Source organism: Peromyscus maniculatus, chromosome 18 (genome assembly GCF_049852395.1).
Source record: "Peromyscus maniculatus bairdii isolate BWxNUB_F1_BW_parent chromosome 18, HU_Pman_BW_mat_3.1, whole genome shotgun sequence".
NCBI classification, from domain to species: domain Eukaryota; kingdom Metazoa; phylum Chordata; class Mammalia; order Rodentia; family Cricetidae; genus Peromyscus; species Peromyscus maniculatus.
Genome location: NC_134869.1, coordinates 3,066,656 through 3,138,744, shown reverse-complemented (window position 1 = coordinate 3,138,744; position 72,089 = coordinate 3,066,656). Strand labels below are relative to the sequence as shown.

General features: G+C 45.5%; 2 long non-coding RNA genes across 2 annotated transcripts in view; both read left to right on the top strand.

Moving 5' to 3' along the window:
* The first annotated feature begins 43,304 nt into the window (after window positions 1-43,304).
* Window positions 43,305-60,603, top strand: LOC143269316 (uncharacterized). The gene is made up of 2 exons (XR_013045707.1): window positions 43,305-43,582; window positions 60,412-60,603. It is a non-coding gene; the product is annotated as an uncharacterized LOC143269316 (long non-coding RNA).
* A 5,031-nt stretch (window positions 60,604-65,634) lies between these two features.
* Window positions 65,635-72,089, top strand: part of LOC143269367 (uncharacterized) — a 12,813-nt gene continuing 6,358 nt past the window's right edge. The window contains exon 1 of the long non-coding RNA XR_013045779.1: window positions 65,635-66,323. This is a non-coding gene — a long non-coding RNA (uncharacterized LOC143269367). The remainder of the gene's footprint in view (window positions 66,324-72,089) is intronic.

Genomic DNA, 72,089 nt, shown 5'->3' with positions numbered 1-72,089 from the left:
CTCCTAGAGTCAGAGCTATGGGGTGTAGTGCAGCTCCCAATATGGGTGCTGGGAGCCAAACTCTGGTCCTCTAGAAGAGCAACAAGTGCTCTTAACTTCTGAGCCATGGAGTTACCCACTTTTGTGTCAACATCAGAATTCACATCACCTTCCCAAGGTTTGGCCATTGACACGCTTCTGTAAAGGCAGCATTTTATGATCACTGTCAAGCTTGTTACTGTTTCTCGGAGACATTAGCGTCTCTTCTGATTAGCGTCTCTTCTGATTAGCGTCTCTTCTGATTAGAGCATCTTCTAAATGCCAACTCTTCAACACGGACACCACACAGCCTCGGCAACACAGCCTGTGCTTCCAAACATAAAGGCAGATCGCAAAAGGAGACAGCTTTGGCTTCTGGCAAAGTTTGTGGCCAAAAACGTTTTCCTTAACTTTGCCATCATTTATACGTCTTATAAATACTACACCATGAAGGGGTGGGGGTGGGGGTACCACATCATGAAGTATGGGGGTACCACATCATGAGGGGTGGGGGGTACCACATCATGAGAGGTGAGGGGTACCACATCATGAGAGGTGAGGGTACACATCATGAGAGGTGAGGGGTAGGTGGGGGTACCACATCATGAGGGGTGGGGGTACCACATCATGAGAGGTGAGGGGTACCACATTATGAGAGATGAGGGGTACCACATCATGAGAGGTGAGGGGTACCACATCATGAGAGGTGAGGGGTACCACATCATGAGAGGTGAGGGGTACCACATCATGAGGGGTGGGGGGTACCACATCATGAGGGGTGGGGGGTACCACATCATGAGAGGTGAGGGGTACCACATCATGAGGGGTGGGGGGTACCACATCATGAGAGGTGGGGGGTACCACATCATGAAGTATGGGAGTACCACATTATGAAGTGTGGGGGGTACTACATCATGAGAGGTGAGGGGTACCACATCATGAGGGGTGGGGGTACCACATCATGAGAGGTGAGGGGTACCACATCATGAGGGGTGGGGGAGCCACATCATGAGAGGTGGGGGGTACCACATCATGAGAGGTAAGGGGTACCACATCATGAGAGGTGGGGGGTACCACATCATGAGAGGTGGGGGGTACCACATCATGAGAGGTGGGATGTAGTGGGTAGCTATTCCAGCTTGGTTCTGGAAGTTCCAACCCCCATTGAGACTCTGGCAACTGTCACCCCTACGAGGCGGGGCCAAGGGAGGTGTCTGGAGACCCGAGACCTGGATGGGCCAGCGCTATCTCTGTTCCTGGACCCTGGACGGTGGAGGTTGACTGAGCAGAGCTCCAGAGAACACCGCTGGATTGCAATACACCTTCCCCAGACCCCCGCAACCTATCTATTCCTTCATTTGTAAGTCATCCACTAAATAAATCTTCCTTTTAACTACGTGGAGTGGCCTTTATAATTGATGGGGGTACCACATCATGAAGTATGGGGGTACCACATTATGAAGTGGGGGGGTACCACATCATGAGAGGTGAGGGGTACCACATTATGAGAGGTGGGGGTACACATCATGAGAGGTGAGGGGTACCACATTATGAGAGGTGAGGGGTACCACATCATGAGAGTTGGGGGTACCACATCATGAGGGGTGGGGTACTACATCATGAGAGTTGGGGTACCACATCATGAGAGGTGAGGGGTACCACATCATGAGGGGTGAGGGGTACCACATTATGAGAGGTGAGGGGTACCACATCATGAGAGTTGGGGGTACCACATCATGAGGGGTGGGGGTACCACATCATGAGAGGTGAGGGTACCACATCATGAGAGGTGAGGGGTACCACATCATGAGGGGTGGGGGTACCACATCATGAGAGGTGGAGGTCCCACATCATGAGGGGTGGGGGTACCACATCATGAGGGGTGGGGGTACCACATCATGAGAGGTGAGGGTACCACATCATGAGAGGTGGGGGGTACCACATCATGAGAGGTGGGGGGTACCACATCATGAGAGGTGGGGGTACCACATCATGAGAGGTGGAGGTCCCACATCATGAGGGGTGGGGGTACCACATCATGAGGGGTGGGGGTACCACATCATGAGAGGTGGGGGTACCACATCATGAGGGGTGGGAGTACCACATCATGAGGGGTGGGGGTACCACATCATGAGAGGTGGGGGTACCACATCATGAGGGGTGGGGGTGGGAGTACCACATCATGAGGGGTGGGGGTACCACATCATGAGGGGTGGGGGGTACCACATCATGAAAGGGGGAATGAATACCACATCATGGCATGTGCTGATGAATATGTGATTCATACCAAATATAGAGAAGCCATTGTTTCTCAGCTAGTTATGAAACCTCCTCACCCTCTGTCAGACCATCAGCTAGTCACACACTTCAGACGGACACAGAGCTTTAGTTCCTCCTCCACCTCACCTCACTGTAGGTTCCTTCCCATCTATGGCCTTATCCAGCTTTCCCTCACTATGGGACTTCCCTGGAGGAAGCACAAGGCAGGAACAGGCTTCGCCCTGTTTGTGCTGTAAGTTCAGGAGTGGCTCAGACCTCCAGCCCCTTTCCTACCCTGTGGCTTGGGACTTTAACTGAATGTCCTAGTTTGCTGAAACTTCTGCTGAGGTCTGCACAGTGGGATGGGCCAGTTCACATGACCAGCCGTGTAGAGCCCCAGAGGCAAGCTTGGATCAAGAGGAGGGGCTATATGTGGGCCTCTTGCTGCAGTTTATACAGGAAAATGACTCAAAGGATTGTAATTGGTTCATTTATTTTCTTTATTTCTTGTGTATTTATGCATGTGCTATGTGTGAATGCATGTGTGTGCACATACACATGTGTGTGTGTGTCTGTGAAAGCCAGACGTTGATATCAAGCCTCCTCTTTAGTCATTCTTTGCTTTATTTATCACTAGACAAAGCTCACCAACTCAGCTAGTTCTAGCCAGCTTGCCTACCAGAGAACTCTCTACCTCCCAAACACGGGGATTGCACGTGGGTCATCATGTCCACCGGATTTTCACGTGCATCTGGGGGACTAGAATTCCAGTCATCACAGTTGCCCAGCAAGTGCTTATCCTCTGAGCCATCTCCCAGGCCTGTGGTTTTTTTTTTTTTAATATTCCTAATTATATCAGGCTTGTCCATATGCATATGCCTAGAAAAGTTCACATGGAAATATCAATATGAAAGAATGACTGGAAAAAATCCTGCAAAAGAAAAACAACAATGGGAACTAACCAGGCAGATGCTGGAATATTCTCTAACGCCAGTATAAGAAAACAAGACACTCAAGTGTATTTGCACAACAGATACACTCAGCTGGCCATGCCCACCAGTTCTTCTTCTGCCGCTTCAACTAACTGCAGGTCGAAAATATTCTGAAAGAACGTGTATATACTGAACACATGCAGGCTTTTATAATAGTATCAATGACAAGCAAATCGTACTTAGATTGCCTTAGAAGTCAAAAGTCACCTAAAGAATACTGAAAGATATGCCCACGTCCTGGGCAAATATCACACCTGTGCACAAAAGGGAGGTGGGTATCTATGGATGTTGGTATCTGTAGGTATCCCCAGAACTGACCCTCGTGATTACTGAGTTGGCTACCAATGATACAGGAGGCCTCTAAAATCACTGCTGCATAAAGACCCAAAGTTTTGAGCAAATGGTGCCCGACAGCTGGATAGGCAGCAAGCTGAACTTGCTAGACAAGGCTGCTGCAGTGAAGGGAGCTGCTACTGCCAGGGCCAGATGAAACTGAAGGCTGGGGCCCACCCCGGGTGTGGTTCAGGTAGCACCAGCAAGAAATAAGCTGGAATTCTTTTTCCCCTCCTCCCATTTTCCATTCGCCCTCTGAAACAGCAGCTAGCGAACTGGAAAGCTTCGTTTGCAAAGCCGCAGCCCCAGCACCACAGTGCAGGGGATGAGAAGGTGGATCTGGGCTGAGCCTAAGGGCTGGGGCAAATACAAACCATGGAGTGTCTCTTCATGAAGAGCATATCATCCTGCGTTTACACTGATGGAAAAGAACAAGAGCCAGTGAAGACATAGGCTCGGATGGAGGGCAAATACAAACCATGGAGTGTCTCTTCATGAAGAGCATATCATCCTGCGATTACACTGATGGAAAAGAACAAGAGCCAGTGAAGACATAGGCTCGGATGGAGAGCTAAGTCCTCGCCTTCTTAATAGGAAGTCAAGATAATGGCTGATAGTCTGGGACCTCATGTGGTGTGTGTGTGGGGGTCCCGCTCATCTGGGGGTGCATTAAACACACTGCATAGGGAAAATAAGATGAAATGGCCAAGGAGATTCAGGCAGAGAGGAGTGAGGGAGGGGTTGCTTTGATCTACTATAAGACTCACCAAACTATTTTGCTTTTTAAATAGTGGCTGTGTATTTGACCTACATCATTAAAATAACTAAAATTTAAATAAAACCATATCAATAGAGAGGGAAAGATTATGGTGGCATTTGCATTTTGAAAAGATACATTTTACATTTGAAGGTGACTTCAATTAGGAAATTATCAGTTTGAAAATTTAAGTTAAAAGTGATGTGATCTGGAAGCAGATCCTGTGACTGTGGGAATCTGCAGAATGATATGTGTCCTTTATATGACAATGGAATGGCTGATGTCTGGGGACCACCCCACCTGACCCCCCACCCCCCACCACACACACACACATATAGCTTCAGAATCAAGTCACGTGACCCCCCCTCCCCCGTGGTACCAGGACTGGATCATGTGACAAGAGGACTTTTCTGCCCTATCTGCCAAACTTGAGGGAAAAGAGGGAGATGAAATTTTAGCTGCCTATCAATAGCCAACAGTTTCCTCAATTATGCCTGTGGGATGAAGTTAATCAACTTCAGGACCAGGCTGTGTCCATTTAGAAGCTGGGGATAATAGAGTCCGAAGGCCTCTTAGATTTGATTTTTAGGGAAGATAATATCAGTCACACCCTGGAGCAGAAGCCTGTGGCAGATGATAATAGTAAGCGAGAGTCATGGAGAATAACAATAGGAGATTCCAGTGCATATCAAACACTGCCACAGGCAGCTCAGTGCTGAGGGCCGGCAGCATCTCCTCTCCCCCTGCGCTTTCCTCTGCAAGGGGGTCCTTGTCTAGATGGGCATGCTAAGAAAAAAGAGGCCCGGCTTCCATGGCAGGAGAGAGGTGTGCCCTAACCAGAAGCTTGCGTTGGCTTTCCTCCTGAGCAGGAGCTCTCAGCACGCTGGGCTGGTCTCATGCCAGCAGGTGTGACCACCTGGCGGCAGAGGAAGTGTCTGTGTAGGAGCGAGGGCAGATCCTAACAAGTGTGGGATGACACAGGCTGGGGAGGAAGTGTGATGAATGTCTAAACATGGCCATTAAAGAGAAGTTTGGGAGCAGGATGTGAGAACACAAGCTACTCATCTCCTGGCATCTGGTCTTCCCAAAGTCCTGTCCGCTCTAGCTCCGGCGATGTCATCCATCCATTAAGAGTTATTACCCAGGCCTCTACCCTCAGAAGGTTGCCTTTTATTGTCCTGGTCTGACACATGGCATATTGCAGGTTCAATAAAAGTCATTTTCTTTTGCTAGCTGCCTGCTTCCATGAAACACTTCACTCTTGACTTCACAGTACTACAGTCTAACATCATGGGTCTAGCTCTTCCTTCTGAAATAGTAGCATTCAGTTCCAATGATGGCTTCACTTACCACCCTCAGTGTTACTGTCAGCTCCTCTTCTCTGTCAGTCACGACATCCCATCAGGAGCTTCATTTCTCATGCTTTTCATCTTCTTCCTCTTCTCATCTCACCACAGTGGACCTCCGTGGTCATCCAATGAGCCTCCTTACAGTCACCTGACCACAGTGGACCTCCGTGGTCATCCAATGAGCCTCCTTACAGTCACCTGACCACAGTGGACCTCCGTGGTCATCCAATGAGCCTCCTTACAGTCACCTGACCACAGTGGACCTCCGTGGTCATCCAATGAGCCTCCTTACATTAGTCACCTGACCACAGTGGACCTCCGTGGTCATCCAATGAGCCTCCTTACAGTCACCTGACCACAGTGGACCTCCGTGGTCATCCAATGAGCCTCCTTACAGTCACCTGATCACAGTGGACCTCCATAGTCATCCAATGAGCCTCCTTACAGTCACCTGACCACAGTGGACCTCCGTGGTCATCCAATGAGCCTCCTTACAGTCACCTGACCACAGTGGACCTCCATAGTCATCCAATGAGCCTCCTTACAGTCACCTGACCACAGTGGACCTCCGTGGTCATCCAATGAGCCTCCTTACAGTCACCTGACCACAGTGGACCTCCGTGGTCATCCAATGAGCCTCCTTACAGTCACCTGACCACAGTGGACCTCCGTGGTCATCCAATGAGCCTCCTTACAGTCACCTGACCACAGTGGACCTCCGTGGTCATCCAATGAGCCTCCTTACAGTCACCTGACCAATAGCATGTTAACCTCCTCATTCCCTCTGTTGCATTACATCTCTTCAAAGACAGTAAAGTTCTGACTCCCAGGATCTAGGAATGAGCTTTTATTTGGCAGTGGGCTCTGCAGACGACATCATTAAAATGAGGTCACTAGGGAGAGTTCTAACACCATCAGACCATGTCCTTGTAACGAAAGGGTGATTTGGACATAGACACATGCACATCTCTGCCAAGGGAACATGGATGGAGACAAAGGTACAGAGGACTTGCTCATAGGTAAGGAGAGGCAAAGGCTACCACCAAAGCAGCAGAAATCAGAGACAAGACATGGAGTAGCTTTCCCCTTGCAGCCCCCAGAAAGAAACACCCTGCCAGCAGGTGGGACTTAGGCTCCTGGCCTCCAGATCTAAGACAATTCCTGCTGTTTAAGTCACCAAGTTCACGGTTTAGGTAACTCCAGAAAAGCAGCTCAGTGTCTATGCTTTTGTCTAGAATGTACATTTTACCACACCAATATCTGCTTAGTCTCCCACAGTAATGCAAACTGTGGGTTCAGTTTACAGAGCACCTACTGAGGGCTGGTTATCTTATCTCTAACTTTTACAACATCCCTCAAAGAAGACAAGTACTGGTCCTGATTTCACAGCTGGAAGAAAAAAAAAGATCTTTCTGAAGGCTAAGCCGGTGACCCAAGTACACACAAGTAGTCAGCACGAATACTAAGCTTTCATCTTGGTCTCTTGGAGCCATGAATTTAGCCTGGTGTGTTCTAGTACAACAGGGTTTGGGAACCTTCCCTCGTAAAGGACAATCTAGTAAATATTGTAGGCTTTGGGGAACATATGGCCTCTGCCCAGATGACTCAACTCTGCCACAGTAGCCTTCAAACAGCCATAGACCATATATAAACAAATGGTCATGAATGTATTCCAACAAATCCTAATTTAAAAAATCCTAATTTAATTTTGCAAGTCAGATCTGGCCCTTAGATCTGTCTCATAACAAGTAATGTGATGGGCTGTGATGCTGCGCATGCTGGTGGTTTATGCTAGACTGTGTTTTTGCATTCATTTCTTTAAATTCTGATTCCTATTATTTTCACTTTAGCAGTTTCAACTTGACATAATATTAGGATTAGTGACAGACCTAACATCCTGAGATAAGTTGTCAAAATCAAAATCTATGACCTTATTCGTTGACCACACAATTTTCTCCTGACCACATAGTCCTGCATGTTTCATCTAGCTGTGCCTCAATTCCTTAGCCAACATCCTGTATTTCCTTAGCAATACCACTACCGAGAAGGAAGGAGCGAGGGAGAACGGAATGGGAAGGGAGAGGGAAGGGAAAGGAAGGAGCATTACATCTTCATACGTTAATGAAGATTCAGAAAGATAAATAAAGTACTAACCATGCTTGGCAAGTGGCCCAGGCTTGCTGGGATGGTCCTCGCCTGAGCTGGTGCTGTAGCTTGCAACAACTACTTTCTCCCTTTTCTTCACTGACAGATACTGACTGGTTTAGGGATGGCATCCGGAGGTGACCAGCTAACACACGGTCAATATCACATGAACAGAAGTCCATGATGGCCTCTTAGAGAGTGCCGCTGTCCTGACATGAATGTGTTTGAGCCTTTCTGGGTTGGTTTCCTCTTTCTTCCTGGAATGTGGTTAAAAACTAGAGCAAGAACAGCCATCTAATAACCTTTCATGACCACAAGGATGGAAACCCTTCCCCAAAGCTGGTGGAGCAGAAAGACAGAAGGAGCCTGAGGCAGATAGGTGTGTGGAGTCCTCAAATCTGCTTTACCACCCCAACCTCCAAACTTCCCATGCTGGGGGCAGGGTATCCCTTCAGTTAAGGCACTGGAGTCTGGGGACCTGAGCCATCCTGACTGAAAGACCTGGTCAGGAATAGGACAGACCCTAAGTAAAGAATTTATGTCTGGAAGGTAGTAAGTATTCAGTAAATTGTAAGGATGGCTCTGAGTCAATAAATGTACTAACAAAAGAAGATAGAAGCATTAGGTAACAGAGAGCTTTCCCTCGGAAAACGATGTATTTACAGCTACCATCCCTTGCCTCTAGCCTCAATAATCTGTGAAGGTATTGGAGGTAGGTATTGATATTTCCATTTACAGACTGGAAACTGAGGCTCCAGGAAGCTGAGCTAGCTTGCTGGTCATGGCAGGACTGAGATCTGAATCTGGAGTCAGGCTGGGTGACGGGCTGAAGTGTATTTTCCTTTTTTTATAGGCCAAGCTGGAATCACAACCAGCCACTCACTGGGCGCCTGACCCTAAGCTAGTGACTCACTAGAGACTCTGGGGTAGAATGCTAGCCCACAGACTTCGAGAATTTAATCCTGGACATTGTTTTCCTTATTTGTAGATCTCAGGTTTCTCATTTAAGAAGAGGGGAGGGAGTGTAACAGCACCTCCCATGCAGCCTCATACTAAATGTGATTGCGTGTGTAAAATGATGAGCAGAATGCCAGCACGGGCTCAAAATTACCGTTCATTAGCGTCAAAGTCACCCTTGACCCATCCGCTGTCCTGCAAACCCCAGCGAGAATCTGTGAGGAGAATGGTGGCTCACTCTGGAAAGAAAGCTCCAGAGCAGGTGCTGGGGTGAACCGGGCCCTGTGGGAACGAACCTGTGTGCTTTCAACTTTGCAGACTTGGTTCCCACATCCCACTTGGGACATTGGCATCCTCCTGAGAGCACTGATCTCCAGTGTCTTGAGATGCCTGGTGGATTTCTCTTCCCCAGTGGAAGGCCTCATGACTTGCTGAATTCATTGTCATGCAAAACTGCAGCAGAGTCCCTTAGAGTTGGCCTCTTAATCCCCACACAGGTGTCAGACAATGTCTCATGGGTGGAGAACATTGTGCTCCTGTCTGGCTCCCTGCCCATCTCACCTCAGCGCCAGAGCAGCCTGGGAGTTGGGTAAGTCTGAGACAAGATGCGGAGGCGGATTTGAATCTTAGATGCTAATCTTGCCAACCAGAGGTTTTGAATCTGTCTTGGCACACACATAGGCACAGGGAATCTTCAGAGCCAAGAGTTGGTTATAGTTTTGAGAGGGTGGGGTGGGGGCCTAGGCTGTTGAAGACAGGCAGGGCTAGATGCTTCTCTACCAGAACAGGCATGGCAAAGGCCCGAAATGCAGATTCGCCATGGGAAAGAATGAGACAGGAAATTGCTGTAGAAAACTGGGTCTTTGGACCTCAAGATCTGTTCAAGCTCCAGCTCTTAGGCTTATGAATTGTGTGAGCTGAAGCCCATCACTCACCAACCTCCCTGAGTGCTACATTCTCACCTGTAAAGTGGGGGAGCAATAGCACCCACAGTTGCCATGAGTATTAAAGGAGATAATTTAGGACAGCTTTCAGGACAGTGTTTGGAGAATTATAAGGGCTCAATGAATACCAGCTATGGTCATTCTATCAGCACAGCGATGTGTACTGTGAAAAACCCCAGGCTGTTAAACAAACCACTGAAAACCTCTCTGCTCTGAGGGCGACACTGGATTGAGGTTGTGTTCTGCATTTTCTATTGCTTTTAGCCAGATCCCTGCTCTCACTCCCCCCATTCCCCGTCTCTTGAGAAAGGTCTTAAGTATCCCAGGCTGGCCCTAAACTATGAAGCTAAGGATGACCTTGAACTTCTGATTCTCTTGCCTTCACCTCCCGAGTACTGGAATTGCCAGTCCATGGCACACGCCCACAGCTTTGTCCACGCTAGGCAAGGTCTCCACAGCGGAGCCATGTCGCCAGCCCTCTTACCTGTGTCTATCAACAGCACTGTTGTCTTGTGACAAGAGCAGTCTTTACATTTTTTTTAGAATTTCATGTATAAGTGCCACATTTGCATTATTCCCAACCCTCCCTATCCCCGCTCCAACTCCTCCCTCCTACAGTTTCCTCCTACTCCCTTCTCAAATTCACGTTCACTCTCTCTGCTTTAGGTGTTGGTGGTGTGTGGGGTGTGTGTGTGTGTGTGTGTGTAACCTCCTAATGCTCATATGTACATGTGTGTAGGGACGACCACCTGAGAACTGGATGACCTGTCAGGAGGCTCCCTGGGGGAGACTGGTTCTCCTTTCTAAGCAGCCGTTGAATGCCTGTGGCTCACCTAGGGTGGAGCCTTGTGAAGCTCTCCCATCACATCAGCATGTCAACTGGAGTTGCCGCTCTGAAGGTCTTGTTTAGGCAACCGTATTGTTGCGTCTTCACAGGCCGTGTCTAACAAAAACCATGTGATACAGTCCCTGTTCTCCAAAGGCTTCCAGTCTAACTGGAGAAAACATGAAGAGGGATTAAAAATGATGCAAAATGACAGTGCTCAAGACAGACTCTATAGCTGATTATTAATGTGGACAGCAGAGAGCATATGTCTCAAAATAATATTCCAACATAAATGTCCAGGAGGAAAAGAATAGACACCTTGGCGCTGGCTGGCCCCTTCCAGAGGACAGGGATGGCAAAACCCCAGGTTAGAAGGAACAGTAATAGGCAACTCTGTCATGGCATTTTCTGTGTACCATTTACTATTCACTCGGCTTAAAATATAGGGCTTTCATTTGAATCCCTACAATAGCCTGCAGTATGCTGATGATTCTGTTTATTTTATTTTATTTATTTTTTTGAGACAAGGTTTCTCTGTGTAGCTTTGCACCTTTCCTGGATCTTGCTCTGTAGCCCAGGCTGGCCTCGAACTCACAGAGATCCACCTGCCTCTGCCTCCTGAGTACTGGGATTAAAGATGTGCACCACCACCACCCAGCACTTCTGTTTAATTTTGCCTCCTGTGATTATGTCTTATTCACAGGTGTTTTTCAGGCCCTTCCTAGCACAGAGCTCTTTATTTCCACTTGCGTTCAGTATTCCAGCATACAGACATTCTTAACTGCAAAGTCAGTCATCCAAGAAGTTCTTTGTCTCTGCTACACCAAGCATTCCTCCAAGGGCAAAAGGGATTATGGTTCAAATCCTGAACGCAAATGAATGGTTGCAAGGTCTGATGTCCAGAGTGAGGCAGCAGCTACAGTCCTAACTTCGGAGTGGTCCTAGGTGCCTGAACGGCCAGCTGTGCGGGTGGGCACAGCGGTAAGTCTAGCACATGACCCAGCTCCTAAACTTTCCATACAGTTTCTTCCTTCCACCTTCTGCATCTCAGAGACATACTGGCCATCCGCAGCAAGATAAGTATTTGACAGTGAAACAGAGGTCTCGGCAAGATGCTTTCACTGGGGGGAAGTGTAAACTGCAGCATGCCTGGACTCAGCTGTGAAGATTTTACCTACATTGTTTTATTGTTAATAAAAACTCAGAAGTTAGATGTTAGGATGCAAACCCCAAAGATCAAGAAGGCAGCAGACATGTAGCTAGAGAGTTTCTCTCCAGCTCCAGCCAATCCCCAGCAGTCCCGTAGCCCACTTATAAAATAAACACATAGGCTCTTATATTATTTAAACTGTTTGGCCTAATGGCTCAGGCTTCTTGCTATCTAGTTCTTATACATTAAATTAATCCATATCTATTAATCTATACCTTGCCACGTGGCTTGTGGCTTACCAGTATCTTACATGTTCGTACTCATGACGGCAGCTGGAAGGATCTCCTGACTCAGCCTTCCTGTTCCCAGAATTCTCCTCTCTCTTTGTCCTGCCTATACTTCCTGCCTGGCTACTGGCCAAGCAGCACTTTATTTATTAGCCAATCAGAACAACACATTCACAGCATAGAGACCATCCCACAGCAGAGACATGACTAGCTGATCCTCTTTCTCCATTTTCCCAGACTGAAAAGACCACGAATCTCTAAGCCCCTCCTTATCTTTTCCTGTACCTATCTACCTGACCCTCCAAAATCTCTATGGCTAATTCTGGTCGGTTAGTTGTGGTGATTTAAAGTTTAACTTTATTAACAGTGTTGGAGTGTCACTGTACAGTCAAATATCCCACCACACAGAGGGTGGAAGTGGTTCTCATCCAAGCCTGACATCCTGAGTTCAATCCCAGAACCTACAGTGGGAGGGAAGACCTGACGATAGCTAAAGGCTGTCCTCTGACCTCCACGTATGCACCGTGGCACACACATGGCCCCTCCCTGCATATCATACACACACACTATAACAATAAACAGAAACTAAAAAAATTAAAAGCTGTATTTAGTTGACATGGCACATGGAACCTACTCCTCGGAGATGCATTAAGCTCTCTTCTGCTCCCTGTCTGTGTACTGCTTCCCCTTCAGGACTGTTATTTGGGCACAAATTAAGTTTTGCCTTCAGGGACATATTCACTCTTAACACCGATACTACAGCCCCAATACAGAAACGAAGACCTTGAGCTCAGAGTGCTTAAGTTATTCACTCCAAGTTGCTCACACAGCCAGCAAGAGGCAAAGCCTGAGTTCACACATAGGTGCTGTGCATCAGAACTCACGTTTCTCCCTCCCAGCCAGACTTTAGTTTCTGAAACATAACTATTAAGAACACAGTCTGACGTTGGTAAGATCTTACTGTGTGTCAGCTCTGCCAACCATTCTCTTTGATATAGTACTAAATACACAGCAAGGAATGGGAAGCCTTTGAGATTCTTCAACCTCTTCTTCCTGTAGTTGAAACAGGAGGGAAATATTATAATTGAATGATAGAAGCCTCAAGGGCGCAGATTACCAACTGAATGACCATCTTTTAAGTTCTGTCCTTTGCATTTGTGGGTCCAGAGATGTGACCCCCTTGACCCTTCGCTCAACACTGCCTCTTCCTTTGCTCTAGGCAGACTGCAGGAATAAATGGCCATACCACTTTCCTATCACCTGATAGAACACTGAGTATCAATGGCCTCCCGGTTACTGCTGCTCACCTCGGACAACTGAATACACATATATCTGGGGGAGTTCCCAGGATCGGCACCTGTGCCATTACCCACAGAAGCAGTTTGCTAAGCATGCAGCAACCACATAAAACTGCACACATCTACCCAGAGAGCCATCATGGACTCCTTATAACCAGAGTCCAGGGTTTCTGTACAGGCTTGCCTTGAAACTGGAGTTGCTTAAATTCATGATTATTTCAGAGGAGCTTGTTTTCAAGGTGTAGCCCATGAACTCAGAGGCAGGCATGAACTCTTTTCCATTTACCAGGTTGGTTTTGAAAATCCAAGCTCCTCAAGCCTGAAGTGTGATGTGTGTTTTGTAAGCCACTATCTACTTCATCAGGACTCCACTGCTGCCTGGGGACAGAGTCACAATCTCTGTGTGCACTCCCAAAGACTCTGGCTCCCCAGTTGGCAGCAAAGATCATCAGCTTCAAAACTGGGCATGTTAAGGCATTTAGACATGTCATTCTGCAGCTCTAAGAACAGACAAAGGGTAGTTTATGCCAAAGAAGGATGGTGGGGAAACTGTGAACACCCAAAGTTCTCTCCATCACAGCCACGCCCATCTGCTTCTATCCTCAGCAAATCTACCAGCCCCCATTAATATCTGTTTCCCCTGGGATGAGAACCACTATGGGATGTCCCCTCGACGAAGGCTCGCGGGTTTCAGTATACAGGAGAGAAGCCAGAGGGGAAGGACTTACAGAGAGGCTGAGACAGCTAGACAGAAGACAGAAGATGAGCAGAAGAGGAGAGGCCAGCACACACACACACACACACACACACACACACACACACACACACACACTTCTTTCTGGAGTTATTAGAAGACCCAGGGTGTGCTCGTGAACAAGTCTTGCATTACTCCTCACCTTCTACCATTAGAAATACCTTCTGTATGGATTCTGCTGCAAAGTCACCTCTAACACCCCCTGTCACTGTCTCATCGCTAACATTGATCTCCCCACCATTGCCAGAAATGACCCACCCTATCACTCTCGGCACTCATTTCCAGAGGACCTGACTAAACCTTCTGATGCTAGGTCAGAGAGCAAGTGAGACCCATGTCACACATGCCACATGAACATCGCCTGTCCTCTGTGGCTGTTCCACACCCCTGAAAGAAGACTGGCCTCCACACCTCTACCCTTTATTCCAGGTCAGGTAGAACTCAGGAGTGTTTCTCATGACTCACCCATCTGTCCTTTCATACACATCTGAATGAGTGTGTCTGCTGTTTCACTAAATGGCCATAACAATGGCACATGATGGGTGACATAAGTTGTCCCTTACAACCCTGGTGTTTCTCTGAGATACACCATCCTGAACCAGAATGGAACAGCTTAAGAGGATCCAGCTGCAGCTCTGTTTCTAGCCCCCTCCCATCTTACAAGATCTCTCATGTTCTGAGAATTCTCTCCTCCAAATGAGCTCACAATGAGCTTGACACCCTTCCTATCGCCAGCTTTATACAGCCTCGAACACAACGTAGAGGAGTATGAACCAGAAGAAGTCTAGAAGGGACCCTTGCTTAGCAACCATCTTTTCTGGATATTTTGATGGTGTCTTTTGAGACAGGGTTTCTCTGTATAGCTTTGGCTGTCCTGGAACTCTCTCTGTAGACCAGGCTGGCCTTGAACTCACAGAGATCCACCTGCCTCTGCCTCCCAAGTGCTGGGATTAAAGGCATGCACCACCACCACCCGGCAGCATCCATCTCACTAATGATGTCTCTATCTCTCATCTCACATCAGTAAAGCCCCTAGTAGCTGTCAAAGTTGCCAGCAGTCACAGTGTCATCCACAGGGAAGTCATTGTAGCTAGATTTTCCTGCCTTGCCCACAGTCAGGACAAATCTCTGTGACCCACCAGTCCCACAGCCGCTCAGACCCAACCAAGTAAACACAGAGACTTATATTGCTTACAAACTGTATGGCCGTGGCAGGCTTCTTGCTAACTGTTCTTATAGCTTAAATTAACCCATTTTTATAAATCTATACCTTGCCATGTGGCTGGTGGCTTACCGGCATCTTTATAGGCTGCTTCTCCTGGTGGTGGCTGCAGTGTCTCCTCCTTCTTCCTGTTTCCCCAATTCTCCTCTCTCCTTGTCCCGCCTATACTTCCTGTCTGGTCACTGGCCATCAGTGTTTTATTTATATAGAATGATATTCACAGCAAGTCATGTCAGAGTAGCATGACCCTTTGGTCTCAGGCAATAAACACCTAAGGTCTCTGAATACAGGAGGGAATTTGTTAGACCCCATGACCAAATAACCCAGGTGGTAGGTACTCAGAAGTCAGTCTTCCTCCTTTTCTCTCTCTGTATCTTCTGCTTGCTTTCATGTTGGCTTCATCCCAAAGACTCCCTCCTTAGGGTAACAAAATGGAAGAAGGAGAACACAGGTCCTCAGAGCTCGCTTCCAAGACCCTCTGTGGATACCCACATCTGCAGATGCTGCAGGCCCATGTGTAATATGACACAGTATTCCTGTAGAACTGCCACCATAGCTTAGTCATGGAGGCTAAGGGCAGAAGCCCTGGACATGGGTGCCAGATAATGAGGCAATTCCATGGAGTTTATCTAATAATCAAAGGGGTTTATTTTGGGTTAACTCACAACAAGCATAAGGAAGTTGGTCTTGGGATCCAGAGATCAACATGGTCCAACACGGTTCTCTAGAGAACTCTGCCTTGATCCACAGCACCAGCATCACCACAGCACAGCAAGACCACAAGGTAGCCCCAAGAGTGAGCACATACGCATCCCAGGTCTTAAGGGGTCCCCCCTCAGCCATGTAGGGGGCAGGGAGGGAAGAAGACAGGTACCTAGCAGTTACCTGCTGCCTACTAGGGGCGGTACTTCAGGGATAAAGCACAGACAACCACTCCTACAAAGAACTCATGTCCATCATCCTATGTACTTCAGTAACCTCTAGATTATTTATAAGCTAACGTAATGTTAGTCTCTGTCAATGGCTATTGAATGGCTATTGTTTGGTGTAGGAAATAATGACATTTTCGGTAGACATAAAACTTTTCCCAAATATTTTTCAATGAGCATTTGGTTGAGTCTGCAGAAACAGAACAGCTGTATGAGAGTTCAATAGCCCAGGGTAAAATCCCCAGCAAGGGCTCTGAGTGCCTCCATTTCTGTAGCACACTCATTCTTTGGATAACTGCCATGACCATGACTTTAGAACCTCTAGGTCATATGCATGTGTGGGGTACAGTGACCCTGATAGGCCTTTCTGCAGACGCAGCAATCCAAATCTGACCAAATTAGGAAAAGGCCCAATTTAATAGGTAAAGTGTCCCTGGGTGATTCCTCAGCCCTACAGAAGAACCATGTGTCTGTATTCTGAGACGCAGCTTAAATACCCTGTGGGAGTGGTCTTGAACCTCTCGGGGGAGGAGCTGTGTTTGGCGGCCTTTGAAGGGGTGGGGTTTAGGGAAAGAGATGGGGGAGAGGAGCTGACGTGGATCTTCCACCACAACACTGGAAAAGGAAGCACATTAAAGACAGAGGATGACACCAACCAACCTGCCAACCAGGAGGGGGAAGTCCTTAAGAACTAACTCAACACTGTTCAAAGAAGAACAGGCAACTAAGTAAAACAGGGAACAAGAGAAGTGGTCCTTTCCAGGGAAGAGCACGTCAATTGGTTGTCCAGTGCCAAACGGTCAGTCCTGAAAACATGCACACAAGTACATGAACTCAACTGGTTACATTTAGGAATATATATGTATATGAAAATGCATATATTCGTGCAATAATAATTAATGAAAAAAGAGGCCATGGATTTGAAGGAGAGAGGACAGGGGCCTGTGGCAGGATCTGGAGGAAGGAGAAAAAGGGAGAAATGTTGTAATTAAAGTACAATTTCAAAAATAAGCAAACACAAAGAGTCAGGATGTGCTAAAAGCAGGTGAAACATTGCATCCTGCAGGGAAGCTCTTTAAGCTCAGGAAGTAAACAACACAAAAGCTTCAGAAAGTCCCTGAAACTGATCATATTCACTAGACCTCTGCCTCCTCACACATGTATAAGCAGGAGGCAGTGCTGAGAGACAGACAAAAGAGACTCAGAACAGCCACTCTGCCTTAAAGAATCAGACACCAGCTGACCCATGGAGAAAGGTTAAGACGGTCTGCGATGCCTGCGAGAGACAGTCTCCAACCTGTCCAGGGACCCTCAAGTGGTGCAGTACACTTCAGGTTTCTAGATTTTGTGAGCTGTCTCCCATGCTGAGGTGGACTTTGGTGATGAAGCTGTTTTTTGAGTCATTTCTCCAAGTAATCCCTACCCCTTATTCCTGTAACTAACCCCAATGCAATTTACTGGGCTTTGGTGGTATCCTTACTGTGGTCTGTTGTCAAGTCCCTCTCTGGGATGAGTAGATATCCCAGATAACACATCTCCCCAGGAACAGTGTCACACATCACCCTGTGGATCTGCACTGGGATGGGATAGTTGGCCCCAGCCAAACTAAATGGAGTGTTTTCTATTCAAAGAGGAAGGTGCTGTCATCAAAATAATGGGGAAAAGAATGTCAAGAAAGCAGGAGAACACATTCCCAACTAGACTTTGTTCTAAGTCCTAATTTCTCCTGTCTTTTTTCAGGATCTTCAGCTGGTGGAGTAAACTAGATTTGTAACAACCAGACCTTGGCATTAAGAGCCAGAACCTATAAGGTCAAGAGAAGTGTGGCCTTGGATATTTCCCTTTCTTTATTTGGGACTCTGGTCTTCACTCATGAGTGGATCGGCCTGAATCATCATCCTTAACCATTCCCTTGATTTTGGTGAAGTTTCGAAACTTGATAACTGCTCTGAGACTCAGTTTCACAGAACATTAGAAGTATATTTCATGGCACCGTTCTAAGCATGCCCCGCTACACACAATTTAGCGGCTCAAGGCAATGCAGGATTCTCACAGGTGGAACTCCACTGAAGATGTGTTCCTCTAACTTGAAATCCACATACCACCTTTTTTTAGAGCCAATAAAATTTTTTCCTCTAGAGAGAAGTGTATACCCCTATACACACATTCCGTATATGCCCCTATACGCACACATTCCATAAACCTTTACAGTTTTCCACATTGGTCATTGTGCAACAGAGTCCTTCCTGGTTAACAAAATGGACTCAAATACTTTTCTTCTCTAAAAATATGATTTCCTGATTTTTTTCCTGTTGGAAAAGATATATCACAATTTCCCCTTTCAGCTTTTGTTTTTAAAAGAAAATGTTTATATGTATATGAGTATTTTGCCTATGTCTTATTTAGGTTTCTATTGCTGTGAAAAGACACCATGATCAAGGTAACTCTTCTAAAGGAAGACATTTAACTGGGGTCTGGCTTACAGTTTCAGAGGCTTGGTCCATTTACATCATGATGAGGAGCATGGCCCCACACAGGTAGGCATGGTGTGGGAGAAGTAGCCAAGAGCTTTACATTCTGATCTTCAGGCAGTAGAGAGAAAGACAGACAGACAGACAGACAGACAGACAGACAGGGTTTTTGAAACCTCAAAGCCCACCTCTAGTGACACACCTCTTCCCACAAGGCCACACCTCCTAATCCTTTCTGGACAGTCCATCAACTGGGACTAAGCACACAAACATACAAGCCTAACGGGCCAGTCTCATTGAAACCACCGAAACCTCTGTGTATGTCTGTGTACTACGTGTGGGCCTCGTACCTGCAGAGGCCGGAAGAGAGCATTGTGTCCTTGGAGTTGCAGATGGTTGTGAACTGCCATGTGGGTGTTGGGAATAGAACCTAGGTCCTTGAGGTGGGGTGGCTAGTGCTTTTAACCACAGAACAATCTCTGATAGTTTTTTTTTTTTTTCCAAATTACAAGCATAGTACTTACTCTTCACAGAGACTGAGGTGGCTAGGAGAAAATAAATACCTCACAGCAAGTGTTGGGGAGGGCTGGATCCCTCAGGTGAGTGCTGATGCAAAGTGCTGGGCCCACACAGCAAAGCAATCAGGCTTCTTGAATGTCAAACCCAGACTTACCAAATCCCCCTGAGGTATATGAAATTACGTCTGTCCACACTCACAGAACTTAAATACAAATATTCAGAGAAGCATTATTCTTAATAGCTGAAGAATGAAAAATACCCAAATACCCACTAATTGACAATGAGATAAATACAATGCCGTGCCTACACCATCAAAATAGTTTTGAGCCATAAAGGGAAAGGAAGCCGTGGCACAGGCTACATTACAGGTCAACTTTAAATGCAATATGTTAACAGAGAGAAATCATCCTTAAAGGCCAGCTAGAAGAATTGTCCAGGAGAGGAAAATCTATGGAAACAGGAAGTAGGTCCTGTAAGTCATGAGCTGGTTGGAAATGATAGCTAGGGAGTTACTGCTAATAGGGTCTTGGGGAGAAATTCTAAAATTTGTGTGTTGATAGTTTGCACAAAGGCATCTGTGACAATAAAACTTGACAGGTGAGTTGCATACCAGGCGAATTACAGCTCAAATTAGAAAATTAGAAAAAATTAGATCAGGCTTACAGTTAGAAAATTAGAAATTTTAATTAGAAAAAACAAATTAGAAAAAAACAACAAAAAAGCCGTTTCAGGGTAGAAAATGTGGTACCTAAAATGAGGCTGATGAACATATTAATATTGCTTATCGATGCTCAGGGGGCTTCTGTTGCTTTTCCTGTAAAACATGCATCTTCCCCCCCCCCCCCCCCCCCCCCCCCCGGTAACACAACTTCTGTGCTCTGTTTGGAAAGAACCAATTAGACACCTTGCCTTTATTCATACACCTCATGGGGACCCAAGACCGGGGCAAGTCAATCAGCATTCTTAGTCAACATGGCACTTGTCCTGACACTGATTGGCTGACAGACCTGTCTTGAATTAGACCAAAGGGGCTAAGGAGACTCAATTCTAAAGCTCTTGTCTGAGTTCCCTGGACCCATAGCCATTCTCTCCAGGGCCTATGATCCTGGGATCTAGGTGCTGGAAGCAGTCAACAGCTACTTAGCAGGTAGCTGGGGTGTGAAGGAGGAAGGGCTTAGCCTGGCAATGAAAATGATACAAAATTAAGAGGAGAAAGGGAAGAGGGAGGGAGCAGGAAGAAGGAGAGAGATTTTGGGGTTGCAAATCATTTGGGTCCTGCCATGTCTGCAATCAGATTTTTTGTTGGACTTTCTACAATAGAAACGACCCAGTTCCTCTTCTGTATGAACAGAAATGGGTGAGTTTCTATCTCTTATAATCAGAATCCCAAGTGAAAGTAGCAGGGAGTGGCTTCCTTAAGCACTGTCTTGAGAAAGGTAAGGATACATGTCTTGTTGATTCAAACAGTGCTCAACTAACTAGAAATGTCTATTCCTGGTGTAGGTCCAGAGCTGGAGTGGGAAATGTTGGCGCCTCTGCTGCATAGTTGTGGAAATAAATGAAAATCTTTATGGCATCGAATGTCTGGCATTTAGTGCCTCAGACTATTGACAATTGATCATATCCCACTCTCCGTTCCCACAAGAGAAAATGAATTTAGAAATAAATTCAATCCTTATTGCCCTCACAAGATACAGTCAGCCATTTCCCCCAAGCTCTCAGGCAGGGCAGTGTGCTGAGACTCCTTCTGGTTTGTGAGTAGCAGGCCTTGGGAACACTCGTGTGTGGCTCAACTTTCAGAGAACCAGCCACACTTGAGGCCAAAACCAGAATTACATGGGCTTCTATGGATCAATTATCTTTGTGCTGTGGATTTAGTTGCACTTTAAAGATTAATTCCCTCCCTGGGAAGGTGGAGACTGGAAAGACACATGAATATACTCACCCTAGGAGATTTATATTAAGCTGAATGCTAGAGGCACTGGTGATATTTTGAAACCCCAATTCTTCAGCAAAACAATTGGAGTTTTATGTGCAGTTTGGGAGATAAACTACTTCAAAGGGTTTCTTTGAGGTTCAAAGCTCTTGGGTCTATCTACTCACCTATGGTTTGGGGTTCAGTTTGAAGGATCTGAGCCAATTTAGTGTAACTACAGACCCATAACATCTTTACCTCTGCTCTCCATTGACAAGCACAGTCCCTGGAGTAAACTGAAGGAACCCCCCAAAAATCTGTAGTTTTTTTTCCTTCTCCCTTTATAAAGAACCTCTGATGTCATGAGATCTACATCCTTCACAAAATCAAAGTCATACAAGGAGAATTCTTTACTTCTTGTAACCAAAAGGGCCACAATGGTAGAAACTTCAGCAAAGCTGAACCCAGGTTATACATTAAGATTGGAGCTTGGTCTTTCCACTATTCGTTTCTTAGAGTTCATTATTAAACTCTCTGGAGGGTTGTTTTGTTTTCTTTTTTAACTTCAGCTCCATTCTCAAGTGATCTCCCCCCTCATGGTGTCAAGATGACTAGAAACACCCTCAGGACTATTTGAACCTTCATCTGCACCCAGCATGATGTCTGTCTCCAGTATTCCCAATCTAAATCCTAAGGTCCCCCTTGATTAGATGGGCTCTGGCCAGCAGGCTACTTCCAAACCTATCAGGGGGGTCATTGGGAATATGGCATGCTGATTGGTTCAAGACCATTTTCAGAGCACTTGAGAACCTTGGCCTCAAGCAGACCATAAGACAGAGGAACTTGTACAGACCAAGTACAGAGCTCAAAACCCTATTTTTCACATGAATCAACAGAATAGAAGGCAGATTTCAACACTTGGTCAGTCACATGGTAGATTCAGTACAGGAGAGAGTAGACATCTGGCCCATTGCTCTAAGAACTCAGTTCTTTCCTCTCATAAATTGTACTCCCAACTTGTGTCTTTCTGCTTCTAATGTTTCAGAGGGAAAAGCAGAAACTCTACAGGTAAGTGAGGGTGTAGTCAGAAAGTTTCTCCGGTCCCACCAGGCTCACTGTCTGATGACTTGCTTATAAAATAATCACTCAGAAGCTTATATTAATTTTAACTGCTTGGCCATTAGCTCAGGTTTAATACTGACTGGCTCTTACACTTAAATTAACCCATAATGCTTATCTATATTTAGCCACATGGCTTGGTACCTTTTCTCAGTTCTGCCTTGTCATCTTGCTTCATCTGTGTCTAGCTGGTAACTCCTGACTCATCCCTTCCTCTTTCCAGAATTCTCCTCATCTGCTTGCCCAGCCTATACTTCCTGTCTGGTTTCTGGCCAATCAGCATTTTATTTATCAACCAATCAGAGCAACACATATTCACAGTGTACAGAAAGACATCCCACAGCAGAGGGGAAGTGTAGTTGTTTTTTACTCTTTATTCTTTGGGGAACCCAACACCCAGCTCCTAAATAAATACAGGGAGGCTTATTCTTTCTTATGAATGCCTGTAGCTTGGCTTATTTCTAGCCTGCTTTGCTAACTTAAATTATCCCACTTACCTTTTGCCTCTGGGATTTTATCTTCCTCTATTCTATGTACCTCTCTTTACTTCTTACTCCGTTGCTTGCTCTGTAGCTGGGTGGCTGGTCCCTGGAGTCCTCCCCTCTTTCTTCTCTTGCTCCCTAATCTGTCAAGCCTAGACTTCTCTCCCTATTTTTCTCTCTGTCTGCCAGCCCCACCTATCCTTTCTCCTGTCTTGCTGTTGAATGTTCAGCTCTTTATTAGACCATCAGGTGTTTTAGACAGGCAAAGTAACACATCTTCAGAGAGTTAAACAAATGCAACATAGAAGAATGCAACACATCTTTGTTTGAATAATAAACAAATGTTCCACAGCATTAATAAATGTAACATATCTTAAAACAATATTCCAGAACAGGGAAGGAAATTGGCAGCTGGTGCACTCCATTCAGGCTGAAGGACTTAGAGGAGAGAGAGAGAGAGAGAGAGAGAGAGAGAGAGAGAGAGAGAGAGAGAGAGAGCACAAGAACTCAATGTATAGACTAACTGGGTCATTCTAGTCTCACTAAAAACACTGGGCAGGAGGAACAAAAGAGAAAGTTCTGGCTTGGGTCCTGGAGTATCTGCAGACTCAAGAGAGGAGAATGGGGCCAGGGCTGCCTTTTGTTCTCAATCTTCCACTAGATTATTTGCATTTCTTTGTGGTCCTGTGTGTTGTTACAAGCCCAATGAAAACCCTTGGATGTGGTTAGGACGTTCATGCCCTGGTGATAAATAATGTGACTAGTGTGCATGGCCTTGAGTCACCACAGTATCAAAGAAGCTCCTTGGAAACTGCTTATGCCTTGTTAACTGATTTATTCTCTAGTTTGCTCGAATAGATTTCTCCCCCCTACCCTGCCGCCCCAAAACAAGTATGCAACCACCCTAGAAACTGGAGCCCACCTTGTCTTTGGAAGCAGTCTGCTCAATACTGCCTCTGCCAGAGCTTTGATTGGCAGCAGTCAAGTTGAAGGACACAGGCTGTTTCCCATCCTTTCCTCTCCACCAAACAAATCTCCTGCCCCAAACAAATCTCCCAGTTGGCTTGAAAGGCTGCTTTGCATGCAGAAGATAATGCCCATAGGAAGCAGAAATGAAGAGAATAGAGACGAAGGAGTGGGTGCCTGGACAGGAACGGGAATGGGATGGATGAGGCTGGGTGGAGCCCACTGTCTGAACAACACTCATCACTGTGAGGTAGACCTTGGCTGGGAAGCCTTGGACCTTCATTTGACAGGAAATGTGATAGTGAGAACTCAGCAGTCTGCTTTTGTTAGCAGAAAAGTTTGGATCAATATGAAGGAAATGCCAACTGGTAGTGTCTAGAACAGCTCTTAGATTTGTTCAAATTCTTGCCCCCTTGGTTAAGGGCTTGAAGTTTAGGTTGAAATTCCAACTCTGTCAGTGGTTTATTTATGTGTATGTTTGGTTGGATATTTGTTTCTTTGGAGAGTCTCCTTCTACAGCCCAGGCTTCCCTATAATTCACTATATTCCCCATGTTGGTCTTAAATTTGTGTTAATCCTCCTGTCTCAGTGTTCAAAGTGCTAGGATTAAGGACATGAGCTGCCATTCCCAAGGTTGCCATATCTTATTTTCAGCTGAGCAAATCTTTCCAGCTCTCTCAGCTCAGGCCATCTCATCCTGTCTGCTAGAGGAGGGTGTGGGCCTTCACTTTCCCCCAGCACCCAAGAGAAGAGAACATTCTAAGTTCTGACAACTTCCTTCTCACCCATGAAGAGTCAGAAACAGAGAAAGATATTTGCCTTGCTCGGTGACCTGAGTCTTGTGAGTCACAATTTGTCAAAGGAATGGAGATGTAGGAACATGAGGAAGCTAGCTAGCCAAGGGGAAAAATGCATGATGGAGTGCGTTCAGTTGGGCAAGAATAGAGACCAGCTAAGGACTTGGATGACAATTGTAAGGACCACATTGATCCTTTGTTAACTGCCCTCTACTATAAACCAGGTACAAAGATGCATGAGATTCAGAGTTCCCCACCTAGCCCCTCGGTGGCAGCAGGAAAGAAGATCATTAGGCAATCAAAGAGGGGACTTGATAGAGTGCAGTGGGATGGCCCCTTTGTAGAAAAACAAGCCAACGTCCATGTCCCTGGGTGTCTCTTTTTCCCCGGTGTTCAGGCAGGGTAGATAGGTACAGAGTAAGCAAGAAGCAAACTGCACAGTAGCTGGAGGCTGGTGCAACCACAGAGGTGTCATGGGACATTATGTGACTGCCCAAACAACATGGTGACAAGACCACCCCAAACCAACTGGGGCCCATATATCCAACAGAGACCATCGCTAACTGTCCTGTGCTCCAACGTCTAATGGCATCTCCATGCCATTGGCTTTGCAAAATGGCCTGCTCCCATCATGCATCTGGCACTATGACACACCCACACAAGGAGGAAAAAGGCAAATAAATTCTGCCATTTGAAAATCACAACCCCTTTCCCTACCATAACTCATTAATATAGTCCCTCCCCTCTATTAAAGGTTGCCCATAAAATGAGCTATCAATGATATGAGTGATACAACTGTCTCATTTTGGGAAACTTACACTCAGCTCTTACCTTGGATGTATACTGCTCTTCCCCATTCCCTCCCCACTTCTCCCCTCTACGTGAGCTTAAATATAAACATGTACTATCTTTAATAAATAAAAAAAGCCCCATGCTCTTCTTCCCTTAGTAAAGGGAAGTAAAATGGACTTGACTTCAGGCTGCAACTGCCTTCTGTGGTGCGAGTCAAGATCCCTTCTGCACCTGAGTAGAGAAAAGTGCGGGCTGTGCAGATGCATCTCCCACTGCTGCTGGCTGTTTTAGAGAATCTCCTGTGAGTCAGAGACAAGGAATGCAGGGCAGAGGGACTGTATTGGCTTCTAGAGTCAGCAAGGTCCAGTAACATGGTAAATGTAGAGGGCCCTTAGAGCAACGTAAGATACACACACGGCGGGCATACCTAGGGGTATCACCATCAGCAGCATCTCGGGGGAGCTCCCATCTTGCTTCATTTAAATGCTAGGTTTCCAGTTTCCAAGGTGGAAAAATCAGAACACAACTCAGTGTTCCATCCAGCGATTCCCTCCCTTGTTTTATGTGGCGCTTTTCAGACACCGTGGCTCACAGTGTTTTCTTTTCCACTGTCCTGTCCTCATCAAGCTTGGCTTTGTGACATCATGAGAGGGTCTGGTGCCAGAACAACCCGTAAGGCGTCCCCAGATGGAGGAGTGTGTCACTCCAAGCCCCGCGCTGTCCTGCTGTCTCTAAGCACCCAACTCTACAGTGCTCCCTGTGCGCTAGCCCCTCCCCCCGACGTCCCTTCAGGGTCCCTTCCTGACTTTTCCCTTTTCCCAGTTGTCACAGAACCTGGAGCCTTGTGCCTCCCCTAAGAGCTGTCATCCTGTGGTTATTTGGCAATTGCCAGCTTGTTTTCCGTGCTAACCCAAGAAAAACATCATTAGGAAGGGTGAGTCTGTGGCCAAATCCATTGCTTAATGGCCTGCAAAGCCAAACAGAAATAAATTGGAGGTGTCTGAGCCTCCGCTAGCAAGGAAAGGGAAACTTGGCCCCGTCACTGTGAACAGTGCCGGGCTTGCCGTGGCTGCACTGTAAAGGCTTTCTCTGCACAGTCACTCGTAGAAATATGTGGGCTTTCCTCTGAACTGCTTGCAAAAATACTCTGGAAAAAAAGGGGGATATTTTTCCCTTAAAATTTGGCATCAAAATTCTCCTTCTTCTCAGAACTGAGTCCTTCCTTGTCTTCTATGGATACCACAGAGCTGGTGCCATCTCCCTTCCGGCTACGCCTTGGCCTCTCACTTTGGTATGAGTGTGTGTGTCCTTCCTCAACTCAGGTTTTCAGAAGTTCATCCCTATACCACATGAACAGCATTCTGTCTGAAGGAAGCACCCTCGTGAGTGGATCAGACCCTTACAACATGACTGGCTAGCTCCCTTTGCCCTCTGTACCCTCTGGTCCCTTCGTTCCTCCAGAGGAGGTGGCGATAAAGTGCTGATTCAGAAGTAGAGGCCAAGCCCTCGGCACACACAGGAATGTTGGTGCCCTGATCTGTGGGAAATAAATTTCTGGCTTTTACAAATGACTGATTCTCTGATTTTTGTTATAACACAGGAATGGGCTAAGACATAACTCAGTGCCTGACTGCTACTTCCCCTGCGCCCACTACCACATGATCTCTACTCTCACACGCCAACATTTACCGCCTCACAACTAGCTCTCCCCCCACATCCATCCTCACCTCTACTGCTGCAGGAAGTAGTCAGGAGGTCCCTGGAACAAGCTGGTGAGCCATACTAGCCAAACCAGTGAGTTCTGGGTTCAAGTGAGGAAACCTACCTAATGTAGAAGGAAAAGGACTGTTAGAAGGTACCCAACATCAGTCTCTGGCTTCTATATGCACATGCACATACATGTATGTACACCTTCACACACACATACACACACACCACATATATACACACATACATACAAACCTCACCACATACCGCATGTACATACCTGCATTTAAACACACATACATACCTCACATGTATACACACACCCCATATGTACACATATCTAGACACCATATGTACACACACACACCACACTACATGTACATACACACATAACCAACATATACATACACACCACATGTACACACACATGCCACACACTACATGTACATACACACATGCAAACAGCTACCCACACACACACTCCACATGTACACACACCCAGACACCACATGTACACACACATCACGTGTACATACACACATGTGAACACACACACATACCACACACACACACACACACACACACACACACTACAGGTACACACACATACCACACACCACATGTACATACACACATGCAAACACCCACACACACCCCGCATGGACACACACTCAGACACCATATGTACACACACACACACATACAAACCCCATACACACACACACACACACACACACAAAGTGTGAACATTAATGTATCAAAGCACAAAACTAAAACTAGCCACAGTCATTGGAATTTTAAAACACCGTTTTAAATGACAATACAGCTGGGTGAATGATAATGCAGGGTGGAGATGTGTGGAGCAGTCCCGTCCTCCAGGGAGGTTTGAGAACTGTGGTCGCCCTGCCTGTCATAACTGAGACCTCCTCAGCTCATCTCTTCTTGTAAATCTGTATGTACTGACTGACATCTCAGTAGTTCCTGTCACTTCCTTTGTGAAAAAACAGGTTGTTCATTGAGTACTTTTTGCTTCTAGAGACAAAGACTATCCATATGTATTTCATCTGTTCTTTTATCTATTTATATATACATTTCTGGAAAGAGAAAGAAAGAATATGGAATTATGACCATAAAAGTTAAAGGCAGCCGTTTCTGTGATGAGACTGTGGAGGGACTCTCTCTCTAGAGGAATAGAACTTGAAGGATGAATATATACAAGGGGATTCATTAGAGCGGCTTACAGGCCATGACCCAGCTAGTCCAACAGTGACTGTCTACGAACAGAAGATCCAAGAATCCAGTAGTTGTTCAGTCCCCAAGGCTGTCTGTGTGTGAGGGAGTTACAGACAGTTGTGAGCTGCCATCTGGGAGCTGGGAATTGAACCTGGGTCCTCTGGAAGAGCAGCCAGTGCTCTTAACTCCCCAGCCATCTCCCCAGTCCCAAGGGACATTCTTTTAGTCTCTCAAACTTTAATATGATAACTACTGATATTCTCTTAATCAATGTTACATTAATAAGAAAGAAATAAAAAACCATAAATATCTGTACAGACAACTTCTTAACAAACCTATGACAGGAAAATGCATGCCAATTATAATCTTCATTTCTGCAACTGGTCACGTGGCCTTAGCTGGTATTTATAACTACCTTCCCCTACCACCCATTTTGCGTTTCCTCTGCCCTCAGAAGGTCTTGGCTCTTTTCCTGGAGGAGTGACCTATAGCTTCATTCCCAAAGGGTCTGTGCTCTTTGCCATCCTGTCTGGGTTAGGCTGTTGGACTTTACCATGGGCTTTAACCACAGGACGTGGTAGCACCACGAGACACTCTAAAGGATCCCCTGCAGTCCTTCGCAGTCTCTCTTACCTCCATTGTGGAGAAGCAATCCAGTTCCCCCATGGTAGTCTGGATCAATAACAAGCACCTAACACTGTCAGTCCTTTCTGAGTCTATTGGCTGTCTGCTGGCCTAAGAGCATTAGAAGCCCAAAGCAGCCAGGGAGAAGTCTGAGTTTCCAGGTCAATGGAATGTTTGTCGTGTCACCTGGCAGGACTGCTCCCTCCTCTAGAACAAATGCACCTAGGCCAGCAGAACTTAAGGTGGAGAGAACCGGAAGCAAAATGTGCTAGGGGGTCACTAGGGGTGACAGTGAGTGGAACTATTCCCCTTTCGACCCCTCGATTCCTGGACCCGTGGATCCTGGCTAAGGGAGAAACCGTATCGTAAAGTAGACACTGATTCAGCACACACGCTGTCTTCTGGAGACACCCGCTGCAGTCCTCCATGCGGCTGCCGCCTAAATGGCACTGAAACCGTGTCTTTAAAAGGACATTCCATCTTTCTATCAGGTCAGCTGCTTCAAGATGGTGGGGAACCTGGAAAGACCCATGGATTCCATGATCATGGGCCACTGTTGTATTTCTCTGGATGTGAAATGAGTTCCTGGTCAGAAGCAATACTGTGTAGGATATGTGTTGGTGGATAAGGCACTCTTTAAGTTCATAGATGGTGGTTTTGGCAGAAGCATTATATTCAGGAAAAGCAGATCCATAACCAGAATAAGCATCTACTCCAGTAAGGACAGAATTGTCCTTTCCGTGGAGAAAATGGTCCAGTGTAGTCAACCTGCCACCAGGTCACTGGCTGGCCACCCCAGGGAATGGTACCATATCTGGGGCTCAGTGCTCACCTCTGCTGTTGGCAGATCTGGCACTCAGCAGCAGCTGTGGCCAGGTCAGCCTTGGTGAGTGGAAATCCCTGTTCTCAAGTCCACACACAACCTCCATCCCTGCCACCATGGCCACTTTGTTCATGGACCATTGGGCAATGACAGGAATGGCTGGAGAAAGAGGCTGACATTCCACAGAATGGGTCATCCTATCTACTTGATTACTGGACTCCCCTCTGCTGAAGTCACCTTTGGATGGGCATTTACATGGCACACAAATATCTTCACATCCTTTGCCCATTTGCAGAGCTCTATCCACATGCTACTTCGACAGATGTTTTTCTTACTGATTTTTCCCTTCATGCTCCTTCTAAGTTCCTGACCATCCAGCCAATCCACTGGCTACAACCCTTGAATCAGTGAACAGTCACACATCTGGCCATTTCTCCTTCCAAACAATGTATGACCGTGTGTAGTGCCTGAAGTTCTGCCCAGTGTGAAGATTTCCCTTCACCAGTATCTTTCAGGATTGTCTCAGAAAGGGGTTGTAATGCTGCAGCTGTCCACTTCTGGGGGTGCCTGCATAAGATACAGAACCATCAGTGAACCAGGCCCTAGTCTTCTCTTCCTCAGTCAACCAGTTACAGGGCACACCCCCTGGGGCTACAGGTGCATGCTTGGCAGCAGATGGCATTGTAACAGGAGTAGAAACCACAGACATTTGGGCAACTTCTTCCTGTAACTTGCTTGTGCCTTCAGGACCTGTTCCAGACCAGATGTCAGGTTCTAGAAGAGCTGCATAAAGGGAAGCCGAGGCTGTCCAGAGTTTGTGCAAGGTCGTCCTTAGAAGAGATTGCCCTGAGGTGTCTCCCACTCCACCTCTGCTTCTCAGCAACAGCTTTAGGCAGGAGCCTCTCCTTATCTCCTTCTGAAGTCAGTCCGAAAGTTGGCACTGCCCAGAAGCCAAGGACACACCACACTGATGGGGTGCCTGTTAGACTTTCACATCTGGACCTGGAAGCTAAAGTTGGTAGTGTCCTATTCACCTCCAAGTTACATCCTAGTCATTTAAAGGAAAATGGAAAGGCGGCGTTCACTGTCGAGAAATCAGCGGGCCACTGCTAGTTGGTACAATGGAAATTTTAAAAAGCCACACCCTGCCCCCAGAGTTTTCTACAAATAAAATCTTAGCAAGAGTTGTGAACTTGAACGAGATGAGGCCAGCTGCCACCAGACGACACCTTAGCTGTAAGGAGTGACAAGTTCAAACACACGGAAGTTGAGATGATTTGGAGGCTGCTATTGTCTTCTTCACTGCATTTGTCTTTTCACATCTGAGACTGGTTGTCTTTAGGCACCCTCGTTTAGGCACTCCTGCTTTCCTCATGAGTTAGTGAGGCTTTGGGAAATAAAACCATTAGATTGTGATAAGGGTGCAAGTTTTGGCATCAGTCAGACTTGAGTTTATGTTTAAACTGCTGATTATGAACAATAACACCAATGCAAATTACACTGAACTAATGAGAATATTACATGATAGGATGGTTATAAATTAAGAAACAGCTCATATGGGTTTGTGGAACAATGAGGATACAGAGCATGAATCCAGTGATTCACTGCCTCTATTATTACTATCCATCAAGAAGATAAGCATATACACATATCTTAAACAGGCTTTCCACGCTAAGTGGTCAGTGCGGTCACTCCCTGTGCTGGCTAGTTTTATGTTAACTTGACACAAACTAAAGTCATTTGAGAGGCAGGAACCTCAATTGAGAAAATGCCTCCATAAGATCCAGCTGTAGGTAAGCCAGTAGGGCATTTTCTTAATTAGCGATTGGGTAGGGCCCAGTCTATGGTGGGTGGTGCCACCCGTAAGCTGGTGGTCCTGAGCTCTATAAGAAAGCAGGCTGAGCAAGCCATGAGGACCAAGCCATTAAGCAGCACCCTCCATGGCTTCTGCATCAGCTCCTGCCTCCAGGTTCCTGCCCTGTGTGAGTTCCTGCCCTCACTGCTTTTGATGATGAACTGTTACTTGGAACTGTGAGTGGAATAAACTCTTTCTCCAGCAAGGTGCTTTTGGTCATGATGTTTCATAACAGCAGTAGTAACCCTACCTAAGACTCGCCCAGTTACCGCTGTCCTTCCTTTCTGTGAATGAACAGATAGCAGTGTAACTATTAGCACTCCTTTAGGGCTTGCCACGTGCCAAGTGCTATCTAAGTCCTCCACTTAAGCCAACTTTGGGGGAAGAGACTATTCTTATCATTCATTTCCATTTTGCAGGAAAATGGGAGTAAGCACAGAGCAGTTACACATTAGCCCAGATCACAACTCGAACGAGAGACCTATGGTTCAAACCAAAGCAGCTGCCTTAAAAGGCAACAAGCCTTACTCCCCTCCTTGTGGACGCTGGCCATTACTGCCTACAGAGATCTTCTTCCAGGTATTTGGAAAGACCCTTAGCAAGAGTCTTCTTAAACTTATTTTACATATATGGGTATTTTGATTGCATGCATATCTGTGCACTATTTGCGTGCCCAAGGAGGCCAGAGTAGGGCATCAGATCCCCTGGAACTGGAATAAGAGGCAGTTATGAGCTGTCATGTGGGTGCTGGGAATTGAACTCAGGTCCTCTGGAAGCGTGGCAAGTACTCTCAACCTCTTAGCCATCTCTCAAGCTCTTTAGCAAGAGTTTTAAGTGACAGTTTCATCTAACAAAGTCACCCTGCTTGGTCTGTTTTACTTAGGTTTTTTTTTTTTTTTTTTTTTTAAAGAGGGCTAGAGAAATGGCTCAGCAGCTAAGAGCACTTATAGTATAAGCATGGAGAGCAGAGTTCTAATCTACACAAACATATAACAAACCAGGCATGATCCCACACATGCCTGGACCTGAAGCACTGAGTGTGGCAGGGGAAGTGGATGGGGGGCGGGGGCGGTCTCTGGGGCTTCCTGGCTGCCAGCCTATCTCCAGGTTCAGCAAGAGATCCTGTCTTGAATGAATAAGGCAAAGAGTGATAGAGGACACACGATGTCCTCCCTGTGCACAGATTCATGCATAAACCTATCCAACCGCCACACCCAAGTGTATGTGTGCATTTGCAAACACAAACACACACACACACACACACACACACACACACACACACTCAAATAGATAAATTGAACTTTTAAAAAGTATTTCCAGGTTCCCATATCTGGCTGGTTGGTCTCTGACAGATGTCCAGGGTACCTGGCAGAAGCCAGATTTCCTTCCAAGCTAAAAAGAACAGAAAAAAACAGATTGCATCAATTTGGGGAACCCCTGCCATTCAGACAGTTAAGCATTTTAATTTATCTTTGTGTTTAGACAGCAGGCCAAAGGATAATTTACTTGAGCACTTATGGGAAACATGCCTCACCCAGGAACCGTCTCAGGGGAGAGGATGTAGGTGAGGACCTGCGGTTATTTCTGGAATAATGAGTAGAAATAGTTTGGAGATGGGGGTGAATTTAGATTTCAGGCATCAGAATAGAGAGGTTTGGGGCTAAGAAAAACAAAATATTCCTACTCTCCAAGGAATATCCCACCATAGTCAAGGCTCCCAGCCAAGAAGGAGTTGGGATGTATAGCTTCCAGTCTAATAGAATAAAGTTAAGCAGTACAGTAATAAGAAGAAATAGCTTAAAGCTCTAGAAGATAATGTTCTGCAAAGACAGAGCCACAACCTATCTGGAGACATCTACTGATGGAGCTGCAGCCCCAGGCAGCATGAGGACAAAGAACTCTCTTCATCTCATTGACAGTCCCTCTGCTCACACTGATGGAAATGTCGTCACTGGGTAGCTGAGGTGTGGTAGCCAACAAATACATGAAAGCTTTAACTGGGCTGCTCAAACACAAGCTACCCCGCCCTAGGATAACACCAAGGAGCTTTGAACACATGTGATTTCCATGAGAGGAACCTCTAAGTCCAACACAGCTGAGATGGTTGGGGGCCTACATACAACAGAACATTGTGTCTTCGAGGGTCTTCTCAACAACAATTCACTACTCTTACTGGCAAACCTGGGCAGATGATTAAATGGGAACCTACCTACTCTCTCTGACCTTCAGGAGACCCTTTCCTTTCCACCCAGGAGACCCTGAACCTTCTTAGAAGGTTTGAAAAGGAGCTGTTTTCTGTCCTGCCTCTTCCTCACCAAAGGTATACATTTTTTCTCATATCAAACACTTCTCCAGTTCTCCGCAGTCACGCCAGGCATCCTACAATGGGACTCAATGCTGAGGCCATTTACCTGGGGATGCACCAGAGTCATAGGAAAAGCAATCTGCCCCTCAAGACTGCCTTCTCCTCCAAACTTCAGATACCACTTGCAAGGACAGGGTATCAGCTGTGCTTCTGACAAGTTGGCATGTGTCACAGGTTACCCCATTCCCTTCCCATCTCTGTTACTTGCTGGAACAATCTCAGAAACCAGGAAAATAAGTCACTTGTTGGATTATAAGTTTATTATATAAGAGCATTCCTCAGGAACAGTAGAGTACAAAAGACAGAGGACAAGTACGTAGAGTAGAGTCTGTGGAAGAGTAACTTTCCAGACCTTTCTGTGTGTACTGCCCACCCTAGTCATCCACATGTTAGTCATCCAGAAGTTCTAATCCTGCTCTTCTGGAAGGCTGTGGAGGTTTGAACACAGGAGTGATTCCTCAGGTCACTGGCTGCTGGTGAATAACTCAGCCTCCAGCCTCCCTCCTTCCTTCAGAGGTCTCAGCCCTGTTATCCCATGACTGGTTATCCCAGCAACCTGCCACCTGTCCAAAAGCTACTCAGAGTCCCCCATACTAGTCATATTCCATAGTATAAAACATCTTATCATATCCCAAACTCCAAGGATTGTAAGAACTATGTGCCAGGAAACAGGGATAAAGACCTTTATTATCATCACCACCACCACTACCACCATCACCACCATCACCACCACCATCATTATCATCATCATCATCACTATTATTACAAATCTATCTAAGAAAAGCTTCAGCACATGGGCTTCATTCCCTCTAGGAATCTTAACAGCTTCAGGGTATCCTGGGACCCCTGCCCTGCTTCCCTAAAGAGCACACACTTCTATCCTTCCATCTTAAACCACCCACATTCACAAGAGGTCCCCTTTGTTCTTCTGCTTGCTTCACACATATAGACAGGATTTGCCCCACAGACAGTTAGAACTCTAGCCTTGGAAAACCTGCTTTTGTTAGCAACAACGCTGAGAAGCTAATCTGGACTACTCAAATTGGTCCAGCTCCGTGGAGTTTAGACACTCCAGAGCTCCAAGGATATTCTCTAACAGAGATACATCCAGGATCAAGCAGGAAGCATGTTGACTCAATATCTCAAGCTAGGCAGCCTGAGACTATCTTGACAATAAGGAAGAAGTTGAGATGTGGGTGGTAGACCAGGAGCCAGGCCACAGAGGGCTTTCCTGGGGGAAGCTGAGACTCTGTCACCAGCACTGCCGAGAGCCACACATGTTCCAGGCAAGGAAAGTAGACATGACCACAGTCAACAGTCCTAAGCCAGATGTCCACAGCTAAGAAATGGAGTTAGAATTTTCTTTCAAATAAAAATGTGCCTTTGAAAACTCATCTGCATGTGATGCAGGAGACGAGAGGTTTATTATTGCGGTTTGGGCCGAGAGGAGAAACATAAGTGGGGCAGGGAGTTTGTTTGTCTCTCTTTCCACTTCCTCATTTTTGAGGAGTCAAGTAGGTCAACACAGCAGCAGAGAATGTGTGTGGTCCGCCTTGACCTCGGCAGATGCCCTGTGGAGCCAGACCTCGCTGGCAGGTACCTGCTGGGCTTCCACCCCCTCAGAGTCAAGGGTGAGTGCACAGTTTGATTACATCCTAATCTTCATCATCATGCGTGATTTCCTTGGCTCTCCACATCAACAACTCTTGAGCTCCCTGAATGCTGGCACTAGATGCCATTGACCTGAAACAGTCTCCTAGCACGGGCTGAAACCCATAGTATTATGGTTTTCATTTTATAGATGAAGAAACTGAGGTGTTGGGGAGTTTACATAATTTAGCCGAGAATGAATAAGTGGAAATTAACAGGGCAGGGATTCAAGTCTGCCTCATTTATTTGGGTTAATTTGATTCTCAGACTTGATTAGCTCTTAGCCATGTTGTCACATGGTACTAATATTAGTATCAAGATGACCCAAAGCTGCTCTCTGTGCAGATCCAGCAAGTTGGAAGCTGGGGTGGCTTTGACAAAAACAAAGTAGCTTATTGGGCTAAATACGCTAGTACAAGACATGTGGAGAAAGCCATCCTATGCACTTGTCTCTACAAGTGGACCCCGTGATGATCAGGTCTCGACTCATTCACAATGACATGAAGATAAGCAGAGCACAGAGAAGGATGCTCTGGAAAGGAGAATATACTGAAGGGCAAAAGCATGGAATGAGGGTAAAAGTGTGTGGTAATATGAAGATGTGTGTGAAATTTGTATTTCTGGGATGCAGAGGACAGACAAAAACTATGCTAGGAAAACAGGCAGAGTAGACATCACATTGACAGTCAGGATCATAAACTTGGACTTGATCCTGCTGGTTATGCAAAACTGGAGAGGGGTCTGAGTGTGCACGATTGTGTATGGTGTGTACATGTGTACAAGTGCTTGTGGGGGCCAGAAACGCACATCAAGTGTCAGCCTCAATTGCGCTCCACCTTGTTTTTTGAAACAAGGTCTTTCACTGAATCTGAAAGTCACTAACTCAGCCAGATTGGTTGGAAAGGAAGCAAGCTTCGGGAATCCTCTTGTCTCTACCTCCCCAGTACTGGTATTATAAGATTATAGGCACACACCACCCGTGATGGTTTGAATGAAAATGGCCCCCATGGGCTCATAGGCAGTGGCACTATTTGAAAGGATTAGAACATGTGGACTGTTGGCGTAGGTGTGGTCTTGTTGGAGGAAGTGTGTCACTGGGGTGGGCTTTGGGGTTTCAGAAGCTCAAGCCAGGCCCAGTGACTCTCTCTCTCTCTTCCCTCTGCCTGCTGACCCAGATGTAGAGCTCTCAGCTACCTCTCCAGCACCTTGTCTGCTGGCATGTGGCCATGTTTCCTGCCATGATGATAATGGACTGAACTTCTGAATGCAAGCAAGCCCTAATTAAATGCTTTCATTTATAAGAGTTACTGTGGTTATGGTGTTTCATCACAGCAATAGAAACCCTAACTAAGACACTACCACATCCACCTTTTTACATGGATGCGAGGGACTCAGACCTAGGCCTTCATGATTATAGAACAAGCACATTTCCCCACCTCTAGAACTGGGTTTTTTTTTAAGCAGTGAAGAGGTATGAGGAAGCTGCTTAGCTGGAAATCACTTACTAGACAAGAAGGAGAGCCAAATTTTGTATCTTCAGTGCCCAAGCAAATGCCAGGAGAATGTGGAAGCCCTCTTGAAATCCCAGCAGACAGGAGGTGGGGGGAGGGTCCCCAGAGCAAGCTGTTTAGCTGAACTAGCCAAATTATTGAGCTCTGGCTTCAAGCTAGAGACCCTGCCATAATATATAAACAGGAGAAAGATGGATGACGCCAAGAAACATCAACTTCTGGCCTCATCACACACATACACAAATGTAAAACTACACCTACATAAAGAAATGTGCCCACCGACAGCCAACATCAAATTAAATGGAGAGAAACTTAAAGCAATTCCACTAAAATCAGGAACAAGACAAGACTGTCCACTCTCCCCATATTTATTCAATATAGTAATTGAAGTTCAAGCCAGAGGAATAAGATGAAAGGAGATCAAAGGGATAGAAATTGGAAAGGAAGAAGTCAAACTTTCACTATTTGCAGATGATATGATAGTGTACATAAGTGACCCCAAAAATTCTACCAGGGAACTCCTACAGCTGATAAATGACTTCAGTAAAATGGCAGGATACAAGATTAACTAAAAAAAAATCAGTAGCCCTCCTATATACAATTTAACTGTAAATGGGCTGAGAAAGAAATCAGAGAAACATTACCCTTTACAATAGCCACAAATAATATAAAATTCCTTGGAGTGACTCTAACTAAGCAAGTGAAAGATCTGTTTGATAAGAACTTTAAATCTCTGAAGAAAGAAATTGAAGAAGATATCAGAAAATGGAAAGATCTCCCATGCTCATGGATAGGTTGGATTAACATAGTAAAAATGGCAAGCTTACCAAAAGCATTCTACAGATTCAATGCAATCCCCATCAAAATTCCAGCACAATTCTTCACAGACCTGGAAAGAACAATACTCAACTTCATATGGAAAAACAAAAAACCTAGGATAGCTAAAAGAATCTTGTACAATAAAGTAACCTCTGGAGGCATCACAATCCCTGACTTCAAGCTCTACTATAAAGCTACAGTAATAAAAATAGCTTGGTACTGGCATAAAAACTGACATGTGGACCAATGGAATCGAATTGAAGACCCTGACATTAATCCACACACATATGAACACCTAATTTTTGACAAAGAAGCCAAAACTGTATCATGGAAAAAAGAAAGCATCTTCAACAAATGGTGTTGGCTTAACTGGATGTCAATATGTAGAAGATTGCAAATAGATCCATATCTGTCACCATGCACAAAATTTAAGTCCAAGTGGATCAAAGACCTCAACATAAATCCAGTTACTCTGAATCTGATAGAAGAGAAAGTAAGAAGTAGTCTTGAATGCATTGGCACAGGAGATCACTTCCTAAATATAACACCAGTAGCACAGACACTGAAAGAAACAATCAATCAATGGGATCTCTTGAAATTGAGAAGCTTTTGTAGGGCAAAGGACATGGTCAATAAGGCAAAACAACAGCCTACAGAATGGGAAAAGATCTTCACCAACCCCACATCTGACAGAGGGCTGATATCCCGAATATATAAAGAACTCAAGAAACTTGACATGAAAATACCTAACAGTCCAATTAAGAATGGGCTATAGATCTAAACAGAGTTCTCAACAGAAGAATCTCAAATGGCCAAAAGACATTTAAGGAATTGCTCAACATCCTTAATCGTCAGGGAAATGCAAATGAAAATGACTCTGAGATACCATCAGAATGACTAAGATCAAGAACACTGAAGATAGCTTATGCTGGAGAGGATATGGAGCAAGAGGAACATTTGTACACTGTTGGTGGGAATGCAAACTTGTACAGCCACTTTGGAAATCAGTATGGCAGTTTCTCAGAAAATTGGCAATCAATCTCCCTCAAGACCCAGCTATATCACTCTTGGGCATATACTCAAGGAATGCTCAATCATACCATAAGGACACATACCCAACTATGTTCATAGCAGCATTATTTATAATAACCAGAACCTGGAAACAACCTAAATATCCCTCAACTGAAGAATGGATAAAGAAAATGTGGTACATATACACAATGGAGTACTATTCAGCAGAGAAAAACAATGACATCATGAGGTTTACTGGCAATGGATGGAACTAGAAAATATCATCCTGAGTGAGGTAACCCAGACTCAGAAGGACAAACATGGTATGTACTCACTCATAAGTGGATACTACATATAACGCAAAGGATAACCAGACTGCAACCCACAGCTCCAGGGAGGCTAGCTAGTAAGGAGGACCCTAGGAAGGACTGCCCAGTGATGGAGAAATGGATGAGATCTACATGAGCAAACTGGGGTTGAGGGGGTAATGGAGGACAAGGGACGGGGGATGAGAGCTTAGGGGAGCAGGAGGTTCAAGCTGGATCAGAAACAGAGTGGGAGAACAAGGAAAGAGACACCATGATAAATGAAGACACCATAGGAATAGAGAGAAGCAGAGCGCTAGGGAGGTCCCCAGGAATCCACAAGGATGACTCCACCATAGACCATAGCTGACCTACTCTGGTGATCAGATGGCTGAATACCCTAACTGTCATGATAGAACTCTCATCCAGTGACTGATGGAAGCACGTGTAGAGATCCACAGCCGCATCCCAGGCGGAGCTCCAGGAGTCCAATGGATGAGAGAGAGGAGGGATTCTATGAGCAAGGGATATCGAAACCATGACTGGAAAAAGTACATAGACAACTAGCCAAACTAGTGAAAATACATGTACTGTGGACCAATAGCTGAGGGGCCCCCATGGTACTAGGCCCTCTGGATAAGCAAGACAGTTGGTTTTTAGCTTGAACTTTAGGGGGCCCCCAGGCAGTGGGATCGGGACCTGTTCCTACTGCATGAGGTGGATTTTTGGAGTCTAGTGTCTATGATGAGACACTTTGTGCAGCCTTGGTGTGGCAGGGTGGTGGTGGCGAGGGGGGGGTGTTGGGGGGGGGCTGGACCTGTCTCAACTGAATGTACCAGACTCTGCTGACTCCCCATGGGAGACCTTGCCTTGGAGGAGGTGGGAATGGGGAGTGGGTTGGGGGGGAAGACTGGGGAACAGGAGGAGGGAAGACAGGGGACTCTGTGGTTGGTAGTAAAATGAATAGAAAATCTCTTAGAAAAACAAACAAACAAACAAAAAGAAATGTGCCCACACATGTGAAAAACATGCATACACACATGCATGCATACCACACACAAGTTTTTTTAAGAAAATGTAAGTGTGAGTCAGGTCAATAACCATCCAGGGTGCCTTTGGTGAAGCATGCACTAGTGACAGGTGGAAAATGAACTCAAGGATGGAAGGAGGAGGTACAGGTAAGAGAGTAATCAATAATTCAACTAATTGATTGCAAGACCTTAAAAAATTAAAGCAACACAGGTGAACGGAGACAAAGCTGGTACTAGACAGATGAGAAAGGTTGGAAAAGTTCAGCAGCTGATTGGATGTGGTAGAAGAAAGGCAGAAGAGCCAGAGAAGACCCTAGAGATTAGTGAGGAGGGAGGCTGGAAACCAAGATTGGCAGTCGGGGCAGAGGGGGTCTGTCTGAGATGTGTTGCATTTGAAGTACTACAAACAGACACAGAAACTGTTTTCGGGAAGCAGCTGAAAACAGACGTCTGACTCCACAGAGAGAGAGATAGGTGTGTCTTCAGCATTATGAAGTAGTTCAAGGTTTGGGAGGGAAAAGTTCCCAGAAAATTCAGAAATTGCTGGAAGATTTTGTGGGCTGGAACTCAATGGAGTGTTTGTGTTTATCGTACTTGAATGAACAAAGGAGGCCAGTGAAGAGGATTCGGAGTCATCAACAAAGTAGGTGAAGGAAGGCAGTGTGGTATGTCAGCAGGTAAAGTGTGCCAAGACCTGTGATGAGCCCCTTGGAGATCTGTTTTGATTCATTATGTCTAGGAAGGACATAAAATTCTGCATCTGATGCCCTTGGTGCTAGTCCATGGACCTGAATCAGCGAAAGGGCAGAGTGGAGACAGACAAGTCACATAAACCTTCACTTCTGCAGTCCGGACCATTAGAAACTCCACCTTTATTGGTTGGCTGTGGTCTTCTATAAACCTTCATCACATCCAGATGAGTAATACTAAGGTGTGGTGATGCTCAGGAATGCATGTCTTCATGAAGACACACTTCCGTACCTCCACTGTGAGGTCTTGGTCCAGTTCTCCTTGCTAGTCGGGATCCATCCCTCCAGCCGGCACAGCCAGTTCCCTCTTTACCTGTTGCTTAGAGGCTTGTGAGTCCAGTGTAGCCAGGAAGAAGTCTAAAATCCAGCTCAATAGAGTCTTTGTCATGTTCTGGTGAAAATATTCCTTCCTTTAGAACTAAGACCTCTAGGTCAGCAGAGAATAGGGTTATGGGAACAGGAAGAGAAATGTGGGTCGCTGGGGGTGATAGTGGCACCATTTCCATACCCAGCTATTGCCTCTGGGCTATGGGACTATGGTACCTTATGTTGGATTCTTAAATTTTTGGTTGTAAGCCTAGCCTTTAATGACTGAGCCATCTCCCCAGCCCTTATGTTGGGTTCTAATTCACAGCACATACAGCCTTCTTGTCCTATCTCTGTGAGCTGGCACTATAAATGTCTTCCAAAGGCCTTTCACCCTCCCAATGAGCCAGCTTCTTCCAGATGCCAAGGGACATGACAATACCAGTGAGCCAAGGGAGTGCGGGCTGTCGCCATACTTCCTTTGCTCTGAAGTGATTTCTTTGAGAAGCAATCCTGTGTGGAGGACAACAGAGTCACATTGTCCCCCTGCTTCTCCTCATAGACTGTTATACTCCAGGCTCAGGGCATTTTTTCTCATGTCTGTAATGTTCTTTATATGCAAATGGATCCCCAATTTCCTCTTCTCCAATGTCACGTTCCTCGCGCCTCCTCCTAGCCAGTTATCAGTCCTACTTCGTCCTTCATTTCCAGTCATCCAACATGAAGTACCCCAGCACTTACTATACTCCAGTGAATTATAGGATCTCATTTTCTTATCCATCCCACAGAATGTAAGCTCCTAGAGGCTGGGTTTATTGTCTGTTAGTTTCATGTCTGTATTCTCAGTAGACAGTGCCTGTACACCTCGAACACTTAACAAACACTACTTTAATGAATATACACAGAACACAAGTCTAGTGGAAGAGGCTAAGGCAAAATCATTAGAACAAAATGTATGTAGGAGGTAGACAAGTAGTACAAGACAATTCTAGGTGATGGGATGTGCTGGGAGTTCTCACCCACCAGGTGTTCGAGTCCAGTTGATGGTTGCTCTGAAGAATGTCCACGGAAAATAGCCAGATCTTCACTTATTTTCTTTCTTGAAAGAAGCCATAAATATTGTTTTTATTTCAAGGTCAGGACAGCCATCTAGCCCTACAGGCCAAGAGCTGAGCCAAAAGCCCTACAGATATGGACTTTCTGCATAGTTCAGGACCTGCAGCATGTTGTATGAGCCCAGCTATGTTTCATGGGGACCCCCAAGGTCAATATCCCAATCCAAGGTGTAAAGGACATGGTGACCCCAGGTACCCTGAGACCGGCAACCCACAGAACAGTCACAGAAGCAAAGGGGGCTGATTCATCTTTCTGGTTTGTTCTTTACACAGAGTTAAGAAGTAAAGCCAAGCATTTTGAAATTAAGTCTCCAGGGGTCTTGAATAATTTCAACAAGAGCCTTAAGAGAATGATACAGAGCCTTCCACTAATGGAGACCTGAGCACCCCACCCCCAAATGGTGTGAATGTGACCCTGAGTGTGTAATGAGGAGACCTCACCCACACAGATGAGGGACACTGGGGTACACAGGAGTAAGTAAAAGCACAGACCCTCGGGTCCTCTGAAGCCCCCCAAGACCCCCAGCAGATGCCTGAAACCATAGCATGTGTTGTTTATGCCGCGGCGCTGCCCCTCATGGCTGGTCGGCGCCCGTGGCAGCCATGCCGGCGGAGGAGCGTGCTGATTGAAAGAATCATAGCCATGGTTACCTTTTCAGAGCTTTATTGGGGGGGGGAGAGACAGACAGACAGACAGACAGACGGGGGAGAGATGGGGAGCCAATGGGAGGAAGGAGCGGAAAGGAGAGGGGACAGAGGGCGCACAGAGAGCCTACCCGCTTTTCAGGCTGGGACGCCGTCAAAGGTTGATGACATAATTAAGGACCGAATCCTTACAGCATGAACCTAGGAAACCATTGTTCTAACATCTGTTAAGTGATTGTGCCTTCTCTGTGGCATCTCTATTCTATCTGGATCGCCAACATCACTACTCTTGTGTTTTGTGCCCTTTTTAAAGTAAAATAAGTGGCACTTCAACACAGCACTTGGGTAACTCAGCACAGTACTGGCAGCCAAGAGGGCTCTGAAATGCCTGACGGGTGGGCAGCAGAGATTGTGTGTACACCAGACCCGGGCTACAGCTGGGCCACGTGAGGTTTCGTTGTGTTCTTCATTTAAATCACGAGTTCTTTCTTTCTGGAATTTTCCATTTAACCCTTTCAGACCACAGCTGGCTCCAGGTAACTGAAACTATAGGTAAGGCAGAATTGTTGTGTGTGATTTATAGCATTGTCATGAGAATTAAATAAATGAATTCTTAGAGTGGGTCTTACTATGTAAAGAACATAGTAAGTGCTAATTAAAACCCCCAAACCCATGGAGCAAAATAATCCTTTTCTCTTTATGAGTTGACTGTCTCAGGTGTTTTGTTAGGGGCTGGAAAACTGACAAGCTCGCATTAAGATGCCTATGATGCATCATAATCATACTCAAGCAGTTTGCATAACAGAGCCTGGTGTCCATTAGTCTTCTGTCCTGTATTTAATCTTATTCTCACAAGCTGCCAGGCTGGAGAGACAAAGGTGCTTGCCACCAAGTCTGATGACCTGAGTTTGATCCCAGGATCCTGCATGATGGAAGGAGAGAACTGACTCTCATGAGCGGTCCTCTGACTTCCACACACATGCCCTGACATATGTGTACCTCCACACAAACATACACACACATAAAAAATAAAACAATAAAACGTAAATCTAGCTACCAATATCCCCTTTGGCCATAAATGTGAAAATATTAACAGCAAATAGAATCCAGCAATGTAAAAGAGGAAATACCTAACATTGTGTGGGTTATCCTGAAAACTCAAGGTCTTTACAACAATGAAAATGAGTCAGAATGAGTAACTTATTAAGGGATTTATTAGTTGACAATTTCTGTAGATTCAGGGAAAGCTTCAAAAAATGCAACTCTCGACAAACTAAGAAAAATAAAAAATAGAAGAAAACTTTTATAACCTGATAAAGGAAGTCTATAAAAAAAAAACAAACTATAGTTAGCATGACATTTAATGGTAAAAGACTGAGTTCTCCCCAGGATCGGGAGGTTCTGAGCTTGCAATGTCCTTTCAATATGCTGGGAGTCATAGTCAGCGCAGTAAAGAGAAGGGGGGAAGTAGAAACATGCAGAAGTACACTGTGTAGTTTCAGACAGCATGCAGGGAAATTCCAAGAAAGCTACCACAAAACACTGAGAAGTAAGGGCTGAATTTAGCAGACTGTGTTATACCAAGTTGGTACTTTCGCCATCATGACTGTTAAACATGAGCTGAGCAGGGACGATACCAACAGACATGCCAAAGTGATCTATTGGTAATAGCACCGAAGTCGTGAGCTATTTAGGTATAAAATCTAAGTAAATATTGTAACCTGTATGCTGAACACTAAACTGCCCCAAGAAGAGAAAGAAGCCTCAGTCAGTGAAGACAGCCCGTCCTCGGGTTTAGACAGTGTGCCATCCTTACCACAGCAACTCTCCCCAAAGCGGCTCGGCAGAGTCACCGAGTCCTAGCAGAGTTCTTTTGAATATGGACAAGTGGATCACAAAGGTTTCTATGGAAAGGCAGACTAACTAGAATCACCCAAATAATTCTGAAATTATTTGGAGAACCCAAGCCACCTGATCTCAAGACTTACCAATAAAGTTGCACTCCTCAAGGCATCTTGGTAAAAAGACAGATTAACAAAACAAAATGTGGAGTCCAGAAACAGGCCTAACATGAATATGGCCAACTGACTATGGCAAATGTTCAAAGGTGATTTAACAAAAAAAAAGAGTCCTTTGAAGAAACAATGCTGAAAAACTTGGATATTAATATGCAAACTAAATGAATTACAACCTGTATGCTCAGTATATACACTATTTAATTTGAAATAGGTTCTAGATCTAAATGTAAAACTTGTAGAAGAAAATCTATTGAATTCAAGTCAGGCAAAGTTCTTAGATATAATGTCAAAAGCATAGGCTATAAAAGAAAGAATCAATAAAATAAATTTCATCAAAATCAAAACTTTTAGTCTGCAAAGGACACCAACATGTCTGTTGGTATCGTCCCTGTTCAGCTCATGTTTAGCAGTCATGGATGGCGAAGGTACCAACTTGGTATAATGCAGTGTGCTAAAATCAAGTCCTTATTTTTTAGTGATTTTTTTTGTAGCTTTCTTGGAATTTCCCTGCATGCTTGCAAACACAAAGATGCTTGCAAATCACATATCTGATAGTGGGCTTGCATTCAGAATAGAAAAAAGAACTCAAGTCAAAACTCAATAGTAAGAAAACAAACAACTTAATAAAAGATGAGGAAAATTTTTAGACAGATCCATCATTAAAGATGATATAACTATATAGTCAATATAGTCAATATAGTCAATGAAAATCACCTAGCCATTTAGTCATTAGAAACATACAAACTATAGCCACAGTGCTACCGGTACATGTGGCTACAGACAGTCTCAAAAGCTTTGTCCACAAGGCAGAAGACCATGAAAACTTTGAGAAACGAGGCTTTGTGAGGTCATTGGTGGTGTGTTTCCAATGGGATTGTAAAATCCTGGCTCCTTGCTCATTATCTTTGCTTTCTGGCCATGAAGTGAGTGGTTTTGTGCTAACACGCTCCCAATGCACATTAAAATAGCTAATATTTTAAAAACCCAAATCCAGTAATCCTAAATATTGATAAGAATGAAGGGCTACTATAACACTCCTCCACCCATTGGTGGGGATGTAAAATGGTAGAACCACTTTGGAAAACAGTGTGCTGTGCACTTACCATAGCACACAATCCCACTCCTAGGCCTTTACCCATGGAAGATAAAGTAGACCCACCGTCATGAGGGATCCCAGAGAGCCATTGCATCTGGCTTGAGTTCTGAGTGACAGCACCAGGCTTTGAACTCCCTTTTGTTTAAATTCTATGATTCTGATCTGAGTTCTTTCTGAAGGAATTTCAGAGCCTTTGCAAAGCTCATTCTTGAGAGGACGGGGCAAACCAGGAGGTCTCATGCCTGAGAATTGCTTAGGCAAATGGTTCCTTCAAACAATCCCAGATAAGAGGTTTTGGTATATGGAAATCAGTTTGTTAAAGGTGATTTTGGTATAATAGTAAAAGGAGGCTTTTGCAAAGCCATGAGTGTTCAGTCCATCAGAGGCTGGACCTTCCTTCCGCAGAGAGCCCAAAATACATCACAGAGTGACCCTTCTTCTTCGATGGACCCACACAAAACAGAACACTGACCATCTACATAAAATCCCATCACATAAACATGTGAATGTTTAGGAATGTTATTCATAAATGCCAGAAACTGGAAACAACTCAAATATCTTTCAGTTGGTGGGTGCATAAATGAAGAAATGTGCATATTAGGTAACAGTAAACAGTTAAGAAGAATGATCACTGAGACATACAACATGGGTCCCAAATGCACTACACTTAGAAAGGGTCATGAAGGAATCAAAAGGCTGCTCAACTCCAGGATGTCACACTCTAAAAGACCTGCCCAGACTTGTCTGAACATCTGGACTGCAGATGAGTAGCTGTGAGGGGTCAGGGGTAGAGAGATAGGATTGCACACAGTAGGTCAGCAGGAAGGGATTGGGGAGACGCCAAAGCACTTTGATAGTGTGATAGTGGTATACTTGTCAAAATGTATGGAGTTCTATATGCCACCCTTAATTTCTTAAGTGATCTTTTTTTAAGATTTGGTTTCTGTTTTTACTTATGTGTGGGCTGGGTAGCATATGCATGTGTGTGGGTGCCCACAGAGCTAGAAGAAGAAGTTGGCTTTTCTGGAGCTGGAGTTTCAGGCAGTTGTGAGCCCTGTGACGTAGGTACTAGGGAACAAGTTCTGGTCCTCTGAAAGGAATGTAAGACATAAGGAGATAGGTATCAGGATGTCTGTGAGCCCTGGGAGGCCTGTCTGTCCTCCATCTTCTTTCTTACATCTTTAAAATATGCCTTGAATTCTGCCCTGGAAGGAGCCCTGGGAGGCACTTGTGTTTTAGGAAGAACATTCTGGATGTATGGTGGAGGAGTTGGATGGGACAGACCCAGCTCCTTGTCCATCCTCCAGCCAAGAAGACTGAGATACTGGACAGAAGTATTAGGAATGAAGATAGAATGAGACAGGAAAAAGATTCAAAGGGACATGGTTTCAAGACTTGGTAATAAAGCGACAATCACTCAGACATCTTGGCATTGGTAAAAAGACAGATTAATTAATGAACCACAGAGTAGAATCCAGAAACAAATCTATGCAAACCTGGTCAATTGATTTTTGATAAATGTTCAAAGGTAATTTAATAAACAAACAAAAAGAGTCCTTTCATGAATTGGCTCAATGGTTGAGAGCATTTGTTGAGAGGACCACAGTCTGGTTCTCAGCACCGTGTCGGACAGCTCATAACTCCCTGTATGTGACTCCAGCTCCAGGAGAGTCAGCACGCTCTTCTGGCTGCTTAGGACACTTACACAAATGTGCACACACACGGATACACAGATGTGCACTCACTTGCATACACAGACAAATAAAATATCTTTTTTTAAAAGAAAAATATTCAAGATGTATTTTAGAGATAGATATGGATTTGAAGGTGGTTGGATACCATCCATTAAATATATACGAAAACAGCCAGATGGTGGTGGTGTACACCTTTAATCCCAGCACTCAGGAGGCAGAGGCAGGAGAATCTCTGTGAGTTTGAGGCCAGCCTGGTCTACAGAGCTAGTTTGGTTCCAGAACATCCAAGGCTACACGAAGAAATCCTGTCTCAAAAAACATATATATTTATGTTTATGTATTTCCTATACATTGTATGTTATATATCCTATATATTGTATATTATATATATTCTAATATATATTAGAATAATAGAAACAGAAGACTATATACAATAAAATCCAGGCTTAGTCCTGGGGTACATGATGGATTGATTTCTAAGATGGAAGATCCTGCATAGAGACTGTGCAGAGGAAGATGAAGAGTCCGAGTTTGAACATGCTGGAGCAGAGAAGTAGTATGTCAGGCAGGCATTGATAAGAGTCTAGGTTCTCTGCATCCAGATTCCTGAGTCCTTGGATGGGGTTTCTGGCACGACTATTAGGGTGTTTGGCCATCCCATCACCAGAGTAGGTCAGTTCCGGCTGTCTCTCGACCATTGCCAGCAGTCTTTTGTGGGGGGTATCTTTGTGGATTTCTGTGGGCCTCTCTAGCACTTTGTTTCTTCCTTTTCCCATGTTATCTCCATTTACCATGGTCTCCTATTCCTTGTTCTCCCTCTCTGTTCTTGATCCAGCTAGGATCTCCCGCTCTCTTTCCCTCGACCCTTGCCCTTCATTGCTCCCACTCACATCCAGGTTGTTCATGTGAAGTCTAATTAGCGAGAAAGAGGAGGGTTTATATGAGTGAGAATTGTTGAAACCAAGATTGGATAAAGTACAGGGACAAATAGCCAAATGAATGGAAACACATGAACTATGAACCAAAGGCTGAGGGGCCCCCAACTGGATCAGGCCCTCTGAATAGGTGAGACAGTTGATTGGCTTGATCTGTTTGGGAGGCATCCAGGCAGTGGTACCAGGTCCTGTGCTCATTGCATGAGTTGGCTGTTTGAAACCTGGGGTTTATGCAGGGACGCTTGGTTCAATCTGGGAGGAGGGGACTGGACCTGCATGGACTGAGTCTACCAGATCGATCTCAGTCCTCGGGGAAGGCTTTGCCCTGGAGGAGGTGGGAATGGGGAGTGGGCTGGGGGGAAGGGGAGGGGGACAGAAGCGGGGAGAACATGGCTGATATGTAGAACTGAATGGTATTATAAAATAAAAGGATAAATAAATAAATAAATAAATAAATAAATAAATAAATAAATAAATAAATAAATAAAAAGAGTCTAGGTCCTGCAATCACAGGACTGTGGGTTCTCTGTCTGTAGTTTATTACCCATCCCTTTGTCCTTCCCACTCCCAGCTCCTTCATTTCAGACACGATTAACCATCAGACAACAAAGACTTCCCATGGGAAGATGGAGGTGCCAACAGCACTCTGAGAGGCAATGAGGTGACCATAGTACTGTACCCACCAGAATGGCTGCTGTGTAACAGAGGCAATCTTTTCATTTGAGTTGCCGTGTTGGTTTTTTGCTTTTAGATGAAAATGATTGCTCAGTGTAGGACCTTGCACATATATAAGAGTTGACTGCTGTCGCCAAGATCCAGGGCCACACAGTGGTTAACAGTACTGTCATAGCTAAGTGGAGACCAGTGTGCTCAAATCCCTTCTGACCTTGGCAAGCTCTTCATCTCTGTGATTTTGGTAAGGACTTGTGTTTGTCTTTTGTCCCACAGACCTGTAACTGTATTTCTGTTGTTTTAAGTTACTATCCATGGTGTGTTTGCCTATTTGTTCAGTAGGCAGAGAAAACTGACAGAGGGCGGATGCCTACAGTGTTAACACTGCTACACTCATATTAGACATAGATAAGAATTCAATGACCGACCTTCATTTCATGATGATGTGACATTGATAACTGTAACATTTTTATTATCAATGCTATCACTCGTGTTTATTTCTGCATCAATCCATAGTACCAAAAGCCACATCTCTAATACTGACACCATACTAGACACTAGAGACAGAAATTCTAAAGTAAATACACTCTGGCCAAGCCCATTGGGGGTGCTAAATGTGTGAACACAGAGTCAAGTTGCAAACTGATGGATTCCAACAAAGAAGTCCAGGCATCAGGAGACCCCACCTTGAATTTTCCCAGAATTGCTGTTCAGGAAGGTATGTTGGCTGAGTTGGGATTCATCTTCCGTGATTTACTCAAAACATAAATCTGAAGAAGACAGCTGTGGGTTCTCTGTACAATGTCTGGGCTTTCCCTGAGGCTTCAACACGGTGTAGGAGAGCTGAGACAAAACCTCAGGGATGAACTGAAGCCCTGGAGAACCTTGTACTTCTTTCAACAAGTACATGAAGAAGGGTCAAGGAAGGATGTGCAAAGAGTACTCTGTACCAAGGTCAGTGACATTCTATGCTAACAGTGGCGTGGACAGTCGGTGTTCAAAAAGAAAACAGACCAGCTCACACCACGTGTTTTGGTGTCTTAAGCTACCTTCATGATGTCAGGATTTGTTGATGAATGCACACCAATACCCAGACACCCAGGCATCCACACATTCTTCCACACCTGTACACACACACACACTCTCACCCTGGTTCCTTCCAATATCTTTCCTGTTTATCCTGATGAAGGAAAAACAAGAAAAGGGTGAAAGGTACCTCTACTTGTGTCCACGCATTCATTTATACAATATTCATTAAGCAGACACTTGGTCGTGCCAGGTACTGTCCAAAGGTTATAGACAGATAAACATTCAGTGTCTGCTGGAAAGGGTCTCTCCATGGGGCAAGAGAGCAACCTAGGAAGGTGCTGGTTGTAACAGGAAAAGACCAGCATAGGTGTTCCTGAAGTGGACCTGAAGATGTACAATTGTTAATAGGCCCTCAGAGAAGCTCCTGAAGGAGGCTATCTTTGGGAAAGCCTTGAAGGAGGAGAGGAGTTGGGTAGCTGGTATTACACCCTCCGATGGAGAGGACTCTGTGCTAGACAGAAAGCCACAGTTAAGGCAAATGATGATTCCTTTCCCCCCAGCAGAGCCCCACTCACAACTGCCCATCAGTTCACATACTCAGTGATAATTTTAGAGCATAATCCTAATGGCAGCTACAGGCTGTGGGATGGCAAGCACATGCAGGAAAACGCCACTGTGTGGCCAAGGACTGAATGACAGAGCCAGGGCTTCGGAACAGAATCTATCTGATTCTGAATCCTAGGTTTGCCAGGTTTAAGCTGCATGGTCTTGCACAAGTCTCTTTTGCTTTCTAAGCCTCAGTTTCCTTGTATGGGACATCAGAAAGACAGGAGTCCTGTGAAGAGAAGCTCAGTGAGTCAGGTGTGGTGGTTCACAGCTGGAACCCTAGCACTCAAGAGGCTGATGTAGGAATACAGCTTCAAGTTTGAGATGCTTTGGGGCTATATAGTGAGTTCAAGGCCAACCTGGGTTATATAGCAAGACCCTGGCTCAAAGACAGAGAGAGGGAGAAGGCGGAAAGAGAGGGGGCACAAAAATGTACAGAGACATAGGTAGGATGCCATCTACTGCCAATCATGCACCTGTAGCCCCATGGGGTGTGCCCTGTGGTCAGTTGATGGAGGGAGAGAAGAGCCTACAGGGCCTGGTTCACTGATGGTTCTGCACATTGTGTCTACCACCCAAAAGTGGACAGCTGCAGCATTACAACCCCTTTCTGAGACAATCCTGAAAAATACTGGTGAAGGGAAATCTTCACACTGGGCAGAACTTCAGGCACTACACACGGTCATACATTGTTTGGAAAGAGAAATGGCCAGATGTGTGACTGTTCACTGATTCAAGGGTTGTAGTCAGTGGATTGGCTGGATGGTCAGGAACTTAGAAGGAGCATGAAGGGAAAAATCAATAAGGAAAACATCTGTCGAAGTAGCATGTGGATAGAGCTCTGCAAATGGGCAAAGGATGTGAAGATATTTGTGTGCCATGTAAATGCCCATCCAAAGGTGACTTCAGCAGAGGGGAGTCCAGTAATCAAGTGGATAGGATGACCCATTCTGTGGATTGTCAGCCTCTTTCTCCAGCCATTCCTGTCATTGCCCAATGGTCCATGGACAAAGTGGCCATGGTGGCAGGGATGGAGGTTGTGTGTGGACTTGAGAACAGGGATTTCCACTCACCAAGGCTAACCTGGCTACAGCTGCTGCTGAGTGCCAGATCTGCCAACAGCAGAGATGAGCACTGAGTCCCAGATATGGCAACATTCCCTGGGATGGCCAGCCAGTGACCTGGTGGCAGGTTGACTACACTGGACTATTTTCTCCACGGAAAGGACAATTCTGTCCTTACTGGAGTAGATGCTTATTCTGGTTATGGATCTGCTTTTCCTGAATATAATGCTTCTGCCAAAACCACCATCCATGAACTTAAAGAGTGCCTTATCCACCAACATATATCCTACACGGTATTGCTTCTGACCAGGAACTCATTTCACATCCAGAGAAATACAACAGTGGCCCATGATCATGGAATCCATGGGTCTTTCCAGGTTCCCCACCATCCTGAAGCAGCTGACCTGATAGAAAGATGGAATGTCCTTTTAAAGACACGGTTACAGCCCCAATTAGGTGGCAGCAGCTTGCAGGGCTGGTTCAGGGTTCTCCAGAAGGCAATATATGTGCTGAATCAGTGTCTACTATACGGTACGGTTTCTCCCTTAGCCAGGATCCACGGGTCCAGGAATCAAGGGGTAGAAAGAGAAATAGTTCTACTCACTGTCACCCCTAGTGACCAACTAGGAAAATTTTGCTTCCTGTTATTGTATTTAAGTTTAAGATATTAAAAGAATGTCCCTCGGGGCTACAGAGATTCCTCGGTGGTTAAGAACACTAGCTGCTCTTCCAGAGGATCTTGGTTCAATTCCCAATTAAGAGAATATTAGTGGTTATCATATTTAAGTTTGAGATACCAAAAGAATGTTCCTCGGATGATATTGCAACCTGTTCAAAAAATTGTATGTTTATGGTTGTATACAGGATAGCTATATTATGTTAGGCATTACTATGACCTAGTTAAATATAAAATGTGTTTATAATTGTTTAGGACAGTTATAATGTGTTCGTCATAATTATGACCTGACTAATGTTTTTATTTGGAAATTAAGCATGGCATAAGGAGATCTGATTGTGTGTCAAAGCAGCAAAAGGTAGATTTGAAGTGGCTATTCTTTTTTTTTGGTTTTGGTTTTTGAAACAGGGTTTCTCTGTGTAACAGCTCTGGCTGTTCTGGAACTAGTTCTGTAGATCAGGCAGGCTCCAAACTCACAGAGATGCACCTACCTCTACCTCCTGTGTGTTGTGATGGCTATTCTTGATGGTCAACTTGCCTACATCTAGGATTAACTAAAACTCTAGCAGCTGGGTACACCTGTAAGGAACTCTTTCTTTCTGAAATCAGTTGGCATGGGAAGACCCACTTTAAACCAGACCTTCTGGCTGGGAAGATACAACTTTAATCTAGATTTTCTGAGGTGGAAGATCCACCTTTAATCTGGGCCACACTTTCTGTTGGTAGCCTATATAAAGGTCACAGAAGAAGGAGTCTTGCTCTCTCTGTCTGCTTGTTCTCACTCTCACTGGCATGTCCATTCCTTCACTGGCATAGGAGTCTACTATTCAGGATTCCAGCATATACTGGAGACCAGCTGAAAAACCCAGCTTTGTGGACTGAACAACTGCTGGATTCTTGGACCTTCCATTGGTAAACAACCATTGTTGAATTAGCTGGACCACAGCCTGCCTGTAAAGCATTCTAATAAATCCCCTTTATATATAGATAGATTTAATCTACAAAATATGTTCCTCTAGACTCTATATCAAGAGAACACTGACTAAAAAATCCACTTTCTGGATTTTTAGTCAGAATGAATGAAAATGAAAACCCTATGCTGTTCCTAAACATTCAGAACACATGTATGTGAGTGCACATACATGTATGTGTGCTTGCGTGGGGACGATAACAGATTGATGCTGGATCTATTAATCACTCTTCACCTTATTTTTTATTTACTGGAAACATTTTTAGACATTATATTTTGGTCATGTTTTCTCCTCCCCTAATTCCTTCCAGATTCTCCTCACTTCCCTACCCGCCCAATATTATGTTTCTCTCTCTCTCTCTCTCTCTCTCTCTCTCTCTCTCTCTCTCTCTCTCTCTCTCTCTCTCTCTCTCAAACAACACAACACAAAACAAGAAACACACACACACACAAATACAAATCAAAATAAACAAGCAAATAGTTTTTGCCCAAACAAAGCAATTTGAGGCAAAAACGTCTACAAAAATATCATTGAGTTGTTTGGTGTTGGCCAACCACTCCTGGGCATGGGTTCTGCTCTGAAGTGTGGTTGATCAGTATCAGTGAGACTCCATTAGAGGAAACTGATTTTTCCTTTGCCAGCAGGCATCAGTTGCAGATAGTTTCTTCGTTAGGAATAGGACCTCATGTCTGCTTCCACCTCTCAGTGCTGGGACCCTGTCTATCTCGAACCTCTCCAGGCCTTCCTTGTGAATGCTGCCACAGTCTCTATGAGTTCATGTGTGCATCAGTCATGCGGTGTCTGGAAGACACTGTTTCCTTATAATCATCCATCACTTCTGCCTCTCAGTGTCTTTCTGCCTCCTCTTCCACATAGATCCCCGACCCTTGAGTACTTAGGACTGAGTACTCCAAAGCCTCTCATTTTCTACACAGTGCCCATTTGTGGGTCTCTTCCATTTTATTTCTTTAAGGCAGGGTCTCTTATTGCATCTGGGTCTCATTGATTCAGCTGGACCAGCTAGCCAGAAAGCCCATAGAGACTCTGCCTCTGCCTTCTCAGTCTCTAGTTATCCATGCAGGTGCTAATGATACAAATCTAAGTCCCCATCTTCACAGCAAGCACAGTGGCTGCCCCCTCACCTCAGGCTCTCAAGCTTGTGGTTTTCTAAGTACTTTGACAGTGTTTCTAAACTACATCATTGGGATCTGATCTTTTTGTCAGATATTGATCATCTAGCTTCTTCAGTGGGGCAAATGCTCCTTTAAGAACCTCAGAACCATAGTTTAGGGGTCCTTTCTCCAGCCACAGCTTATGGCCTGTCCTTTGGTTGAGCAGAAGTGGAGAGAATCATGTCACAGACATTGAGCTTTTGCACTGAAATTTGCTTCATCGACTCTGGTACACCCTCACTTAGCCTTGTCAAACCCAAGAGATGACCAAATTCTATCAACCAGAAAATTCTCAACTGCCAGAATAATAAACATGGTAGCCTTACAGCTGTGACCAGATCACATCTGGAATCCTCAGCTTGACAGACACAGAGCAGGTAGTTCTGCGTTTTCAGAGTATGCTCATGCAGCATGTTAGAAAGAGAATGAGAGTCAAGTATGAAGATGACAGAAGAGGTGCCCTGCACTTCACCCTCTCCTTGTATGGATGGACAGGCCAATTCCCATGCCCAAGCCTTGCTTTCCCTGACAGGAAAATGGGATTAACAATCACACCAGCTTGGTCAGACTGTGAGACATAAGGTGTGTGGAAGTGCTCTGCAGTGGCAGGTACTCCAGTGCGGCTCTCGTTCCCATGACGGCACAGAGGCCCAGGTCACTGACCTTACGGCTTGCAATGCAGTCTCATTAACACTCTCCAGGAGCAGTTCTGAGACTGAAAGCGTGGAGCAGAGTGTGTGGGGAAGGCTCGTGGGAGAGGAGCAGTTGACAAGGAAAGAAAATTCTCATCTTTTGCTAACACCAAGAGCCCCGGTTTGAGAACACACAAGCACATAGTGAGGCATGGTGACCTGGGGCCAGCTGGGAGACTTTGGGAACAAACGCTCCACACAATACAGCTTTCGGCTCTGAAACTCTCTCTGCAGAGCCAGCTTAGGCCTGGGGCTGCTGGAAGAGAGGGCCAGGGCCTGGTCCAGCCCCATGGTCAAATGTCAACTCATCAATACTGAGTGAACAGATAGGAACCTGCTGTCTGCTGGGGCCTTTGCTCCTGTTTTTAATTAATTAGTCTTTTGTTCATCCATCTGAGCAACAAAGAATGTCTTCTGCAATCCTTTCAAAACCCAACGCCCCCACATGTATCCACGTTAGTGAAAGCAAAATAAAATCTGTGGTTTTGGCGCCTTGCCGTGGTCACATGATCAAGTAGGCCTTTGAAGGGCTCCTTTTTTTTTTTAACAAGTGTTTATTGAATGACTGTTATTCATTCAACAAACATGTCATGAGCGCCTACTGTGCCTCTGGCCCTGTAATTGGAATTAGGAAGAATAGAGCCCAGGTCCAGAACTCAGAAGGTTCAATAGGGAAGGTTGTAGTCAACACTAATTGACACAGGGCCTGACAGAAATGTTAATGAGCAGAAGAGAGGTGACTGGGAGAAGGCACTCTCTGAGAGAACATCTGTGATAAGAGTAGGTCTTCAGGGAAGACAGGGGAGGGTTGATTTCATCAAGGCATTTGAGTGCCATGTGTTAGGTGCAGTGGTTGATACTGACGCCGGCCACTTGACAGGATGCATAACTAGGAGGCAAACCTCTACATGTGACTGCGAGGAGGTTTCTAGGTCAAGTTGATTCAAGTGGGACCACCCATCCAAAATGCCGATGGTGTTATCCTGTGCTGGGCCCAGCACAGTGTAAAAGGGACGAAGCAAGCTGAGCATCAGGGTTCACTGCCTTCTCCTCCCTGGCCACAGACACAGTGTGATCAGTTCCCTCACATTCTTGCTACTGTGATGGATTGTATCCCCTCAAATGAAAATAATCTCCCCCTCCCTTAAGCTGCTTCTTCGAGGTCACAGCAATGAGAAAGGTCACAGATACACTGCGCTCTAATAGAAAGTGAGTGTCCACAGATGCTGGGTGTGCTTGGCAGGGTCCTCAAGACGGCCCAACTATAACTCCCTAGAAGCTCCATGATGGAGGCCCTGTGGTGTTTCTGACTAGTGCTCCATGGCAGGGAGGCCAGAGCAGGACCTGGGATGCGCTGGGGTAGGGAAAGGCGAAGACACGAGGAACTGATTTCACAAAGCCATGATTACGGCTTTGGGGAGCCCAGGCATGAGGGCAGAGCTGGAATTTGGAGGCCCCAAGTTTTCATGACCCTGTATGCATGCTGCAGACCTGCCCTTGGGTGCACTTTTGTGGCTCTGAGGGCAGGAGTTGGGCTCTAGATAATAATTGCATAGATTTGCTTAGTAAACACGGGGTAACTGCAGGATAATGATATGTTCTTACAGAGCAGGGCTCCGTGATTACCTTCAATGGCCCCAAAGTATTATTTAACACATATTCTGGTTTATAAGGCAGAAATAATGATGAATTTGCTTGGTAATTACCCAGCACTCAGCCACTACATATCCTGCCAGTAGTTCAGCTTTAGCCCGTCATTAGGGGCTAGCTGTCGCTTTGGTAAATAGAAGTTCTTCTTATTATCGGTCTCTAGGCACATAAAGCATGATTAAAACACCATTAGTGACATTTCTCCAAAGGGTAAATACACGAGTCTCTGTGAGACGCCTACATTCCTTGAGCCAAAGGCTTTATTTCTATCTTTTGAAAGGGGCGATGGAGAGAACAAATTCTAACCAGCCTCCAAGCACTGTAGCAACCCCTTCATGAAGTTGGGCCGAAGAAAAGAGACCTGGCTTGGCTCGGATAGCAGAAAGGAATCACAGCACCACTGTTTTCAATGCTAAACATTTCTTTTTTTAGCTCATCAAAATGGCTGTGCCCAGTTTAGGTGGGGCGCTAGGATTGGCACCACTACCCTGTGGTGGGCTGGGTCAGCACACTGAGTGCCAGGGCAAACCGCAGCCTCTGCATGGATTTATTGGCAGAGTCCTCAGGGCTCCTCCTAAGATGGGGCCTGGGAGCTCCACATAGGGTGCAGACTCTGTAAGTGGGGTACCGTGCTTCCCTAAACATTTAGGACAGATAGGGCACACATGGGGACAGAAGAGAAGGGCCATCAGATACAGAACTTGAAGATGCAAGGCCAGACCCAGTCTTTGAACTTGACAGAGGCCTTGGAACAGCGCCTGACGTGGTTAGTCAGAAGGCAGTAATTTGAGGGCCACAGCTCCAACTGCCCTCGCTTGGCTCAACCACTCACATCCCAAGTCAACTCTCTGTAATCAATAGGCGCTTCAAGAGAGTGGTCATCCATTATGGGCAGGCCAGGGAGTAGGCCGCCTGGAGCACACGGAGCCTTCATTACCATCCACTCCACTCTGACCCACCCAATTTCAGCGCGGGTGTGGGGAGAGGGAGATCAACACTAACTCCAGTCCAAATCCCAACTGCAAAGGCAGATGGCCAGTTCCAGTGGCCCATCTCTTCTGTAATGAATTCCAGGGCTGACTTTGGCTCTGGAAGTGACCCGAGTGGCAATGAAAGCCAGTAAGAGGAAGCTCAAAAAACACAGGTTAAAGTCAGGAGACCTGGGTTCAAATCCCAGCCCCGCTCCTTACTAGCTCTTTGATCTTTGACAGTCCTGAACTTCGGCTTCTTCATTTGTACCTGAGAGACTGCAAACTCCCTCAGCACAAAGGCCACATTCAGTATGCCACAGAAGACCCTCCACCCAGCCTGCTGCCTTCTAAATAATCGATATTTATGTGAAAACTAGGGAAGGGCACCACACATTTGATTTACATGGCTCTATCCTGCGTGCGTTTATTAAGAACAAAGAGATAGCAAACAAAATAATCACTTAAATGGTAGAGGAGATTTTTTTCTTGACAATCTGCTTGGGGCCCCAAATGCTGCTGAAACCGAAGATGCAAAGCTGCTGTCCCCAGTCGTCCATCGGTGCTGGGTACAGAAGCGGCTTTGCCTTAATCCTGTGCTATGGAATCGACATCCTTACCATAACATGCACCGCACTACTACAACCATTACACAGAAATTGTAAGCATATTTTTAATTGCTTAAAAACTGTTGTGTGTGTGTATGAGTGTTTTGCCTGCGTGTATGTCTGGGCACTATGTGTTGTGCCCAAGAGGGCATCAGATCCCTGGAATTGGAGTTACAGACAGTTCTGAGCCATCTTGTTGGTGTTAGGAACAGAATCAGGGTTCCCTGGAAGGGCAGCCTGTGCTGTTAGCCACTGAACCATCTCTCCAGTCTGCTTTGACTTGTTTTTGATCATGGAAAAGCACTCTCTCAATGCCCCCTTGTCACTGAATTACAAACAGGCCTACACGATTCACTAGTAGTACTACACTTATTGACGAGGCAACTTGGCTCACATGATAACCTCCTCTCCATTCCGTAAGGTCACATGCTGGAAGAGTAAACAGAATTCATTGTCATTGCCTTAAGTATTTCCATATTCAAACACAGGGAGGAACCATGGGAAATAATATCTAAGGCTTAGGTGTAGCAGTGTTGGTCCCAGTGTGACATGGTCATATCATTACGGCATATCTTCCTGGTGCATTGAGAAGAAATGGGTTTGTATATAGGTGCTACAGAATTTACACACTGTGCATATACAAGTAAAGTGTTTTCCATTCAGCCTTATAGATGGCAAAGGTGTTTCTGGGGGACTTTCGTTGTACCCATTACTGCCTTGGTATGTATCTTGAGGTTTTTGGTTCTCTCTCTCTTGGCCACCATGAGGGAATTGGTAAGTACATGTTGAGAATTAGTATTGGATATAGGCAGCTGTTGTCCTGCTTCATGCCCTTTGGGTACAGCAATTTAGTTAAGTCAAGGTCAAAAAGTTGATTACAGCCGGGCGGTGGCGCACGCCTTTAATCCCAGCACTCGGGAGGCAGAGCCAGGCGGATCTCTGTGAGTTCGAGGCCAGCCTATGCTACAGAGTGAGTTCCAGGAAAGGCGCAAAGCTACACAGAGAAACCCTGTCTCAAAAAAACTAAAAAAAAAAAAAAAAAAAAAAGTTGATTACAATCCAGACCTCCTGCATATCAGTTCCAAAGCTGGTACCTGTGGCACATTTAACCCACGGAAGCTTATTGAATAGTTATGAGATGTCCAGCAAAGTGCTGGACACAGAGTACAAGAGAAGTACAGCACCCAGAGTACAGGTTACCGGCAGCTCAAAGGATGGTTTACACAAATCCAGCAGGCATCCCACGAGCCCAGAGTACGGTGAATCTTGACTTTTCACCTGAACTTGGAGGCAGCTGCTGGGAAAAATGCAGTAGACAGGCACTCACACACTCATGCAGAATCAACACTAGTCCTCCTTGTTGGGGACAGTTTTTTCTCTGTCTTAACTAGTAACTATTGAAAAAAATCACAATTCAAAGCCACCTTGTACTCATCTTATTTTTAACCAGGTTTTAAACAAAAGAAGGAACCATGTGTTTTCTACCATTCACATGCTACCTACAATCTGTGCTTGCTCTTTGTCCAGCAGGAGCCTCCAAACACAGAGAAGGGAGTGTAACAAGGACATGCAATCCCATATCCCACGGCAAGTGATGAGGAACCTGGGCCAGGTTATCCGGAAGGCCTCCACAGGAATGTCAGAGTTGGAAAAGAATATGACCGGAGAATCAGGCTGTCCTAATTCCTGTCCCACATCCATTTAACTTTTTTTTCAAAGTAAGATTCTGATTTATTTTGGGGGGTCAGGGGATGACTCTATCCTTGCCTTAAAGGTGAACAGGGGGCCCAGGCTAGAAAATAAGAAGAGCCAACCCTCTGATCACTGTGACTAATGCATGGAAGAGTATACATGGGACCCAAGATGTCCCAGTCAAGCCCATGCCCCAGACCATGAAGAGGGAATCAGTCTCACAGCTGCCAAACTTGCCTACCCGGCACCTGCCTGCAACGGGAGCCAACATGGAGAAAGAGACCGACACCACATCCTGGGATCACTGGGCTCCTGAGTCCAACGCTGCCTAAAGGCTGGGCCCATCAACATTCCATCATGGATGGGGCAGGAGCTCATGACGCCCCATCTGCGCTATAGGTAGAAGTCTGCTGGGGAAGAGGGGTCACAACCTCAGTGGTGTAGCCGCTGGTAAGTTGCCCTTCCTCAAGTGCGTTGTCCACCCCCACCACCAATGCTCATGCAAGAAACCTGAGTTAAATGTAGTCACACACACACACACACACACACACACACACACACACACACACACACGGAGGCAGGGATTAAGAGGGGACAGAGCAGTTAAAGTTGGTTGTATGGACAGTTTAGAGTCCTAACACATTGGATGTCACTAAAAAGAGGAGGAATAACAGGAAAGGTCTAGCTAATGGCAAAGGAAAGCCCTAGGGCAGACCGAGAGGCTTTTGGGTGGTTCACTCATCTATATTCAAGAGCCATAGAAAATAAGGCAATATGGGGGGCATATCATAAAATTCCCAAGCAGCAGGAAGAAGAATTTATACTTGAACCTCTGAGACTCTGAATCCAGAGGCAGTCAGGGAAGACACACCTGGACACAATGGCATCTCATGAACTGACTGGTCCAGTTCACTGCGCTCCTCCCTTGGGGAAACCCCTGCCATGGGTGCCAGATGCTGCACATCTGTGGTTAACTTTAAAGAATCACAGGGATTCTTCTGTGGGCAAGCCACACATTCTCATTAGCTGTGGTCAGGAGGGATGCCTCACTCTTCCAGAGGAATTCCAGCTGACAGACTGCTCTAGGGCATGTCCTTTAGGGAAACTGATTCATCTTCTCTAATGGCTGGCTGTGAGGGACACACACCTGTGTCCTAGGATGACTTCAGAGAAAGGAAGGAGACAGAAGACAGTGTTGGGCCCAGCTGCCTCAGCAGACGACACAAGGGCAGCCGTGCCTGGTGGGCAGGCAGCCGTGGGCTTGTTTACGCTGGTGCCTGGGAAGCCCACTGGAGGCTGTGCCTCTGAGTTTGGTCCTGACAGACAGCTCGGGCTGGGGGAGTCTGACATCTGGGCCTAATTTGATGCCCCTTCCTCCTTTCCCTCTGCATTCTTCAGCCAGAATGCAAGTTCCTCAGAGATGCCTTGAAGGTAGAGCCCGAATGAGGACAGAGGTAGTTACACCCTACTCACATTTAACTTAAGAGAATGCTGTAACATGAACTTTAGAGGAGAGGGGAAATGAGAAGGGAAAAAAGAACAATAGATGTGACCCTGCCTCCTCCCACAGGGCTGACACCCCAGAGCAGTGTTTTACGGTGGGTGGGAATCTGGGGTTCCTACAGGCCCCGAGTAATCTAATGAACACTTTAACTTGCTAGTTAGTTTGTCAAAAGTAAGTAATAAATTTTTAAAAGGCAGAGATAGTTCTTGAAACAAAAACTAGCAAAATCTAAATGGCATAGCACACTAAAGCTGATCACTCTTCGTCTTAATTAGGGTTTCTATTACTGTGAAGAGATACCACCATGACCACAGCAACTCTTACACAGAAAAGCATTTAACTGGGGCTGGCTTACAATTCAGAGGTTTGATCCAGTGTCATCATGGCAAGAAGCGTGGCAGCACACTGACAGATTTGGTGCTAGAGAGGTAGCTGAGAGTTCTACATCCAGATCAGCAGGCAGCAGGAAGAGACCCTGGGCCTGGCCTGGCTTGAGCTTCTGAAACCTCAGAGCCCACCAGTGACACACTTCCCCCCACAAGTCCACACCTACTCCAACAAGGCCACACCCCCTGGCAGTGCCACTCCCTATGAGCCCATGGGGGCTATTTTCATTCCAACTACCACATTCTACTCCCTGACTCCCATAGGTTTAGAGCCATATCAGTGCAAAAATGAATTCAGTCCAACTTCAAATGTCCCCAAAGTCTGTAACAGTCTCAACATTATTTACAAGTCCAAAGTTCGAAGTCTCTTCTGAGACTCATGGCAATCTCTTAACTGTGATCCCCTGTAGAATCAAAATGAAAAGCAGATCACATACTTCTGATATAAAATGGCATAGAATATTCATTATCATTCCAAAAGGGAGGAAAGGAAAATAGTGGACCAAAGCAAGGCGGAAAACCAGCTGGGCAAACTCCAAACTCTGCGTCTCCATGTCTGATGTCAAAGTGCTCTTCAGCAGCTCTCCAGCTCCGTTCAGCACTGATGACGGCAGCACCCTCTTTCCCCTGAGCTGGCTCCACTCCCTACTAGCAGCTTTTCTCAGCAGATACCCCACGGCCCTGGCAGCCCTAACATCTTGGGGTCTCCAAAGCAATCCAGGCTTCACCTTCACAGCTTTGCATCTTTTGGAGCCTCCATGCAGGGGCACCCCAACATACACCTGGCCTCGTTAACTTCCTTTAGTATTGAGGGAGATTCCATAGCCCCTTTCTTATATATAAAGGGAGAACCACCTGTCCAAATCTACCAAGGTCTGCTGCTGGCTGGGGCTGAATCACAGCTGCCTCATTCAAATCCATTTTTACCAGTCTTCTGATTTTGATAGTTTCCTAAACATGGCTGTCCTGGAACTTGATCTGTAGACCAAGCTGGCCTTGAAGTCAGAGATCCACCCGCCTCTGCCTCCCAAGTGCTGGGATTAAAGGTGAGCATCACCACACTCAGCCCTAAGCTTTTCTCTAATTCCTTTGCATTAGTTGGAAGCTTGGCTGGGTGGGATCTTGCCCTGAGGTCACTACTCTCTCTATTCCATTTAACATCAGGCTTTTCTTTAATTTTTCCCTTTTCTCCTCAAATAGTACATTTTATATTTTTCCTTGCTCAGCTTATTCATTTTCATTATAGATATGCATAAGTGTGGCCACTGATAATCAAACTACACAGTCAGTACTAGGATATCTGAAAATCCCCTCTGCCAAAACTGTTAATCTGTGACTCTTCAATTTAACTTCAGGCAGGTTTTTTGTTTTGTTTTGTTTTGTGTTTGTTTGTTTGTTTTTGTTTGTTTTTTGTTTGCTTGTTTGGGTTTTTTTTTGGACAAGGGCAGAAAGCAGCCACATTTTCCACCAAAATATCATAAGAACAGTCTTTAGGCCACATACTAATATTCTTCTCTTCTGAAACCACTTGAGCTGGGTCCCCAGAGCTCAAATCACCCTCACCATGACTGTCTTCCCTGCTTTTACTAGTATAGCCCAATGAGCCCTACTTAACACATTCAACTGCTTTCGTAATCCAAAATCCCAAAGTCTACATTTCTCCAAACAAAAGCATGGTCTGGCCAATCACAACAATACCCCAATTTGGGTTCCAACCTATGTCTTAGTTTTATTGCTTGTGAAGAGACACCATAACCATGGTAACTCTTATAAAAAAAAACATTTAATTGGGGCTGGCTTACACTTAAGAGATTTAGCCCATTATCATCAGGAAGGGAAGCATGGTGGCACACAGGCAGACAAGGTGCTGGACAAGTAGCCAAGAGTTCTACATCCAGATCAACAGGCAACAGGAAGAGTCCCTGGGCCTGATTTGAGCATCTGAAACTTCAAAGCCCACAGTGACACACTTCCTCCAACAAGACCGCATCCACTCCAACAAGGCCACACCTCCTAATAGTGGCACTCCCTGTGAGCCTATAGGGACCAATTTCATTCAAACTGTCACACTGCTCCAATGTCACATATGACAGGAATTCAGAGGCTCCTATGGATGACTGTCCTCTAAGAACAGTTTCCAACTGTGATGCTGACCTACTGAACAACCCAAAGGGAAAGAGGAGATGCCTCAGAGCACAGTCCCCAGGAACCTACTCTAAGATGGGAACAGAGCGCAGGACACTTAGTTGGGAGTGTTCAGGATTCATACCCGTGGAAGGGAAGCAAGGATGCAAGACTAGATAGAGGGATAAGGGTCCCAAGGAAGATCTCCACCAACTCCTTGGACAGCTCAGGAGCCTGGGGCTGGGGAGGCTCTCTCAGTTATCCCTTGTTGGAGCAATATCATGATGCTGTGAAAATCAGGTCAGGCAGGAGAGGCAGGAGGGGAACATCTTCCAGCAGCCAAGGACACAAGTCCATCGCAGCACACAGGGACTAGAGCAGAAGTCGGCAGCTGTGCAGGAAACAGTGCAGGCTGCAGGGTGCTCACTTGGTCATCTTACTAATCTCTATTGTGGTGTGAAAACAGCTACAAGCAAGACAAGAGCAAAGGAGTGGGATTTGGCCCAATGCAATTTTATTTATTCATTTTTTTCAATTATTTATTTATTTATTTATTTATTTATTTATTTTTAGTTTTTAAAGACGGTTTCTCTGTGTAGCTTTGCGCCTTTCCTGGGACTCACTTGGTAGCCCAGGTTGGCCTCGAACTCACAGAGATCCACCTGGCTCTACCTCCCGAGTGCTGGGATTAAAGGCGTGCGCCACCACCGCCATGGCACAATTTTATTTATGAAATGAGTAGCAGACATTGTACTGACTCTTAGGAAAGATTTAGAGGAAGCCTAGAAAAGATTGTGAGCATCCAGTCCATATGCCACTGAGCTGAGCCCAGTCACAGGGTGCCGTTAAACTGTAAAGAACAGGAAATGGGATCTCCCCTTGAATTTCAACAGAAAATAAATGGAATTCATGGTATTTTTTCAATGGTCTATACCCATCAGTCCTCCCACTCTGAGGGAGCTCCTCCACCCTGGTCTCTAAGGAGGGCTGGCAAATCCAGAAAGAGAAGAGAGACTTCACAAAGAGCTTCAGGGTAAGGACTGCAGGACCAAGGAGAGACCAGAGAGACAGGAGGTGAGCAGGGAGACCTCAGGGGACACAGGGTCCTGGAGGCCTAGGGCTCACATCCAAGTAACATCAAGTGTGGCCTTGTCCTGTGTGTGACGAGAGGACAGAAGTCCTGCTTGACCACTAGCACTGAGGAGGCCTAGCCCACAGATGCTGCCTGGCCAGGAAAATAGAAAGAATGCTCTCTATCCACGTCCCGTCATGATGATGTCAGTGGAGACATGGTCTACAGGATGGCTCTACTCAGTGTCTTCTGGGGCAGGGTTCATGTCCAGGACTTTAGGGCCTTGACATGCTAAACCCATCCGACTCTAGGTCTAACTAGCACCCCGATCCTCACAAACCCCACTGTTTCCTACAGTTGCTACACTGTCAGCCAGATAATATCAACAGGCAAAGGAAGAATTCTCTGTGAGCTTCCCAGAGTGGGACAGAGGCTATGGAGGCAAAAGTAACTCCAGAAGATCTCTAAAAGTAATCTCCTCCTTCCTGTGGCCATGTGATCAGATTCAGGCTAATGAAGCGTGAGAAGGAATGATGTAATGATTCGGAGCGACTGGTATCAAAGACTGTAGAAAGCCAGACTTCTGCAGTGGTGTGAAAATTAACCTGGACACTCTCCTAGAAGTGCTTTCTCAGGATATGCCCGGGAAGTGGCCTTTGGACAGGTAAGACGTTTGTGGTCAGTTGTCACAACAGGGTTGCCAATGAATCCACCTGTTGTTGTGCCTTTGTGTGGTCTCTTTCCAGGTTGAGGTGTAGCTTGGCCACGTGACATGCTCCGGCCAATAAGGCATCAGTCAGAACTCAGAATCCATTCAGAGGCTGTGTGCTTATGCCCTGGGGCTTGATCTCATGGCACCCAGCCTTCGCAGACCTCTCAGCCCAATTCTCCAGCCTGCCTGCAGCTGTGAGAGCAAGCCCAGGTGACACCAGCTAAGGGAGGACATGGCCAACCCACAAACCGTGGGAAATCAACCGGCGGTTGTTTTCAGCTGTGCAGCTCCGGGGCAAGAGATAACTAATACAATATCTTATTCATGCTTGCTTCTCTGGAACCTCCACCCCTTTTTGTGACATATAGTTTATTCTCCTAACAGCCTTCCAGGTAAGTTTAACATCACTTTGTATTTATTTTTAATTACAAGAGTCAAAGAAACTCTTACTCATGTCTGATTATCCACATTCTTGTAGAAGTCGTAATCAAAGTCTAGGAGATGTGGTGGCTTGCACAAGGCTCCCCCAAGCAGACTTTGATCATTTGCACCCGGGTGCTATTAATAATTCATAACTTTTGATGCTTATTGAATGTTTGCCATTTGCCAGCTGCTGGGAGCTTTGCATGTGCTACAGTACTTTCAGCTTTGCGGAAGCCTTGTAAATTACACACAGTTATCATGTCTTAAATATGGAGAAACTGAGGCTCGAGAGGTATACACAACTGGTACTGGGGAGATGGCTCAGCAGTTAAGAGCACTGACAGCCCTTACAGAAACCTGGGCTTTATTTCCAGCACCCACATGGCAGCTCACAATGGCGTGTTACTCCAGCCCCAGGGGACCTGATGCCCTTTTTTGTGAGTACTGTACACATGTGGTGTGCAATACACACAGGCTCGCAAAACACCCTGTCTGAGTTAGGGTTTCTATTGCTGTGAAGAGACACCATGACCATGGAACTCTTATAAAGAAAGACATTTAATTGGGGTGGCTTACATCTTCAGAAGTTTAGTACATTATTGTCATAGTGCGGCAAGGTGGTGTGCAGGCAGACGTGGTGCTGGAGAAGAACCTGGAAAGTCCTACACCTTGACCTGCAGGCAACAGGAAGAGGTCCAAGTATCACACTGAGTGTAGCTTGAGCAAAGGAGACCTCAAAGCCCAGCCCCACAGTGACACACTTCCTCCAACAAGACCACACCTACTCCAACAAAGCCATACCTCCTAATAATGCCACTCCCTATGAGCTTATGGGGACCAGTTACATTCAAACTACCACATGCCTATACACATAATAATAAATACACTTAGAAAAGGAAGTGTACACAACTAGCCAACCAGAGTTACTAAGTGGCAGAGCTGAGTTCCGAACCTAGGGCTGTCCAACTGCCCATTGGTGCTTGTCACCATTCCCTTGGAGTGTGGTGACACCTAAAACCAGGGCATGGAGCTCTTTCTCACAAAAGGCAAAGTATTCTTTTTTAAAGTATATAGTATGAGTCTGTGCACATGTGTGTACATGTATGTGAAGTCAGAGGTCAGCCTTCAGGTGCCATCCATCATGATTTTGTTCGCTTTGTTTTTGAATCAAGGTCATTTATTTTTACCTGGAATTTGATGATTAAGCTAGGCTGGCTGGTTAGTGAATTCAAGGTAGCTACGTTCTGCCTCCTCAGTGCTGAAATAACAAATGCACACCACCACACCAGGCTTCTACATGGGTTCTGTGGATCGAACTCAGGTACTTGTACTTGCATGGCAAGTATTTTACCAAATGAGTCCTCTCCTTTGTCTGGAAAAGCACTTAGGAAAACCTCTGAACTCTCCTTTGAAGTAAAGTGTGTATTAATTGTTTATTAGTAGCCATGTAAAATTGTGTAGAACAAGTTAGGCCTGTATCATGATAGAAAATGGTTTTCGATGCAAGAAGTGTTTTTTACTTTATCTGGCTGACAGTGTAGCAACTGTAGGAAACAGTGGGGTCTGTGAGGATCGGGGTGCTAGCTAGACCTAGAGTCGGATGGGTTTAGGGGTACCAAGGCCCTAAAGTCCTGGACATGAACTCTGCCCCAGAAGACACTGAGTAGAGCCATCCTGTAGACCATGTCTCCTCTGACATCATCATGACGGGACGTGGATAGAGAGCAGTCTTTCTATTTTCCTGGCCAGGCAGCATCTGTGGGCTAGGCCTCCTCAGTGCTAGTGGTCAAGCAGGACTTCTGTCCTCTCGTCACACACAGGACAAGGCCACACTTGATGTTACTTGGATGTGAGCCCTAGGCCTCCAGGACCCTGTGTCCCCTGAGGTCTCCCTGCTCACCTCCTGTCTCTCTGGTCTCTCCTTGGTCCTGCAGTCCTTACCCTGAAGCTCTTTGTGAAGTCTCTCTTCTCTTTCTGGATTTGCCAGCCCTCCTTAGAGACCAGGGTGGAGGAGCTCCCTCAGAGTGGGAGGACTGACGGGTATAGACCCTTTGAGAACATCAATTATAGCGGTTCAGGTGGTAAGACTCGGGACTCTTGGCCTCTTTCCTTCACCAGCTAGCTCCCCAGAACCCGCTCTGTCGTTAGAAGGGTCAGGCACAAACCGAAGGTGAAGATCTTCTGTTGAAATGCAGGGATAGAGTCATAGAAAGCATTAGACTGTGAGGCTTGCCATTCCCTCCCACACTTCCTCTGTGGCTTTTCATCTTATTTGCTCTTTGATGTCATTATATATAAAGAAAAACTTTTAAATGTAGTTTAGGAGCCTGAATTTTATCATTCATTTTTGTATAGCACAATGCCAATTTTAAATGTAAATATGAGAGAATTCAACTCATATATAGAATCATCAAAATGACACAATGCTTAGTTCTTGGCTCTTACATGTAGGTATATATAAGTACATATCTGTATGTTTGTATGTATGTATATTTTGTTTTTTCTAGAACAGTAAAAGTTTTGCCCGAAACTAAATTAATTAGTTTTATTTTGTTTCTTCATTGTGTCTGTTTGATCAATTGTTTGGTACAGGGTCTCATGTAGCCCAGGCTATCCTTGAACTTTTGATTCTCTGGCTTCCATTCCCCAAGTGCTAGGCTCACAGGTTAGTGATGAACGAAAGGAATGCCAGGCTGCCCTTTACCTCTCTTCCTTCTGTACCTTCATTTACAGTTCAAGAAAGAATATGATAAGGTACATCTCCTTTTGTGTTTATTCAGAGGCCTTCACCTACTTCCTTGTGTCCCACTGAACTGGAAGCAGGGCCTCATGGGATTGTCAGTGCGTCCATCTAGTCAGGCATAGACACAACACTCTTATCTTGTACTCACTTTGTGTTTTGTGGAGTAATCTCTATCATGAGTCTCCCAAATTTGTTATTTAAGTACATCAGCAGTACAAAATGAGGGGATGAGGCCTAGGAACGCACACACAGAATATTCTGTTCATTCTCACACTCTACTGTCCAGTTAGACCACTCACAAAACACATGTTCAAAAACCAAATTCTGACTTAGGTTGCGTGAGACGTCAGCAGGTCACCTTACCCGTCATGGAGACACCTGCCCAGGCCACACAGGCATTCTGTCTTAGGTTGGTGAGTGCCCCCCCCATGTATTACCCATCTCTGAATACTCATTATCATACAGGCTCAATCGTGTGTGATCTGCAGAGTTAACTGCTGCCAAAGATCTCAAAGTGGTGCTGGGCTTACAATCTGTGTGTTCGATACAGAAAAGACCAACAGAGGTCCTAACCCACACATACCCAGTAGGCTAAAGGTAACTGAGCCATTCCCTTCCTTAATGAACCTTACTGCAAATTGGAGTCCTTGTAAGATGGCATCCCAAAAGCAAATGGAACTTGAGTTTATAAATTTACAACTTTCAAAGCCAATCGAAATGTATATAACTATTGAATTAAATTTATCATGCCCAATAGAATGAAAGATTAACTAACTGTGGTAGCTACTTTTGCTGCCAGGGTCTCCACTGTGCTAGCTGTAGTAAGCAATTATGAAATGGTAATCCCAGAGACAGTAGCAGTGGTGGCCGCCACTGCTATAACAGCAACAACGGCAGCAGCGATGTCAAATTCTCTTCTGGAGTGTGTGGGCATCCACTGGCATGGACACAACTCCAGGAACACGAAACACCAAGGCCCATTTTTCTTGATCCCAGCGTGACTTAAAGGCCCTGGACCCCATTTTGTATAATTGTTGCCTTGCTTGCTGACCTTGAACTTGATATCCTCCCTATATTAATTTCTTGTCGAGTTCCACCTTCCTGAATGTTTAAGGGAAGTTCCTTGTCTGTGTATCCTGCATATTGGGCATTAACAGCTTAGATGCAAGATTGTAAAACATCAGTAGCTAATTTCTACCCTCCAGGGTTCTCCAATTGTGCTGTAAGCCTGTATTTAAGACCTCCTCCCTCCTTCAATAAATGGCATTCGGCATTAAAAAAAAAAAAGAAAAGAAAAGAAAAACCTAAAAGTGAAAAAAATCTCAATTTAAAGAGGCGTCTTTCTCTTGTTGCTCTGACAAAACACCTCTCAAGAAACAACTTAAGGGAGAAAAGATTTCTTTTGGCTTATAGGTTCTGTTTTTTAATGTTTAATTTTATTATATATAATAAATCTATTTATTAAGCATTTATAAAAAAAAGTATAAAACATTATGACCCAGTGGTATTTGTCTCAGGAATTCAAGGTTAGTTTACTTGAAAAATCAACCAATGTAATTAACTATATGAAACCAAATAAAAACATTATAATCATAAAAAAAATTCTTAAGAATTCCAAGATATGAAAAAAAAAAAGAAAAGAAAAAGAATTCCAAGATGGCCACAGCAGAACATCATCAGACCAAGAGTCAGGCCCCACACATGCCCATGGAGCTGAAAACCAAAGTCTTCGTGTGTCTGTAGCTGCCCCATCAGATACTCTGTTTACCTTCTTTGCCCTAATGTGATGGATGGCTCTACCATTCACCCCCTGCTGAAGTCATTTACCTGGTGCTCAGAGCCTCACCCTAACTACCAGCCCCAATCCATTACTGCCATGCCCTATTGACTTTCACTGCCAACACAGGTCCCCACTCTATCCATTTTTTGTGGAAACCACCAACAACAATTGTTTATACAATACAAAGAGCCTTTTAATTGGTTCTCCCATATCCATGCTTTGCCCCTAACAATCCACTGCCACTTGCTTTCCAGAATGATCGTTCTAAAATGTAAACAAACTCCCTGAAGTGTTTGCCTCCCATTCACTGACTTCTTCGGACCCTTGGGATCCAAGTTTCTTATTAATTCCTCAAAGAAGACTTCCTGGAGTGCCCAGTGCAAAGTGAACCTGCCCTACACCCACAGGGAGAGAGCTGCCTCATTGCCTATATCATCCGTGTCTCATTCTGCAACTGGGTGTGGGGGTGTTTATTGTGCTGGAGAGAAAACAAGGCTATTGATCTCACTCACTATGCTACATCCAGCAATTAGCACAATGTTCAGTCATTAGTAGGCACTTATATTACTTAAGAAATTGATATATGGGTTCATGAAGTAAAAGGAAAGAGCCTGACCAACGCCCAGGCCTGACTTAGATAAGGAGCTGATGATGGCATAGAGGGAGGGATAATTTTAATGATAGAATGGTTCATTTGAAAAAAGAATGGCTGGTGTGCATGGGATTCACACAGGTGTGCAATACTAAGAGAAAGGAAAACTAACTCTAGATA